At 39.5% G+C, this 72089-nt stretch overlaps 2 protein-coding genes across 17 annotated transcripts; one reads left to right on the top strand and one right to left on the bottom strand.

The window, feature by feature from the left end:
• Positions 1 to 19470: 19470 nt before the first annotated feature.
• LOC140253805 (protein FAM13A-like) lies at positions 19471 to 51581 on the bottom strand. 16 transcript variants are annotated; one of them, XR_011903991.1, is made up of 15 exons: positions 51445 to 51581; positions 48338 to 48547; positions 46673 to 46856; positions 41159 to 41294; positions 39733 to 39882; positions 36667 to 36810; positions 35849 to 36017; positions 27692 to 28012; positions 26965 to 27607; positions 26512 to 26869; positions 26211 to 26382; positions 25981 to 26110; positions 23541 to 23598; positions 22384 to 22477; positions 19473 to 21775 (listed from the first exon to the last, which is right to left on the bottom strand). XR_011903991.1 is itself a non-coding variant. In XM_072339756.1 (7 exons), exons 2-6 carry the CDS (start codon positions 48354 to 48356, stop codon positions 35874 to 35876), a joined length of 561 nt encoding a protein of 186 aa, XP_072195857.1. In that variant the 5' UTR covers positions 48357 to 48547; positions 51445 to 51581; the 3' UTR covers positions 30360 to 34364; positions 35849 to 35873. The 16 variants fall into 16 exon arrangements, 2 of the variants coding, with proteins under 2 accessions (XP_072195857.1, XP_072195858.1); XR_011903990.1 differs by lacking the exon at positions 22384 to 22477 and having other exon boundaries at positions 19474 to 21775; positions 26965 to 27169; positions 27271 to 27607; XR_011903994.1 differs by lacking the exon at positions 22384 to 22477 and having other exon boundaries at positions 19475 to 21775; positions 26965 to 27169; positions 27554 to 27607.
• Positions 51582 to 52699: 1118 nt separating this feature from the next.
• Positions 52700 to 69311, top strand: LOC140253807 (catenin alpha-3-like). The gene is made up of 3 exons (XM_072339761.1): positions 52700 to 52800; positions 58645 to 58779; positions 68968 to 69311. Exons 1-3 carry the CDS (start codon positions 52744 to 52746, stop codon positions 69253 to 69255), a joined length of 480 nt encoding a protein of 159 aa, XP_072195862.1. The 5' UTR covers positions 52700 to 52743; the 3' UTR covers positions 69256 to 69311.
• Positions 69312 to 72089: the final 2778 nt, after the last annotated feature.

Below are 72089 nucleotides of genomic sequence, written 5' to 3'. Positions count from 1 at the left end.
GTCTGTTACTAAATGAGGGGGAAAAAACCCCACACCTATTCTTGTCTGGATTTCCTTCAAAAAATAACAAAATAGTGCGACTTTGATGTGATACTAGAAAGAAAGAGTGCAGTTTAATACGGGTTGAGAACATGAATAACAAGGTAGATGGGAGGTTTAGATCTCAGAAGCCTCGAGAAGTGATCGCTAGCTGTGAGAATACTTTCCCTGGGTCACAGACTGTAAATCTGTGCTATTCCTAATTCATGAATGATGAAATGGTTTGGTTTTTTCTGCTCAGAATCAACGCACAACATTCAGAGTCTGATTGCAGTTGGAGTCTGCAGGTCACCGGAGGGAATCCTGATACTAAGATACAGTTGGGAAGGTAGAAGAAAAGAAGCAAAACCAACAACACCTCCCACATATAGAAACAAACAAACAAACTAAAAAACAAAGAACAAGGAAGAGAGAAAAGGAAAAAGAACTTCTTGCTGTGAACCTGTCATGTATTGCAGTGAGAAAGTGTACGAGCAAATTAGTTCCCTCAGCTTCTTCCAGTCACGAGATTAGAACCTCATTTCTCCTAACTGAGATCTTGTGAATAGAAATGAATTCCAGCCTCTGCCCTTTATCCTCTACAAAGAAGGCTGTGAAACTATTTTATCCTGTTCAACTCATCAAAGGTACGGTGAGAATATTTGACTAAATCTGCCAACAAACCCAGTTCTGTAATAAAATATCAATCTGGATACACTGCAACAAGGGATCGGCAGCCTTTAAAGGAAAATCATTAGGCTGCCTGATGAAAAGTCAAACGCTTCTGGTGAGAGAAACCAAAACTCTGACTGTAACCGAGAACAAACCAGGTTTTCTCATCACTGTAATTGTTCATGTTAACCAGCAGGCAAATTTGGGTAAGACAAAGTATTGTTGCCAGCTTTACTGCAAGGAAAATAGATATTTTTCCTAACAGATGGATAATACAAAGTTCATCTCCATCCGAATATTTTAATGTATGGGAAATTGGTAATCACAGCCTGAAGCTCTGATTAATCAGCTGAGGCAAGTGTCGGGTTTGTTGTGGGAGCATAGGTGAGAGTAATTCATCTGTGCTCCTGGAAGGAGCGGAGCTTGACTCCACCTCCTCTAGACCTCATTTAAGGGCTGACCATAACTAAGGCAGCTTTTCTTGGTGAGTGCTTCCTGGTGGAGATTGCCTCAGCATTTCCCAACATAGGCATCCATATTAGTGAGTTTTTCCCTTATAAGTTATCTTTTGAATATCTGTTACCATCTTTGTGTCATTTTTCCTTATAATTCACGTGTGACAAAGCATGTGAAATCACTGTGTTTTAGAAGCTCAGCCGAGTGCTGATTGTCTGTCCATAGATTTCAAAAGCAACAGACTTCACAAAAATAACTCAGGGATTTTTCATCTGCTCACTGTTACTGAGCGCAGAGCCCTCTGTCCCCCTAAGCTTTATCAGCTTTGTCAGCTACATGTGAGTATTACTTAATGGTAACCTCTGTTATTTTAATGCTGACTGAGGTACAAATGTCCATTCGGGTAACCAAGTGATGAAGGGGAGTTTTTGTTTTGTCAGTTCACCATGCTTTGCTTTTGTTATGCACCGTGATTTAAGTGTAAGGTGGACAAAAATGAATCAAATTCCCTTAAAAACAGGAAAACATTTATGTCACATACGAACATCTTGGAAAATATCTCAAAGTTAACAAAAAAATAATAATAATAATAATAAAAAAAAGCACTGGTACCCTAACCCTAATTTGGAGATGTCAGGAGCTGTTGCTTTTCATTCTGAGCGATATTAAACACAAGTTTCCTGCACTCTCATCCATAGCAGAATGCATTTTAATCAAGGTAAAACATGTTTATGTTTAATGACATAATTCACTATCTCCTCAAGATTCTTTGCTAGAATTCAGAATCCAAATGAAGCTTTGGGTCCCTCATATTGCTCTGTCATAGGCCACAATGTCATCTCTCACCATCACAGTTTTCAGTTACATCAAAACTTCTAATACGATGAGTTGGAAATTCATATTGCCCTTGAATAACTATTAAAAGATAGTTCCCGGGAAAAGGGGAAGCTTTCCAAACTCTCCAATGCTGTGGGATATACATCCCCGTGTGACTCTCCATTCCCAGCTTCCAGGCTCGTGTGGCAATAAAGTACATAAGTGGCCACTTAACAGACAGAAGCCCTAATACTAAAATAAGGGAATGGGCCGCAGCTGACCGGCATGGAAGAGTGCGAGGTGAATATCTTGATTACTTTCTAGGTCTGCGCCGGGCCGGTTGTTGTCTGATACACTTTTCGAATTGAGGCTGGCAGTATGTTAAGATATTATCCCTAAGGAAATGAGAAGGAATAGGATACCTTTATTTCAAAAAATGAAAATTAAGCGAAGAATCAGAAGCCCAATTTTAAGATGTCCTTACACCACAACATACGGTCATTTTGTAATGTATGTATACACACAGGAAGAAACAAGAAATCAAACATTCAATACATTAATTATCTGGTGTGTGAGTGAATGCCAGCAATTCATCTTACAATTTTGCTTAAAGCCACATAAAAGGGACCATTGAGAATTATCAGCAAGATTGCATTTCTGGCTGACATGCTGACATCACAGTCACAAATTAAGTTCACACGCCGGGACAGTTCAGCCCTTATTACTTTTATTAACATTCCTTTAATTCCATTCATAGAAAAAATGCCAGTCATCATTTGCAACCATCTGATAGAGGAAATTAACTTTGTAATATAATGAAAACAATCTATATAATGCATAATATAATTGCATTTTCAATGTGAAAATATGCTTCCAAGCTGTGCCTTGTGAAGCCATTATTAGAGATGAGCAGGCCTTTCTGAGCATGCCTAACATCTCTTTCCATTATATTAATTTTATGGTTCACAGTAGAATGCAAACAGAAATCCTCACTGTGGAGCATCCATCGTAACATTTTGAAAGGGCTCTGATGCCTTTTTAGACCACGGCTTTTGCCAACCAAACAAATTCAGAGCCCACTTCTCAGATACGGATTGTGCTTCCAGCGTGATGAAAATGACAAGTGTGGAGTCACTTGAAATGACAGAAAGGAATATCACAGCAAAAAGTGGAAAGAAATGCTTAGAGATCTTATACTGCTTAAAAAATAAAATCTTAATTCATATAAGAAAGCAGAATGTTCTGTCATAGCACCTTTAAACAGCTTAGTATTGATTACTGGATGGTGAGAAAGGAGAAAAATCATTCAAAGAAAGCATACAAAACAGAGGATTCAGAAGAAAAGAATAAGGGATGTTTCATATTACAGAGAATCATTTAGAAGTTGGTGTGATTCTGCAAAGATTCCCTTATGCTATTCGGCTGCTTGAAGTCAGGCTATTCCATTGAACCCCACAGATGAACACAAGGGAATAACTGGATTCAAAGTCATGCATGCACATTGGCACTCCAGAGCAAATGACAATCTTCAATGCAGAGCACCGCGTCCAGGAGAGACGCACTGAGACCGGAAATATCTGAAAGAATTAATCTTCAGTTTTAATCAAAAATTATCTTTCACTTTAACAATGTACAAATTAAGTTGTTTATCCATAAACTTAACATGCGAAACAATCATAGCCCAACCAGAATGCATGACGCTAGGAAATTATTAATTTATACTGTATTGTGGTCTGTTCAGAAATTCACTCAGATTAAAAGCAGAGGGAAACAAGCTCAGTCTCAAGGAAAAAAGGCATCAGCACGCAGACTTTCTGATTTACATGCATAACAATAAAATTAAAAATCTTGTTGAGTGTGGAGCGGATTGAAAGACTTCAACCAGTCTTTATAATGAAAGATCATTTTATAAGCAGAAAAAAAATGCATTTAGAAGTGAATTAGCAGTTCTACTTGTGTATTAAGCTGTCCTTTTTTGATCCCCTTCTTTTCAGCATCTCTTTAAAAGAGTAGTAAATAGTTTCATCGCTGCTTGGGAGGTGTTGAGATGAACCAAGCGTTTCCACTTGTGCAAAACTCAGGATCCCACAAATATGTCACCAGCATGTTGCTGTAGGTCAGCTGTGCCAACTAGTGCTGAGTTTTCTTATCCGGAATCCAAGTGAAACAGGCTCAAATACCTGTCTGAAGTAGGCTGGTTTTGGGTGGCTCTTTTTCTTCATTTAGATGAGAATTTATGTATTGGATGAAGGAAAGGTTACCAGAGAAAGTCATTTGAAAACATCCATTTTTACAAGTTGAAAACAAAGAAGAGAAAGGAAGGAAATGTTTTTAGTGGAACATTCTTCAGCAATGGTCCTTTGTGGAAACATTTCCAACAATCTGCAGTCTAAAGTTCGCTGTCTAAACCTCACGTTACAAGACCAAGATTCTGCTGGCTTTGGGTGCATCTCTGAAGCCACGTAAAGCCTACAGACACAGCATCACGGTGAGAGGGACAACTGCTGAACTTCATTTCCCTCTTACTTACACCGGTGAAATTCAGGAACTACTTTTTGACAGAAAATGTGACCATATCTTTAATTACATTTGCACAATTCATACAGTAATCACATTTCCCACATATATACATTATAAAAAACAATGTGAACTTCTTTCCCCTCTTCCCCCCCCCAAAAAAAAAAAGATAATTAGATCCTGGAAACAGATGGTCAGCCAAATATCTTTCAACTGACTGGAAAGTTTATTCCTGCCTTCAAGAATCTGGAGTTAAGTTCAGAAACAGCAGGAGCTGTGGGACAGAGTACGTAGGATTTCAAGGATTAAAGGTTAATGTGAAGCACATGAGGGACACAAATATTGTTCCTCTGAGCTGTGGATAGACAACCTCTATTAAGTGGTACAAAAATGATTGTGAAATTTGTGCATCCCTTCCAAAACACCTTCTTCAAAATGCTGGAACAATCAAAACCTAAGAGCAATAATGCTGACAAATGCACACCTTTGTCTCATCCACCTGGCAGCATATCTAAAACGCACACTGATTCTCATTCGTACAGCCTATTCTCTTCAGCATCTTAAAACATCATTCTTCTGTTTATCATGTTTTCCCTTTTCAGCAAAGTTCAGAGTCCTTAGAAGGACTGTGAAGATCAGTTGCCTTGATTTTATTCCTGGTGACAGTCATCTATTTTACTGCTTATTTAATACTATGCAATTTAAAAGAACTGTGGAATGAACGCTCTCTCTCAGAACAGGATACATTTTGCTATTTTTACTCTTCTGAAAACACGGGTAGGGGATATTTCTGAAAAACAACTTACTTAGCCCCTACAAAAAAAAATAATACTAAACAAACACATTTTACAAATGCCAGTCCATTGTGAACTTTGTTCTCAGTTTCTAACCATACAAGTAATAGATATATATATACACACATATATATGTGATATATATATGTGTGTGTGTGTGTGTATGTGATATCTACTTATGTGTGTTTATGTGTAACAATGCATAAAATATGACATTAATGGAAAGGCCCCTAAGCTACCAGAAAGAAAATGTGTCCCATGATGTTGGAAATCACTGGAGGCTTCCCCAGTTCTGCATAGATATGTTAGAGTGCTTCACTTGAGACATTTTAATTCTGTCATCTTTATTCTTATAGGCAAATTGAGATGTACTGTGTACATGCATATCACTCTAAGGCCAAGTGGAAGACAGGTGAACTGGACTACATATCACGTTTCACAATGAAGTTTTGTATTTTATGAAATAGGCTGAATATTGTTCTACCATTTTGTCAGCCTCCAGCAGGAAGTTACTTCTTCAGTGAAAACACTACTTTCAGGATTTTACTCCAACAACAGCATCAAAAAAAGAAAGAAGGAATACAACATTATTGTGGGTCATCAAATATATGGACTTAATTTGCTAAATCTTTCCTTTGATTATCCCCATTCTCACTCAGTTTCACATTAAACTTCCCTTGTGACAATTAACTTCGCATTTGTTTCACTAAAAGAAAAAAGTTAGGGACCTAAAGTTGAAGCAGCATCACCTGTTAGTCTACCAAGGCTGGAATTCCCTTACACATCAGCTGACCTCCAGTAAAGTCTCATCGCTTAATCAAGAAACAGACAGAATAGATTCCGGTGCTTCCCCACTGCATTTTAAAATACAAGACACCTATGAACAACTCCAGCTACATAACAAGCGATATCTGGACGGTTCTGCATTTTGGCCTCAAACCACAGCTTTGCAGGAACCCTTTCTGCTTCTGTGAACATTTCACCAGAATACACTCTGTCAATGTGCCTTTTTACATCATCCTCACCACAGAGCTGTTTGAAGAACTTTAAAAGAATACCTCCAACTTCAATACACCAGAGAAATACATACATACATTACATTGCATGCTAACACCCTTTCATTACCACTGATCTCACAGCCACTTCAGCATCAAAAATATGCTTCATGAAATACTCAGGTAAAAATAATATCAGTACAGCCTCCTTAAAAATACAGGCGAGTCCTCCTAACTTTAGCCTCATCCATTTAACAGAAAGCAGAGTTAAACACTTCAGCCGGGACAAGCAAAGGGAAGCTTGTAAATTCTCCGCTCCAGCAATTATGTCACAGCAAACTGTGGACAGCAGTATAGGCTGCTTAGCAGTCCTTTGGTAGAAAGAACACCTAAACGTATCGGTTTCCTTGGAGATGTCCTGGTGGCTCGGTTGTGAAAAATCCTACAAGTAGACAAAGTACCAGCTTGGTTCTCAAAAACTGTCCTCTCCATATTTTATTCTTATCCTCTCAAAAGCTCGGATGACCGTGCTAAAACTACACAACAATACAAAAGCTGTGAATTAAATGGGTGGAATGAAGCTACAGCCTGTACATCTTACAGCGTCAAGAGTCCTGACCTGATCTTTCATCTTTTACACACAGTTTGCTGCCATCAGCAATTCACACGTTCTCCAATTCTATGCATGGAAAGATGGCTCTCTTTTAAGAGATCATTGCAGCATGTAAAAATGGGCAAATTCTGGTACACAGTAATGGGATCCCCTCAAAGCTTCCTGAAAAACTTTCTTCAACCACTGCATTGGGTCAAGCTTCCCATGGTAGAGCTGCATCAGTCAAAGTTTGCATCTTGGTACACTTCTGACTTACCTTCTATTTTATTTTAAAAGTTCAGATCACTCGACCACAGCTGTGACAACAACATGAACCGCCTCCTGATATAATAGTGGTAGTATTTACGTACCTACAGCTGGAGACACACTGAAGATTTCACGGTGGATTTGAGATCAGCAAAACATTCAAGTCCCTTTCTTGTTTTAAAGCTAAGAAGATACATCCATGGGATTCGTTGCTTCCACTGAACTCAGTGACGCTGAATGACCTAAAGCTTTAAAAAGGAAAATGGTGTAAAAATCAAATACTGGATGATAATAAATAATAAACATAAAAGCATAAAAGCAACATCATATCTTCTCTTGGCCAGCCAAGACAATAATTTTCTGCCTTGATACTCACTGCAGAGGGTAGCTCAGGCTCACCCACTTCTCTTTCTTCTCAGGACTACTGCCGTATCCTCAGAGATTTAAATAAACTCTTCTCAGTTCTCTGTTTCTGATTTTAAAGCATCAGAGAAGGTGGTTGGTGCTGAGAGGACGCCTAAAGGAGAAACTGAACAGAAACCCAACTTTCCACACATTTGAGTACCTTATCTCTATTTAAAGAGTACAAACAATCGTTAAGGGATAAAACACATCTCATTCTTTTGCCCAGATGTCCTTTCAGATAACTAATACCGGAAATATTTTCTATAGCTTTAAAAAGCCTCCAAAAATAATGAAGCATTTTTTCCCTCTCAAAAAACAAGGTTTCTAGTGAGCACTTTGTGCTGTGAATTCCCCTTCTGCATCAACCAAACACAAGAATGAAAGAATCTACTGGAAGGAAAGAATACACGGAGACTACTCTCCCACCACCTGCCCTGCCATAGAGACAGCTGTCAAAACACCTTCACTGAAGTATTTCATTACACAGACAAAACATTTTTTAATGTTCCTTTGAGAACAGAATGGGGGAGATCAGAGAGGTTCTGCTGCTGCTCCAGCCCATGCAACACATTCTGCAGCTGCTCCAATCCCTGCAACAGGCCCTGCAATTGCTTCAGTGCTTGTGATGGACCTGTGGGTACTGTAACCCTTCTAAAGGCTCCTGCAGCTGCCATGAGCCTCACAACTAGCCCTGTGGTCACTCCAATTCCTATAATAAGTCCAGCAGTTCAACCAAAGAACTAATCAGTGCCCTTAACTGTTGACTCCTATAAGCAAGATGAAAAAGATGTCTATAAAAGCCAAAACATTTAACAAGGAGAGAAGCCCGTAAGTCAGGATTAAGGTTGAGCAAAGCCATTACTAAAATGGGAGGAGAAGAAACACAAAGAAGCTCTCTGACTCCTAACATTAAGTAAACTTTGAGATGTGCAAAAGGATTACAGCTGCTGGCCAACCAAGCACCACGTGCTTCCAGTGGTGGAAGCAACCACCAGGTAGCTGGAAACAGACCCCATGCTCATTTGCAACTGCCCAAATTACTGTTCAGGGCCCTGAAAAATCAAGCCTTCTGGTGACATGGCAACCCAGAAAGAACTGAGTCAGACAACAGGACTCAGTCCTGAAACAATCTTAGAATCACCTGGGCAAAAGAACACAGCACTGAGTTCCTATATCACATCCCCTACAATACACTGCATCTGGAAAAATCAGATTATACATTGGCCTACTATATCATGGAATCACCATGGCTAGATCACCCAGTGTCAAATCATTCCTTGAACACCTCCAGGGTCTGTGACTCCAGCACCTCCCTGGGCAGCCCATACCACTGCCTGACCGCTCCTTCAGAGAAATAATATTTCCTAATGTCCAGCCTGAACGCTACCGATGCTGGGGGACTGGCTGAGCATCGGTCAGTGGTGGCTGGGCAATTGTGTGGTTAACAGTTGCTACTCATAAATAAATGAGTGTACATACCATAGCCATAATCGAGTTTTCCCTTTCTGTTTTCTACATTAGTAAATTCTTTTTATCTTTAATTCACTATTTCTACCTGTTCCCCCTCTCATCCCAGTCTCGACTGTTACCACGTGGGAAGCAGGGGAGGAAGCCAAAAACTGCAATAGGACTAAACCACCTGCGAAATTAAACCACAGCACTTCAGAAAAACAAAATCACCAGCCATGTTGATTAGGGCCATGTAAGTGCAGAATGTGCAGTAAGACTGCACTGAAAGAAAGAGAAGGGATAAAGCATCAGCAGAAATAGCAGCATTAACCGCTGAAAAACTGCAAAGGAAGAAGTCAGAAAAGTGTTCCTAAAAGAAAGGCAACTTAATTGGCTGAAAAACTAAACCACAGCCTGCTTGACAAAGGACATGGGCAGAATAAGGGAAGAGCTGTGCCATATCAGTCACCACTACAACCCAAAGAAAGGACACCAAAATCAGCAGCTCAGATAAAAGGATCTTCCATATGGGTGAAGGAAAGAAACAAATGGCATGAAAGTAAACCACCCAGTAAGTAGAAGCTTCATGCTAACAGAGGTGTAATTCAAAAGAAAAATTCTAAGGAGGACAGAGATAAAAGCCAGATATCATTGTAAAAAAAAAAAAAACAACAACAAAAAACAAACAAAAAAACCAACATAAACATTTATTCTCAGAGCAGAAAGATAACAATAAGGAGCAAGCAAGAGTAATTCATACATTTCAACAGAGGTACTAAAAGGGAAAAGCGAACTGAATGAGAGTTAACAGAATCAATTTCTTCCCAGTTCCTGCCTGGCATGTCCTCCACACCACTTCTTCTTTCTTCTGCAGCAGCTCCTGAAACATCAGCGGGGACACCGTTAGACCTGCAGAGCAGCAAGCCCCCCTCCCGGAGGAAAAGGGAATCTTGACATCGCAAAGGAACTCGGCACGCAGCCACCCAGCCAAGGAAGGCCTTGCATACCCCCTCTCCCGATTCACCCTGGCAAAAGCTGCTTTGAGCAGCTTTTCTCACCTCACAGACTCACGGTGGACTTCAAGCCGGCTCTGCAGAGGATTACAGACTTGGCAAGTATCATTTTTATCTGGAAATTGAAAAAACAGCAGCCAAGTGTCAGCTTCCCTGATTACAGGAGACCCCCTTGCACTGTTTTTATTAGAAAGACAACAACTGGCGTTTTCCCAGACAAAGAGCCACCGTACCACATTGGCTCATTTGAACTGTGACTGTGTCTTATTTGACAAGGAAAGGCCTCACGTTCCTCTCCTTATCTGTTTGATTTGAGATTAAGATTTCCATCAATCTTCTTCAATCTTCTCATTGCAATATGCTGGCATGAAGTTACAAGGGAGATTTCTCACTTGTAACACCTATTGCCACGGCTTGTCCTGAAGTGGAATACAAAATTTGACATTCAATTTTATTTTTTTCTCTGAGCATCCACTGTTTCTCTCCTAAAGTGCTTTAAAAAATAATAATAATAATAAAAAAATAAAGTATGTCCTTAAACAGGGATCTCTATTTTTGTGCTTCTCCCTTTTTAATCATCTGTGCACCACTCGTCTCTTCCACCATTCCCACCACTTTATTAATGAGAAGAAAAAAAACCCACAAAGCTGTATGGCTCGACACCGTGATTGCACTTGCTATTGTTTTATTATTGCTTATTTCCTTTCATTCTGTCCTTTGCTACTTTCTTCCTCGTTGTAGCAATGGTACAAAATACGGCTATGGGAGGAGACACAGTGATGATTACAGAGTATATGCTGCTCCCACCAATGGGCTATGCCCGTTGCACGCCCCTTCTATGCATCAGAAGCACAAATAACTGAGCTGTGAGGAGAAGGTTCCTTTTAGGCAATTATCTTTCACCTGGGATGTAACCCAGGCAGATGGATTGCCCTGGAGAAAGGAACCCAGGACCAGAGGGAACAGGCTGTGGTACAAACGGTGTATCGCACCAGCGTCCAACCTGTCTTGGCTGAATTGAATGAAGACAAATTCTCGTGGGCCACCGTTTTACCCCAGGTTAGCCAGAGCATTTGTCAGGAACTGAGTAGTAAGATGAGCAATGCAGTAGAATCATCATCTCAGAAACCCAAGTGGCAGCAGAATATCCAGTTTGTATTCACTCAAGAATCATCAGGCTCAGTCATCATTAGGAGGGTTTAAGTTTTACTGACCCTTCTAATAGTTCCAGTCTAGACTGTATTTGGTAACAAACTGACTGGTATCTTTGATATACGATAGATGTTATTATCTGCTATCAAAATATATTTTTTCTGTCAATTGTTACTGTAAAAACTTTCAAAACATCTGTAGGTCAAGATTTTCAGAAGTACCTCAGCATCTTAATAGCCTGAGTTCTTCTTAGGCACTTAGAAATAATCTTAGCTTTTATACAAAGAAAGAAAACACATTACCACCCCCAGAAAATGGACACAATGAAAAACAGCTCCCATTTTAGAGCACATATCAACCCTCCTTGATTTCAGTTATCAGCTTAGCAGAGGATGACTCAAAATTTTGGATGTGTTTCTAAGTGATTCAAAGACTTAAATATCTTCCCTGCCTTACTATGAAGAATCATAGGAACTGGTACATACTCTGGATCCCGTATCAGATGATACCCAGTACAGTCACTTTCATCCTTCATTTCTGCAGATATTATCTGACACCATCATCTACTAGAGAAGTTACGTCTTGTCTGAAAGGTGTTGTGAACTGAGGTGTAATCTGTCAGAAAGCTGAGCTCTTTTAGTAGAGACTCCACCAACAAGTGGATGGGCAACTCTGTTTTCACTGGTAGCTCACTCATTTCTGAAAGGAAACAAGGAACAATATTTTCCAGTAATTTTTAACATCCTCAATGAATCACTAAGTGGATGCAATCAAAAATATAGTGAATCTCTACACCAAATGCAGGACATTGTCTCTAGCACATACAACTAAAACTAAACAGCTGTGCAATCAAAACAACTAAATCCTGCTTGCTGGAGCACACTCGTCCCTTGGGAAGAAAGAAAAGAAACGGCAGATGACCATATGAAGTGTTGCACAACTAAGAGATGCTCTGGTACTGGAAGGACAAGTAAGATTTGAAAAGTTCACGTTCTTACTGTTTTATTCGTTTTTCAGAACTATCAATTACATTAATGGGTAAACACTGAGTCTTCTACAGCGCGGGTGTAAAAACATGATATGGGCACTGCCCCTAGAGCTTCCCACAGTTACACTGCATTCTGCACATTTGAATACTCTAATACAAAAAATGAATACTTAAATATTTTTAATATTAATTAAATCCTTAATATTAAGGAATAAAACATGTAATCCACTAAACATCAAGAAGTCAGCCAAGTGAACCCTTGCCTTGACATCAGGAGTCAAGATAAATTCCTGATCAAAGGCAACAAGAAAGGGATAGAGTATGCAAACACCTCCACCCCGAATGGAAAGGCTGGCAAATACAGATGTGTTCTAAGGCTGATAGGAATTTACCTGCTAAATATCCCACTCTGTGTATCAGCCTTTTCAGTAAGCTTACAAACAGGCAACATAATAGCTATTCATATTGTGCTCATGTCTCAATTAACAGAAATAAAAAAAGAAAAAAGTAACCCAAAAAGCAACATAGGTGTTGCTAATAAATAATTAGTATGACAATTCAAAAAGGAGAGGCTAGGACTGGTGCAATCAGGCCTACTCATCTAGACTGTGCTCTGCCTGCCAAGATAATTCAGTTAGTAGGAAATGGGGAACATTGCCCTTCTGAAAATAAAACAAAACACAGTAATAAATACAAATACAGATTCAGACAGAAAAGAAGGGTTGTATGTATGACTGAAATCAGTTGGTCTTATCACTATGGAGGAGCTAAATCTGTTTATATGCCAGACTGCTCTGTATGCAGAGAAGGCACAAACTTCCTTGCTATCAGCCTAACATTTCTCAAGATTAAAGAATCTTATGAAGGGGTAGAACTCTTGCAGCACTGACAACTTCAAATGAAGACATAGAAATATGAAACAAATTTTTGATCTGGTGCTCTTTACCTTGCTCTATAGGACATTTACCTCAGCTTCTACTATAAAGTCACAGTAATCATGGAGCAGGTTAGTAAAAAATAAACGTTTCCTTAACTCTCTGGCAGCCAATACCCAATGCATCTGCTTGAAGTTTCTCACATTTCTCTAGTTCACAAAGCACGTAATTGAAAATTCAACAGGTAAATCAAGTATTTAGTCAACAAACTGTTGGACACTCACTTTTCAAGCTGCTCCTCTTCCCTACAGCTCAGAACATCAAGGCTATGATTCATTTATTTCCACTGAAAAACACTGAATATTCCTTTTGTAGACTCGTCCTCGTACTCGTGCATAATCAGCAGGTATTTTTGTAAGCTGAATCACAACAGGCAAGGCAATATTTTGAGAGACTGGAATCCTCATTAAACTAGGGTGAGGTAATATGCAACTAGAAATAATATTAACCCAAACTTCAACCGAGTTAATTTTTTATTAGCAGCAGATGGAAGAAATAAAGACAACCAGAAATTACCTAGAGCCATTCTCCCACTCTGATGACAAATTAAAATATTCAGGTTGTGTTTTTGGAGTTCAGAATACTTCAGCATTGTCACAGCTTCTCAATTTTCAAAATCCTATGCTCCTTGCATTCAACCAGTTATCTTTTATAGCACACAGTATTAATCTGAAGAAGTACAGAGTCAACTAAAAACAAAAAGCCAATGAACCACAATGAGAATTAATGCTATCAAAAGTCATTGAAATTTGAATCAACACTTTGAGCACACAGTACTCAAACTCTATTAGATATCTGTGTATTAAATAGGGTTTGTCATCAACTATGCTTGCCCTATGAACTAGTTTTGAGGTTGCAAAGCTCCAATGAATTCCTTTCTCTACGTTCTTCACAATAGCCACTCAAATGACTTGGTATGTTTTTCCTCATCTACTTAAAGCCTTGATGACTGAAGATTGCATAGAAAGTTATCCAACTGAAAACATTCACAGCTTGAGGCAAGAATGCATATACATAACAGCTAAATGCCATTTTGTGTTTGTGGCATAAATTCTAAAGGATGCTTGCAACAGACAGCATTTTACTAGAACAAGATCACTGTGCATAAAGAAATAAGGAACCAGAGCTCACTTTTTCTCTTCCCTGTTTACTGCTGTTGAAAAGCTGAGTAGAAAAAGGATTCAGTACCTCAGCCTTTCCTCTGTTCTGTGTCACAAGGTCCCCACCTTAATTAGTAACAGACCCACATGTCATCTGGTCTTCCTTTTGGGTCCCTGCTTCTTCCCTGACAGGGACACCCACTCCTGCCAAACAACTAGCGTGAGCTGTGACACAAAGTGCTGCATGTGTCTGGGAGCTGCACTGCACGCTGTGTTTAAGTACAGGTCTTTCTCACACACTGCAAACTGGTAGAAACTCCTACAGATTCCTTTGGCCCAAACACTTTTGGTTCCCCCTTACCTTGATCTCATCTAGCATTAAGATAAAAAAAATTATACAAACTTCCCTGATAATTTATGCAAAGCTTACCTGTTTACAGAAGAAAATACATGTTCTGTATGCACCATTTAAAATTATAAGCTGTATATAAGTCTCCTTGCCCTATGCAAACTGTTTGTCTCCCTTTAAGCAGAGTGCGCCTCCATAGCACTGAGCATGATTTCAAAAGTGATAATTATTACAAAAACCAAATCCATGGGAATCTGTGGTACCAAAGCCACATACAGATCTGTATAAACAACCCGAGGCTGGAAAGTACTGGTAGGTGCTTCCTAAATGGTAGCATGTAATCCTATCCCCTAAGAGACAGAAAATCATGCAGAAATACCTCCAGATTTGACGCTTACTAAAGCGTGAACTAATCAAGGTGAATGATGTTATCCAACTTAAGATGAAGGACGCTGTGCATTTCTAAAGCAAAACATATGGCTGCTCTTATATTGTTCTAAAGACAATATCATGTGAATATATCAGCATCTTTAATGCTCATTTAGCACCACCCTCCTTTCATATTATCTCCAAACAGCAGAACTGAACAGTTTTTCCATTAACACCAATTCCCAAAACACAATATATAAATATATATATATATATATATCTCACAGAACCACCAACTGTTAATGCCTTCACTGCTAAGGGGCATTACAAACCAAAGTAAAACACAGGGCTGGCAAAATCACGGTACTCCACAGACAGTGGAGCAGAATCCACTTGTGCAGCATGAAATTCAAAAGCCTTTTGTCAGGCTGGAACATTGTGCACTGGCTGGCACCTGTTTGGGAAGATACTAAAATGAAACTCTTTGGTAAACACTGTCAGGATACAAAGTGACAGTCAGTTGGATGAACAGGAGAATATAGGAAAACACCCAGAAGTAACAGACTCAGGCCGGCACAGCTGGGTTTGGATTAGGCACAGAAAGAAAGTGCAGATAATATTTATACCTACATTTAATATTCAAATTAATTTGCATGGGAACACTTCGTTAAGGTGAGCTGTACATAAGTGATTTCATTTCCATTTATATTCCATCCTGTATTTGAAGTATGTTTCAAGAGGTACTGCACTATGTTTCAATACTTTAATCACTGTCCTGTCCAATTCAACAATATACACAATTTCACTACTCTTGTTAGAGGCATGGTCCAGAGAAAACAGCAGAGGAGAAGAACAGCATTTCTATTTCAGCTGCTGAAGTACCCAATAACTTTGGGTGTCACCTAAATCTTCAAACAGAATCATTCCAGGCATACTTACAAGGATCAGTAAGTAGTCCTATTGCTAATATAGGGCAAGCACTCCAAAGATTATATACAGAGGAATGTATTCTAATACAGCATGCATGAAAAGTTGATTTTGATACTCTTCCAGTACAGTTCTTTACGTTTAGAAGAAATACATATAACTGTCCTTAAAGCAGTCCTTGTTGGTACCAGCAGGTTATCCAACAAGTTCTGTTTTCACTCTGCATGAATACACAATATTCAGGGGTGTTCTTGTCTTTAAATTCCACATAGATTAGCTTAACTTCAGTCCACAGAAATTTTAAAACATGTTACTACCTTAACCTGTAACCTAGTTCTTAAAGGTTTGTTTGGCCATATTCTAGTAGTATTCGTTGCCTACTTACCGCAGAGATACTCTCTGTGAAGGGCATGCCCCAGCCTTATTTCCTCTTCAAAACAGAGAAACCAGTCTTGGAGCTGTGTTACCAATACTTTGTTCCAATGACTCTTACCTGAGCTTAGATAAAGGAGCTTCATGGAAAAAAAAAAAAAAAAAAAATAACAGGAAAAGACTATACTATACTAACCCCTTTTCACCTACAGTTTTATACTCGAGAACAGAGCTGATTTCTCCTTCTCGTGTCTCTCTAACACTTTTCCTGTTTGTTTCTTGCTCTCCTCTAGATATCTGAACTCCGGAAAAAGTAGGAAAATAGAACCAACAGAACATGGCTGTTACTCTGGAGAATGATTATCTATGCTGATTACACCATAAGAAATAACGAAGGGAAGACAAATGTTCCAGTGCCTCCACCACCCTTATTTTAAAAAAACACCTTTCTCCTATAGCCAATCTATATCTCCCTTCTGAACTATTTCCCCTTCTCCTATCACAGAAGACACTGCTAAAGAGTCCATATCCCTTATTTGTCATCACCCCACTTTAGATACTGAAAGGCTGCTATCAGATCACCTTGGAGCTTTCTCTTCCCCAGGCTTAACAGCCCCAACTCTGTCAGCCTGTCCTTGTTGTAGAAATGTTCCATTCCTTGGATTTTTTTCTGTGGCCCTTCTCTGGATGTGCTTCAACAGGTTCGTACCTCTCCTGTACAGAGGATTCCACATCTGGATGCAGAACTCCAAGTGAGATCTCACAAGTGAAGAGCAGAGGGGCAGGACCACCTCCCTTACCCTGCTGGTTGTGCTTCTTTTGATGCAATCCTGGATGCAGTTGGCTTTCTGGGCTATAAGAGCACATCGCTGGCTCACATTCAACTTGCTGTGCAGCAGAACTCCAAATAATTTTCCATAGGGCTGTGCACAATTTTTTTTTTTTTTTTTTCTCCCCAGGCATGTAATGATAGCAAAAATAGGCATGACCATAGTGCAAAACTTGGCACTTGACTTGGTTGAACCTCAAGAAGTTCACCCAGTCCCACTGCTCAAGCCAATATATGACCTGAAATAGAGTTGTTGGGTTACTCTCCTTTTAAGAGGTTTTCAGTAAAAACAAAATATCTCAGCTTGTGCTCCTTCTAAGACCTCTTAAATCACCGGCAAGAAGAACAGACATTTCAAAACCACTATTATCTGCTGTGCAACACAAGTATATCTTCAGGTGAATCTTCAGGGAATTATTAAGTCTGCAGCTAGAGATAGTATATATACTCATAAGCATATCAAAGATCAACTTAGAAAAATGATATAATTCTTTTCTATCTCTTCCTTGTCCCTTTTCTGTAAACTATCTGGCTTGCAAGACTCAACAAGTAATGAAGGTAACGTAATCAGGCTTCTCATATTCTGCAGTGAGCTTTCACATTGGAATCAATGCAGAATAAAGAGTCTGTCTAGAGACAGTTCATAGCTTCTAGCAGTGAAGATTCCACATACCTGGTGGGAAAAACTTGCTGATGTTTTCCTAACACTTGGAGTCTAAAGTCACATAAGAGTTGCATTTCCTTCGTTCTTACAACTAAATGAACAACAGAAAATAGATGACAAACTGAATTGCATAGCTATCACCCCTGATAGGATGATCACAGGTTGAGACAGAAGGTCAGTTTTACCCAATTGTTCCCAAGACCTTGCATCCAGTTCAATCTTTGATATTTTTAAGAAACAACAACATTCTAATGATTATTGAACTAATGATTAGTTTCAGAGCTCCAGCAATGTCTTTTGGTCAATATCTATTCTCAACTGTACAAGTGTCTTTTTGTTGTAGCTGTTTAGTTTTTGTTTTTCAGTTCTGCTAAGCATTACTGTTAAAATCTTAAAATGCAACATCTATTATTATTATTTTTATTCCAACGTTAACTGATTCACCCCAAGAGGTGCTCTTCTAGTTTAATTTCTTCCTAAAGGTATCCAATTCCGGTTATACTAACCAAAGCACAATATCTAGCATAAATTAAGTAATATGCCTGTTATTTTCTATCCAGCAAGAAATGCATTTAAGGTTTACCCATACAAGGAAGCTTCACACAATTTCTACAGATGTTAATTCTGTCACATAACTCTTAACATTCAGGCAACTTAAAAAATAGTTTACAGCAGCAACAAACAATACAATAAGAAATGTCACTGATTTCTATTATTTATCAGATAAGTCTAAAGGACTTTATGAAATAATCACAGTGATTGAATAAAGTATCTATATGCATCAGCATGACAGTGACTCATCTGCTGCATTTCAAGAGCATTGCGGGGCACCGAGCTGCATTTCAAGAAGTAATACTGCCCAGGAATTCTTTGGCAGGCCACTAAGTTTAAACAACCTGTACCAAACCAATATTCTCTCTTAACACCACTGCTTTAAGGGCATTCCTCTCTGAGAAGATCTGAATGATTCTTAGGATGAAAGGTGCTGTAAGGATATATTCAGCACACTATGTGGACTCAAAATATAGATACTGTGTCTTTAAAGTCATTTGTATGCTGACCTCAGGGCATACTGAGATAAATTACTTCTATTTCAAGACTAATTTGCAAAGAAAAAAGCTGCACAATACACAGAATGAGCAAATTATCTATAATGAATATCAGGTCCAAGTCTCCAAGTAAAAATCCCCCTTGTTTCACAATCGTGTAGGTCCATAACTACCACAGCACATGTGAAGGCAACATAGAGGAAATGCCAAAATTCCATCATGCCCCAAACAGCATACAGTCCTATCAAAACACAGAAAGACAAAACCTTCACTGTATAGAGATAATTTGTACTACTACGTGGTCCTCTGCTTAGCATTCAAAGTCACATTTGTCAAGACAAACACTACATGGTCCAGCACATCTCAGTCTTATGCATTTGAATAGTGGCAGTTTCAGCACAGCTTCAGCAAGCAGTGGTGTCAGTCACTGACAGGCATCCACTACGAACCAGTTCTCAACCAGTATAATAATTCATAATGACATGAACTGGTTGGTAAGGACTGCAGTGCAGAAAAGTCTTCTAAGCTTCAGCACTAGTACTTCAACAGGAAGCAGATATTGTTAAGCAGCCCTATGTCAGGCTTAGTATAGGCAGATTTACTTCAAGCTGATAATAATTGATTACAAGTATAGGAGTCTGCTTAAGATTATTCAAGTGCATGAAGACTTTATTAACAGAGGCATGTGGAAACATGATGTAAATTATTGGATACACAGGATACTTCTATTGCAAAAACCAAAATGATCTCAATTTGGTCTCAGAAACTTTAAACATACCCAGGGAGAAAGCCTTACACCTTCACACATGTCACTGTCTTACCTGATGCCTGCAGTCACAGAATCATAGGCATTGGAAGGGACCTCTTAGAGTTCATAGAGTCCAAACCCCTTGCCAAAGCAGGCTTCCTACAGCAGGCCGCACAGGCACACCTCCAGAGGAGACACCACAATCTCTCTGGTTAGCCCGTTCCAGTGCTCCATCACCCTCCATCTTTCACTTACTGGCACAGAACTTCCTGTGCTCCAGTTAACAGCCATTTCCCCATCTCCTGTTCCCACAGACCACTAAAAAGAGACTGGCCACGTCCCTTTGTCTCCTACAATTAAGATATTTATAAACATTAATCAGATGCCCTCTCAGTCATCTTTTGTCAAGGCTGAACAGACACACTCACAAGGGAGGTGAACTTCTACCTTCACTTCTACCTTCATCCAGACTCTTTCCAGGAGACCCCTGTCTGTTTTGTACTGGGAAACCCAGATCTGGATGCAGTACTCCAGGTGAGGCCCCCAGGGCAGAGTAGAGGGGAAGGATCACCTCTCAACTGGCTGGCTGTGCTCCTTTTAATGTACCGCAGGATTCCATTGGCACTCTTGGCCACAAGGGCATACTGCTGGCTCATGGCCAGCCTTTCATCCACCAGGACCCCTAGGTCCTTCTGCACACAGCTCCTCTCCAGCAGGTCATGCACCAACCTGTACCAATACTTGAAACTGTTTCTTCCCAGGTGAAGACTCCACGCTTGCTTCTGTTAAACCTCATCTGGTTTCTCGCTGCCCAGCCCTCCAGCCTGTCCAGGTCTTCCTGAACAGCATCACAGCCATCAGGTGTGTCAGCCACTCCTCCCAGCTTTGTATCATTGCTATTCTTGTGAGAGTGGACACTAACTCCTCATCAAGGTCATCAATGAAGATATTGAACAAGAACAGATCCATCTCTGACCCCCAAGGGAACACTGCTAGTTACAGGCCTCCAACTGGACTCCGCGCCACTGATCACAGAATGGCCCAGGTTGGGAGGGACCTCAGGGGTCATGAAGCCCCAACCCTCCTGCCTTGCAGGGACACCAAACTTCCACATATACTAGATCTGGTTGCCCAGGGCCTCATCCAACCTGGCCTTCAACTCCTCCAGGGACAGGGCACCCACAAACTCCCTGGGCAGCCTGTTCCAGTACCTCACCACTCTCCGCAGGTAGAACATCAGCTGCTTCAATTTCCGCCCACCGAGGCGCTTCTACGGGATCTAACCGTAGGACTTGCGTCCGCCACGCAGTTAGCCGTCGCACACTACCCCCAGGACGTGCCTCAGAGAGGGCACCAAATGTTACCTTAATCAAGTAACCTTAAGGAATCACGTCCTTTGTAATGTGCTTCCGACGGCCCCGTGGCCAAGTTACGCACTGCTTACACCAATGTGGTGGGTGGTAAAATGGCATTTAATTAACCTCGTGAGTCCCTTATATAGGGCTCCTATTTCATCTAATACATATGCATTACTGAGCATGGGAAGACCTATCGCGTTACAGCACGAGATCTCGCTGATGCCTAATACAACAGGCAGCCTGTTCCAGTACCTCACCACTCTCCTAGTAAATAACTTCACCCAAACATCCAACCTAAATCTTCCCTCTTTCAACTTAAAACCATTTTCCATTGTCCTAATATTATCTGCCCTTTCAAAGAGCTTACTCCCCCCTTCTGATTATTGGTACCCTTCAGGTACTGAAAGGCTGCAATGAGGTCACCCCACAGCCTTCTTTTCTTCAAGCTGAACAAGCCCAGCTCCCTCAGCCTGTTTTCATAGGAGAGGTGCTCCAGCCCCCTGATCATCTTCGTGGCCCATCTTCGATCACCAGCCTCTGAGCTCAGCCAGTTATCAGCCCACCTCACTGTTCACTCATCTATCCCACACTTTCACAGCTTTGTTATCAAGATGACACGGGAGACTGTACCAAAAGCCTTGCTGTGTTCAACATAGACAATACCCACTGCTCTCCCCCATCTACCAAGCCAGAGACACCATCATAGAAGTCTATGAGATTGGTTGAGCTCAGTTTCCCCGTGGTGAATCCATGCTGACTATTCCTGATAACCTTCTCTTCCAATCACTTGGAGACGCATCCTGAACAAGCTGTTCTGTCACATTCCCAGGAACAGAGGTACAACCGATTGGCCTCTGGTTCCCCAGATCCTCCTTCTTGCCCTTCCTGTAGTGACACTGGCCATTCTTCAGTCTTCAGGCTTTTCTTCTGTTCTCCAAGACCTGTCAAAGATGACAGAGAGCACCTTCAGCAAACATCTGTCAGCTCCCTCAGCACACATGGACATACCTGCACCCATGACAGCCCTCTCCTCCCTCAGCACCCAAGGGGAACTCCAGATATCAGAGCTCCCCAAAGTCAACATTACAGACTGCACCTTCCACTCCCCCCCCCTCCTCTAGGATGTCCACCCAGGTGCCCACATGAGCCCAGAGAGCCTGCATCTCCTTGTTCTGGTTTGCTGCCTCAGATTAGCTGCTGTGACTGATGCCCACCATGGTAATTATAAGAGGCAGCAGCACCCCAGAGTTCTCAGAGGAGAGGACCCTCCCTACTCCCTGACAAGTGCCAGGGCATCCATCTATCAAGCATTCTCTGTTCGTAAGTTCTGCTCACAGTGCTCCTGTGTTGCCACACTCCCAAAGGGGAGCTGCTTTTATACAGAAAGGAGGTTGGCTGCCATCACTCCCAGCTCCACTCACACCACAGCAGCACAAGCACAGCTCCTGCCTGATCAGAGGGGGAAAAACAGGCAGGGCAGGGGGGAAAATGTGTCTGGGGGCTGCCACACTGACCAAATGCCACAGTTCTGGGGGTAGGTTCTGTTTACCTCTCTGCCATGATCCCTTGTTGCAGTCTATCCATGTGGGTATATGTGGTCCTCACTAAAACAGCCATTACCTCTCTGTTACTTTAGGGGCAACCTTCAAGTTTTCACAGTTCATGTGTAGATTGTCAGGAATATAATTGTAGCACCGAGAAAAAAATTTAGAGACCTCTTTGATTTGCAGATTTAGGTAGCCATGATTAAGAACATTATCATTCATTTACTGTATTTCCATTAACACCATAGGACTTGAAATTCTGAATATCTCCTATCTTATCCTTTTACAGGTATTTCATCTCACATACTGTAAAGGAGGCATCAGTTTTATTGTGGCTTTATAAAAGATAAAAATTAACTGGGAAAAAATAATTAAATCTGACCATACACAATAGCCACTCATTTTCCATACAGCGTCTTTGTGTGTATACAACAAATTAATATTAGGTCATTTACATTCTACACACAGAGCTATGCAGAAATTCACATAACAGGGTCCATACAGCAGCAGCTTGATACTTACAGCAGCGTAGATTTTTTAGCACTGCGGATAAACTGAGCACCTCTCAGCAGAGACCTTCTCAGTTTTTAAATGTTACAGAGAACTAAAAACACCTCCCAAAAGCAGGACCAGGTACCAGATACCCATATCTCCTATATCACTTTCCTGTCCAGTAAGCAACACTCAATGAGCAAGTTTCATTTTATTTCGACTATCCTACCTTGAGGATGACTAATTCTGGTTGTTATATAAATTAATCACTGGTTTATATCTTTTTTATGAAAGAACAAATGTATGTCACAAAGATATTGGATAGAAAATTAAAAATGAACTAAAAAACACATCCTCGTATCTTCAAACAATTTGCAATTCATTTGCCATAGGATTTCATGCTCAGTATAATTTACAGAAGTTGAAAAAGACTTAGGACATATGCAAAGGCTGATCAACACAGGGAACTAATTATGGTTGAGCCAGGCACTGAACTGCAGCTTTCTGAAGGGTGGAAGGGTACCTCATGAAATGTACACTGCAAGTTTCTCTTGTTTGATGTTTCCTAAGCATTTGCTACAGGCAGCTGTTAGACATAGGATAGTGGACTAGCTGAACTTTGGAACTTCATACAGACAAACTCATACTTTTACATATTAACCTTACATACCTCTAGTACTTGATTTCAGCATTTCAGGTGTTCCACAGAAGAGAAAAGATATCCACACCTGCAAGACAGGAGAAGTTCAAACATATTCCATACAGACAGGTAACACTGTAATCTTAATTAAGAGTTCAGATTCATCGGCACTCAGTCTGTCTCCAGTGCGCTAAGCTGAGGTAATAACACTGATATTAATTATAACCACAGCTGAAAGGATGACAAGACAGAGTTTGGAGGTAAAAAGCCATTACTTTCAGTCTGTACTCTAAGGAATAAGGAAGTCCCCTCATGTTCTAATAATATTTTGACCAATTTATATCATCTTCATGTAACAGTTTACTAGAATAACAATTTCTTCTCAGAATTCTGATTGCAACATAAACATGAGGCAAAACAGATACATACTCATTTAGGAAAACTTAACTGGCTATTGATGCACCTAGACAGCAGTTCAACACCACTAATAATGAAAGGTTAAATTAAAACAGACAAAACTAACAACACAGGAAGATAAATTTGCAAACATAACAAACAGAGGGAAGTTAGCAGATAATGAGTTCCTAATTTCTCTTTAAATGGCTCTCAGCTTGTACGCCAGGCAATTAAGACTTAGTTTACAGCTGAGGACACAGTTGAAAGTGTGAGACTCTAGGATGAAAAATGAATATTTTATTCATTACTTTTTAAAGAATATGGTAAAGATTAGTTTAGTGTGAACACAGATTTTAAGGCACAAAGAAAAATGACCGGCACTTCTTTGAAGAAACGCTATTTGTAGATCATAGCTCCTCTGAAGTACACTTTTGTAACACAATATCATCATCAGTCACAGCTTCCAAATACTGAGTGTAGACGTCACAGGATCTGCCATAGTACTCACTGCCTTAATACAGAACTGCTGAATGGAGAATATCACTGAGATCCACAGTGTTTCTTTAGCAAGTTTCTAAGTCATATGAACAAAATGCACAATAACGGACTGACTGGTCCTCACCCCGGAGGCAGATCGCTTCCATAGTAAATGAGTACTAACCAGCATTCCTCCTTGCTTCCGGTTACAAACTAGATTTCTACTTTCTACTTATAAAAACAAGCTACTTAGAATCCAAATGTAGCAGAACACCCCAATTACTGAGAGGAATGGCATGCACTGCCAGGATGCGTCTACAGATTCTGAGAAAGAAAAGGTTCACAAAGCTTCTCATAGAGTCACAGAATCATTAAGGACAAGAGAAACCACTAAGACTATCTAGTTCAAACCATCAGCCCATCACCACCACGCCCACTAACACTGGTCACTCTGTGTGTCACTACCCTTTTCTTCAAAAACCTCAGGAACAGAGAAAATATGTGAAGATATGGCAGAAAATAGTGGAAAACTGACTTGAATACAACAATTTATACTATAAACATTCAGTGATATAAATTACACAAATGAAACCTAGTCTTCATGTTAATAAAATGGTTCAGAAAGGTTGATAAAGACTATTTACATCTCTCCATGTATCAACACAAATTTTGTTTAGTGCAAGGTGGGCTTTATTCAGGTCAACCAAAAAACAAGGGTCTCTTTCTCACAAAACAGAAATCCTTCCAGTTTGCATTTGAGAAACATTTGTAGCCAAGCAGCTCCCACAGTCACAGGCACAAATCACCTTACAACACAGAGAGGGACCACCCTAACCTATTCATGTCATTGAAGCACAAGAGCAGGGCCAGACAGAAGCAACACATCTTAAAAAAAAGCTATGAAAAAGAAAGGCACAAGGAGATGGAAACACTTACATAAACAATAGCTGCTGTTCATCTTCTTCCAGTATTTACATACTGCAATAAACTCCAAACAATTACTATTTGCTTTTTTAATTATTATTATTATTTTGGAGCCTTTTGTGTTGTTTTTGTTCCAGACACATGGTCAGTTGCTTTGTTTCCCCCCATTAAACCACAACCTACAGACTCCAGAAACACTGTATTCTAACAGTCACAGGACTTCAGCTTGGGCCCTTAAACCAGACTAAAAAAAGCAAGTTCGTATATGTTGTCCTGCAAATTATAGGTGGGTAGATGTCCAGGAGAAAGTTACCAGGGTTACAGGGATAAGGAGAAGAAATAAGTCAAGAAGTGCTTGTAGACTGAGAATGGGAGTTCTATAATACAGAACACTGCACTGTCTTTAAAAATCAATACATTCAAAGATTTGTTCCTTTCTACAGTGCAATTGCATTAAGGATTACTCCTTTTTAACCAGATTTTATTATATGGAGTAAAGAAGCATTTGCTGCTCTATACAAACAAGTAGTTCAAAATAGCTATACTCATATCCAAACCACAACACCACACACCAACTCAAACATACACCCACACAATATACACCTTCTATTGCCCCCTCAAACAAAACCACACTAACACCAGCACAACAAAACACCACATGAAACAAACCTACCTGGAGACTCTGCAGCTCCTGACCCAGGGAGGGGACTTCACTCCACAGTGCTGCACCACACCAGATGAAACATGCTCCACTCCTGCAGGCATCACCTCTCCCAACTCCATTCCTCGTGCACACCCTCAGCCTGAACAAGAAAACCCACATACCATCACCCTCAAACAAAATGAATGGGCCTCTGACACCAAGAGACAGCATGCACCAGCCAAGAACACAACACAATTCACCTCCCTCCACAGAGGCTCTGCAGTCACACCAGATGCCTGCTCTGTCCTTGAAACTGCTGGAAGAGCTCCTCAAATCGCTTCTGAAGGGCCACCAGGGTGCACAGGCTGACCTTCTCACCCTTTCTGAACACTGCAGGGACTCGGGCTGTCCTTCGGTCCTCAGACACCCTTCCTGTAGAAAAGAACAGAAAGAACAGGATAGGGAGCTCTTCAGTACTCACTTCTGCCAGTTCCTTCAGCACACACAGGCATGTCCAATTAGGGTCTGGGAATATGCAGGCCTCCTTTTTGCCTAAATCACCTTTGACCAGCTCCACCACGCTTGAGACAAACTCCTCCTTCCTCAAAGCCTCTCTCGTCTCACGCCCCCAAGGAGCAGTCACAGCAGCCACCGGAGGGCGTTGGGCACCTCCGCCTGCTTACATCCCGTTTCACCAGCTGGTCCCCATCGCAGCAGGCCCACGCATTCCCTCATCTCTACTTTGCCTTTGGCAAACTTGACAACTTCTGTTAAGTTTCCATTAACTTCTGTAACCAAAACCCCCGGTGATGTTACCCACCTTTACTGCCTCTTGAGCCTCACCCGCCGGCTCTCCTAGGTCTTCCTTCATCCGGAGGCACGGCACGGGGAGTTCTGGTTCTCTCCACGGTCCCTTACCCTGAAAACAACACAGCCATCCCAAACGCGTTCCGGTCGGGCAAGCTGTCCCGCCGCGTCTCCGGGATGGGAACGGCATCGCGCTCCTGAACTTACAAATAAGGGGCGGCGAGTGGAATAGGTGGTCCCACCCTGCTCGCTCCCACCGCTGGAAAGCGGAAGGGGCCGAAGAACCCGAAAAACCCTTCTCCGGTGGTTCGGCCGCGGCCCCCAGCTTATCTAGCTGCTCTCAGATGCTCACCGCTCCCACCGTCTCGCCGGTTCGGGCTGACGACGGGCTCCGCTGCAGCCTTCGCTCAGCCTGAAGCAGAACAAAGCTTGTTTCAGCAGCCCCTTGCGTTGCTTCCTATTCCCAACAGCACCGAGAACGGAGGAATACGGCCCCACTCCGTTCGCTTCTACCGGAGAGATCGGGAGGACCTGACGGCGCCGCTAAAAAGCCCTGAGGGGCTGAGAGCGCCCCGGGGCTGCGCTGGGACTCGGGGAACAGAGCGGCAGCACCCTCCGAAAACGCGACGGCAGCGGGACGGCGATGTTACCCCGCCTCCGAGAAGCCGGAGGAGCCCGGCGAGAGCCCCGCGTCGGCCCCGAACGGAGCGCGGAGGGAGCCCGGCGTCCTCCCGCTGCGGGCGGACGGCACCGAACGGCTCCCGGGAGCTCGCCGCCTCCACGGTCCCGGCACTACCTGACCGGCTCACCGGTCCGGGCTGATCTGCATCGGGAGACGTCTCACTGCAACCTGAAACAAAACAGCACAACACGCAGAGAACGTGACATAGAATCCCAAGGTCCCGTATTAAAAGCAGCCCCCCGCTGTACTTACCAGCCCCAGCTGCACTACGACCGGACACAGCAGCAGAACCCGCTTCAGCTCCCTCAACAGATGAATCCCAGAAGCTCCTCTCGTGGCTCCCGATGGCTTCTGGAGGAGCTCAAGAGGCGTAGGGGGCGGAACATCCCCGGGCTGCCGACGAGCAGCAGCTGCGCCCGGGTGGCCGCGGCCCCGCGGCACCTGACAGTCGTGGCCTCGTTAGCGCCGGCCGAGGGCCCTGACAGCTGAATCATCCTTCCAAAGAGCGACCCCAGCCTTAACGGTTTCCAGCGGCCCCTGCTGTGTGCTGTTTCTGCTTCCACTTCCCTCTCCCTTTGTTCAAAAACAAAACAAAACAAAAAACAAACAAACCAAAAACAAACAAACAACAACAACAATAACAAAAGTTTGTTACACATGTACAATAATTGTGCCTGATGGAGAAAACATGACTGAAGGCAGCAGTGAAAACATGGGAGCAATGATGTGACTGATTCCCCAGTGGGTTAATGATGCACTCGAGAAAATTGCTGACGTGAAATCTGAAGCATAGCTATACAAATGGTTCTGTATGGTGTTGCTTGGGATTGCGCTTACATGTCACTTAAGGTAGAAATGCTTTTGGTGAGATTTCAGTTATCTCCAGATATGGACACGGGTACTCTGTAAAGACTTCAGTGATGAAAATTCCCTTTACATAGCAGTTTTGGTCTTAATTTTAAATCCTGACAGTTGTACTACACTCATTTACATTTCTTATGATGGTAGAACTGTGAATGTTTGTATCGCATGCTGTTATGGATATATCGGTCACAGCCATCAGCGGCATCAGACAGAAAAAGAAGGGAGATCTGAAAATGCAGAGTGAGGTGAGAGGTCCTTCTGAGGGTGTGCAATAAGTTGCAGCGTTCTCCGGGAGAAGAAGCGGTTTGGTGATGGCTCCTCTCACAGCCAAGCAAAATCCTTACATTTACTTAAATGCTGTAAGGGAAGTGTTCTGGGAGACAAGGAGAGTCATAGCGCACAGCTTATAACTATTAGTGTGAGCTGTTGCTACATTCTGTTTCTTTGAGTGAGCACTTCACTGGACTCTCTGAAAATGCCTGACCTCTCTTATCTGATCACCTGATGAGTTCAAGATACGAGGAACTGAGCTTTGAGTTACAATCAGCTTTATGCAAAGGATGAGCTGAAGAATCTCTCTGACTCTGCAGGTGGAATGAGAATGCCTTGCAGGATATGTGGCTGTTAAATACTCTTAAGAGCTATAGCCCAAAACCTCCTTTAAACTTGGCCCAGGTGGCCAAGAAGGCCAATGGAATCCTGGCTTGGATCAGGAACGGTGTGGTGAGCAGGACTAGGAAAGTAATCCCACCCTTGTACTCAGAATTGGTGAGACCTCACCTAGAGTAATGTGTTCGGTTTTGACACCTCAAAGGACGGGCATTTTAAACCTAAATTTGATCGTGCTAGCGGTCGTTCTGTGTTTCATTCATTTGAAGAGGTAATATTTCTACAGTACAGAACTGCTTTAAGTGAGCTCTGTGGACTGGATCCCTGGTTGTCGCATGTCACTGACATTTTGCAGGTTGAAATGTTCCAACCTAAGGGTGGTATTTGGTGAAAAAATGAGTTACATCTCAAGTGATCAGCCCCACAGTTAGGTTGGATGGGAATGTGAAGTGTTTAAATCTGCTTTGAAGAGCAGTTCATTGGGCTGTGTAAATATTTGGTCTTTTCAAAGGCTGGGGACTAAGTCACAGGGGACTCAAATTTCTTGTTTCTGTGCATTAAGCCAGTAGTTGACCTGCTTCAAAATTCAAACCTCTTCATCCCAAATGTATATACTGCTGACTATTCTGCTCTTTCATAATGCAATGCAAGGCAGAAGAGTCGTATTGTAGATTTCTGTTTGGAACATAAGTTGCCGAAAATAGCAATCATAAATTTTAAAAAAAACCTTGTCCTTCAATTCTCTCAGAACTTGACTAGTGGGATCATTGCAAAACAGTGATAGAGAGGCAATAAATATCGATACCTACTTGGCTTCTCATACTTGAGACATTCAGATGCATCTTAGCAAGGCAGATGCTGGAAGCCCATTTGAAATTAATATTTCTCTAAACAAAAGACTTCAAATGCGTTGTTTATTCCTCACCAGTTTTGTGCATGGTCCCAAAGAGAGTGTACTTTAATGAGTGTCTGTCAATTTTTTGCTTTTACAAACGAAGTAATACTGATGGACTGCATCTGCTCTGTTACTTTCATTCTACCCGACCGACTGAATATTTGGCATTGCTTTCATGCCTCGCAGCTGTTTGCTCAGGATAGAGAAGTCTTTTGGCATTTGGCAGAGTGGCATTTGAGAGTAAGGAACTAGGCCTTTTGAGAAAGATCCAGTTTTGTCTTTACCAGGGACACATCAGTTTCTGTTGTCACTGTGAGGCACTAATATTTCAGGTTCTGGGGGACTGTGAGTTTGTTTGCATGCAGCTTAATGTTGGTATTTGCTCCAGAGTTCATGAAAGCATTTATTGTACCCACTGTAGATGGTTTATGGGCTCCTCTGGCTCAGTTCCGTGACTAATGAGGCAGGGGTCCCACGGATCCACACCCCAGGAGAAGGGAAAAAAGAGAAAGGGTAGGGAGAGGGGTCTAAAAACAAAACAGCAGCAACAGCCTGAGGAGCATAACTTATTTAGTAAATACAAAATATCACAATGCAAGATAACACAATACAGAGTCACAATACAGAGAGTTGTAGAGGCCAGAAGGGACCACTAGAGATCATCAAGTTCAGCCCCCCTGCAGAGCAGATCTGATACAGAAGGCGATACAATACAACATAATTGGAATTGAAGCTAATAAATCAAATAAAATGAGAGTGTCCAAAACCAAAGGCCTTACATGGCTAGGAAGCACGCTCTGCAGAGATGAGCGGAAGGGGAAAAGGGGATGTCTGTGCACAATTTTATCTTTAACCTCTCAATGGAAAACAGAAACAGAACAGTGAACAATCCTCTGGGATGTGTAGTCCTCCTTCTCTTCTGAGACAGGTGTGCCAGGAAGTATTGATGATCCACGGATCTGGAGCATTTAACGCCTTAACTCCCAGAATGTTGTCCATCACATTTAAATTCACACATGTTAGACATGCTATCACAACGAGTTTAGAAATGCACATAACATAAAATTACTGAAACAAGCTGAAGTTCACTTAACTGGTACATTTTTTATTCATCAAGCTCAGGACTTATGTTTGCCAGGTTGTTGTGCCTGATCAGTTCCCAGATAAGATGTTTTAACTGTTCAACTCTGCACTGGACTCACTTGCTCAAGTATTTACTAAGATGTAGGGAAAAAAAAATGAGAAGCTTTGCAGCGAGACAGCTTAGCATTTCATTAAGATCTGCAGATCTAATACCACAGATAGTATAAACCATATAAAACAGCTTATTTCTACTGCCCCATAGACAACAGCAGCGTTAGAGCAAAATATAAGAGCTAATTAAAAGTTTTTGCTGAATTATCTTACTGTAGCAGGTAGGAAAAAAGAAAGAAAGAAAAAGTAAAGAACAAACCAAGCCTATTAGCTTTGAACACTGTATCTGCAACAGAAATATATCCACTATCTCAACCTTAACTTTAAATTACAGTACTTTCAAGCTCATAATCTGCTTTAGGATCAGCATTGTCACAACAGAACACAGTGAATTAGATAACAGAGTAAATCAGAAGCACAGCATCAGAAACAATGATTGACCTGCGTCTCTGGGGTTTGGGTTCATTAAACCTGGGCAAACTCAATCTGCTATCCCACGTGCAAGAGTTCCTGTGCAGAAGATCAGGAGCAGGAAATTATTTCCTCAGGTTTTGAGAACATGAACCTGTGAAAACATGCCTTGAAGTTCCTTTTAACTGTATCTGCTAGTAAAGTTTAAGAGGTTATCAAAACCAAACTAATTGAAGGTGTAATACAAAACTACTATGCGTGTAAGTAGCAAAGCAATTGTTTTCTCTGCTGTGATTATGAAAAGTGGAAAAGCATCCAGCCTGATCCTGCTCAGCAGGATGCAGACATTATTTGCTGACTCAAAATTCCTATACTTCTGCTACCTTTATGCTGTGCTTAGATTACCACACCCAGCAGCGTTCTTGCCAATATTTAAGTAACTGAGTTATGGTTACAGATCAGTGCTGCATGCTAGTATGCCGCAAGCAGCAATCCTACCTTCAGCTCCTCAGTATTCCTAGGGGCAGTTTCCTTCCCTATCATTACAAAATGCTCTCCTTGGACTCTTTTAACTCCATCACACGTATTATATAGCCCATTTCTTAGACATTAGCAGCTGCCAGCAGTTTTCCCCACATGGTTTTCCAATAGGTCTCCCATGACAATGACTTTCAGAAGCTGGCCTACTCATTCAGAACCTTCAGACTGCTTAACATGTCCCAATAGTTCTGAACTATGTGATTTCACTGGCCTTAGGGGAACTATACTGTAAAAAAAATAGCATAATTAGCATATAATGAAATCATAGTATACATTGTGTATAACAACAGCATTATAGCACGTAGCATTTCCATTGGTACTTTGTTCTCCAGAACTATTCAAGGAATAGCGTTCTCAAGCAATACGTTATTAATACAAACATAAAACACAAACCTTCTATGCTACCAAGGGAATTAAAACAGAATGAAACTAAACACAGCACTTACAGCTTCTAAGAACAAACAAAAAAACCTCAATGCAAATAGTTTGGCAATTCCCAGAAATATAATCCACCAAAAACTAGAAACCAGGGAACAGATTTGCGGTTTTGTGATTTCAAAGAAACAGAAATGTTACAGTACAAGAGGCTTTGAAAAGATTCTAGGGAGCATCACTTATGTCCAGCTCCTTTTCAAGCTTGCAGTCGGTACTCGATGTTTTCAGAACTGAAGCAAGATAGGCCTGTAGTAAAGAAGGAGCTTAAGTATTAGTGTTTTTCAGCAACAGCAATTCTGAAGACCAAGCAGTGGATGTGAGCACAGAGAGGCTGTGGGTGCTGCATTTCAGCAGTGGTGACAGCGGGTCACATCTACTGGTGCAGATTTGTAGGCGTATGGCATGCAGGCTCTTGTTCGTAGCTGGTGAAAATTCATAGCTTCTGGTGGTGATTGCGCTGAAAAAGAGTGCTTTGCAGCTGACAATTTTCTGTTTCAAACAATGTTATTGTGTTCTTTGTATCCGTTGTAATTTCCACTGAGATAAATGGGAGTGACCTGTGTATATATAAGGATCATGTAGCAGTGTCTAGAACTATTATTTTGCTATGAATGGAAAAGCTGCAGAAGGGTGAGCTGAGGACACAACTCCCAACTTCAATTAAATTATTAATGAGTTGATACCAAAGAAGGAAGTAATTCTTCTCTTTTCCACTACAGCTTTTTTTTCTTCCTCTCAATTAATATGAGAACCATACTGAGGACCACACAGGGACAGCAGTAGCCCTTCAACTGCAAATTACCATATCCAATTTTAAAGAGTTTCTTTCCTTTTCCAGAGTGCCTGCAGAAATGCCAAGCTTCCCAAAAGAGACAGCTTTGTAACAATACCAAAAAAAAACCTGCTGTGCTCTTCTGCACGTAAAGATTTGATATTTTTTCTTTTATCTTAACTTCATAAAGAGGGACAATTTCATAGGCCTGGTTTTGCTATATATATTAGAAGCAAATTTTTACAAGACTGACACTGACATGGATCTAGACTTAGATTTCATCTGCCTGTGCTCTCTCTGGTTAGAAGCCACAGCAACATTGCTACCAAATCCGTATAAGGAATAAGCAACAAGGGAAAAAAGAAGTCAACATTGCTGCTGCCTGTTAATCACTGCACACATATCCAGACAGAAATTTTCTTTTAGCCTACAAACCCGCCTGCAACTGCAAATTTGCTAGAGGTATTTTTATTCTACAGCTTACAAGAATAGAAGACTCTTTTCTCTGTAACACACAAAATTACTCAGGGCAGACAAAAAGAAAGGAACACAGAGCTCACTGATTATCTAGAACATACCAGCTTGCTGTTCCGTCAGCAGCAGCTTTCATGAGTTGCTCAACTTCTTACACGGTCTGTGCCTATTGATTGCAAAAGATAATGATGCACATAAAGCTTGTGTGCATTGTTCTATAGTCCATTTAATATTAATCTCAAACACAGTTTTATCTTTCTCTTCCCCCTACAACCCAGCCACCATTCTGTTTAAGCATAGAAAGAGTTATGGAATATAATTACAAAATATAATTACAAAATTGCAAAACCATGACATATGATTAGCAAAATAGCTAAGAATTTGCTTAGATGAAACTTCAAAGACATGAAAGGAAGAGCTGAAAGAAAAGTAAAGCAGCCAAGGAAATACTTTGTTCATCCATCCATAATTCCTTGCAATTAAGTGGCAGTTTGCTTGCTATACTTTCCTCGTGAAAATATGCAAAAGGGAAACATTTTTAGAAGCATTCTATAGCTTTGAGTTACAGTGCGCTGCATATAACCAAACTCAGCTGTCTGTTTAGTATTGCGGCATAGCCCTCTTGTATAGAATGGTCAAAAAGATCAGGTAGCTCCAAGCATCACGAGTTGGATTTGATCCCCTTCCAACTTAGGATATTCTGCGACTCTGTGAAAGCCATCCGCATAATCCTGTTATTTGAAAAAATAAACATAAAAAAGCATTTAAAAGCTAACAACTTAAATCATATAAAAGAAAGTTCTAAAATCATAGTTTCTTCCCTTGTTCCTCTGATCTTTGGCACAACTTTCTGAAGATCCTAAAACTATCACTGCGGGTTCCTTTTGCTTTTATTCCCCATTTTTATTTTAGTTATCTGTTTATTTTCGTAATAGTACTAGATCTCTTAATTCCAGCGTATAACGATGGGAAAAAAATAATACACAAAAATCCTAAAGAATCTAGGATATCATTCGTTCTCCTCTACTTGTACCCCCAATACTTAACTTCCGTAGCTCAGCTCTGTCACAGTTCATCCTGGCTTGGCCTGGTTCCATGACGAAGAGGCAAATCCATGAGCTCCCAAAACAAGGATGCTGGCAGAGGGCTCTCCAAAAGCAATTGAAACCTGAGCTAACTCTGCCTTTGTGTGCAGCCAGCCACACCAGCAACTCCCAGGCGAAGCTCCAGTCACGTACTGGAAGCAATGCTGCCTCGTGCTGCAGCAGCCTCTCATCAAGTATTTCCCTGGTCTCCTACAGTTTACAAAAAACATGCATTACTGAGCAGCACCCTTTAACACAGTCATCCCACAGCGCAGTCTTGCCACTTGTGAGAACAGTGTAAGGCATACAGTATTAAGGACTCTATCCAGTAAGGAAAGGTATGCTCATCTGAGGCCCCATGGGAACAGAGCTACATCAAATTTCAGGGGCTGGAAGGTGAAAATTCAAAGGTCGGAAAAAAGGTTGTTGACAGAACCTTGGCTTCAAGTGTCTAAATTGCCATAGCTGTGCAAGTCAATTCACACGGGCAAAGCCAAACTGCAGTAATGTTTGTTTAAATTAAAAAAAAGGCCTCAGAAATGACTAGAAATGCATCTAGCAAAAAAGCACATAAGGAGATAATGTGTTTGTTCTTACCATAACTTTCTGAAACGTCCATTTTTCTCTAACATTCCTACAGCTAGTCACTACTTTTTTCCTTTTTCTCTCACCTTTTTCCATACATCTTTTCCATTTTTTTCTCCAAGAAAATGAAGATCTATCAGTGAATCTGGTCAACTCAAACTGAATTTTTCTAGCCTCGACCCCTGGGAAACGGGAGCAGCACGTATCTGAGCCAAACATTTCATCTGTTTGTTTTTTTTTTTATATTTTAAGCTCAGCTGCATTTGTGTCTGTCATGGTTTTGTGATCATCAGTATTCCACATCATCACATCCTTGTAAGCACATTTCACCCCTTTTCTTTTTCATAGCAAAATAAAAAGGTCCCCAGTATTTAGTTTGATAGCTCTGGAAACTATTTAACAGCAATGCTGACTCATGAATACACATTCCTATTTTCACTTGATGCAAAGAAATTAAATACCACAGAGACTGCTCTACAGCAAAAATCCAAATAAGCTGGGAGAGAGTGAAACTGCACTAGGCCATAACACACTGATACACTTACAAGATTCAGCCAAGCTTTTCTTCTTTCAACCGTGATAAGTGCTGGCATATTCTTCTGGCAAACTGATGTTAAGTACTTCAGCATGTCTGCATACTTGCTAGGGTAGACGAAAAACTCATTACAGAAGAAAACAGAGGTCTAAGAATTCAGGGCGGATGGAAGGGAGCCACTGCAATCAGAAAACAGTTATTAAATTGAATGCTGCATAGCAGAAAGCCCAACTTCCCTATGAAAACTACAGAAAAATGAGAAACAGGACCTTTTTTCTTCTTTCCTAACAGCAGATATTTTAATGTTTTTATTTTACATTTCTTGCCTGCTTCTCTGAAAACATCTCCCTTTCCCAACCCTAATATAATATAAACTGAAAAGCCACAAAGAGTTTTAAAGAAATGTCAGTGGCTGTAATAATAGCATATAATAATAACAAGACAAGTAAAAGAGTGAAATGTTTTGATGCTTGCATATCACAAGTCTTTCAATAGGAATACTTCTAATGTCCCAAGGCAGGAGTTTCCTATCAAAGACTTCACTCCGGATGTTTTCTCAGAGCATCCCGATCATCAGCCTATATGGAACAAATCAAGTTGCTCATGTTCACCAAAGAAAATGATCACAAAAGCAATAACAGACTTTATCAATGGTCTTGCTGAGTTTAAGAAGGCTTCGTGAACATAAAATCAAAAAGGGTTGCGTTTCACAGCGGTTTGGAGGTGAGTTCGTACCCTTCCTTCATGCTTCTCTGACATTGGTAATTATCTGAGGAAGGAACAGGATGGTCTGCTGACATGTTATAAAAATAGAAATTTAATACTTACTTTTAAGATAGATGCTCAGGACACGTTAGAGGGTCATGTTCAAATCAAATACAGCTCAGGAGCCAAGGGAGAACAATGCTGACACCAAGTGGAAGAGAACGTTGCTGCAAACTTGGGATGGATCTCAGAGCCACAAGTCTTCCACTGAGGTGTAAAAAACGTCAGATGAAGGCCACATAGATCCTCTGAAGGTAGAACTTAGTGTTATCCTAACATGTACACTAGATTAATTATGACTCTCTCCCCTCTGTTGTAGCTGGCCTTAATAAGCAACACAACCACCTGCCACTCTAAACACATCAGACACTTCTCCCCTTTGTGAACTGCAAATAACACTCCTCAATCTACAATCAACATACGGCCTGTGAGTCTGGCTGTGGTAGGAGCTTTCAAGCTGCTCTGCTCACAGCAAAACTGAAAACAGGCATTCACAGACTGAGAAGTAACAAAAGTGAGTCTCCACTACTGCTTAGTTTGTTTCTGTACAGCGTATCGCCTCACAGTGTTTTTCCAATCTGGTAAAGGCATCTGTCATCAATCAATTTTAGAAAGATCTTTCCCACTCACATTTTTTATGCCATCACTGAATGGCTGATGGTGATCAGCGTCGTCAGCTTGTGCAATCACTTGAGCACTATTTCTGAATTACTCATTTCATTAAAGAATCGTAGGACATCAATTTAACCAGGTTCCCTCTTCATGTTCAAGTCACTTCATGAAGTAAAACACAGCTGAGAGCGTGCTTCAAAGCTTACAGAGCACGCCTCCTGCCTCCCCTATTCTTTCCAAGCACAACTTTCATCAGCCAAAGGAAAATACAAGTAACATTGTCTAGATGTCACAGGGAGCAGGGAGGTAGTGGCAAAATCCACAGATTCATAGGAAGGATTTAAGTGTGACAGCATTCATACAGTAAGGCAGGAGAAAGTCCCAACAATGCTGGAGCAAACATTAAATGTGTCACATTGACTGGATCAGTGGATCTCATCATTTGCTAAAAACAGATCAGGCATATTTGTCATTTCAGAGTTACAGACCTCCAGCATAAAGGCAGGCCTGCTGAAGACCTCAGACACAGCTCAGAAATAACATCACACATCACCAGACCACATCCCTTGTGCTCTTCACCCATCAATGGAAAGGCTTTGCTGTTGAAAACCTAGAATGAGTAATGAATATTCCAGCCACCTCCAGTTTGTTAGGCTTTTAAAGTCACAACTGCCTAATACGGTGCTCTTTATCAAATCCTTATGTCTGCAGTCAGTAAATTATTCTTCTCTGTTTATCCAGAAGAAGAAGAAAAAAATACATTTTCACAATATATTACCCATAATCTTTGTGGAGATCCAAGTCCAGCTCTGATTCTCAATGTGCGGCATTTTTAATCCAGTCTTCTGGTTTGGACGGCTCCCAAACACAAACTTAAAACTTAATGTTTAATGAGCCCATGCTTTTAAAGAATTTACAAAGGTCAGAAAAAATACTTTTTTGTGTGTGTGTGGAATGGGAAGTAATACAAAGAAACCTTTCCATAACATAACAGCAAAGCCTACAGAAGCACTGACAAATCTCTTGGCAGTTCAAGTGCTACACGCAGGACTAATTATGCTCACGTCTAAACTCAACTAAAAGTTATCTTTGCAAAGCAAAGATATGTGAAAGAAAACAATCCGGATCTGTACCAGTTTAAAGTTAGGAAATAATGCTAAACCCACAAATATGAATCAGGACTATGAGAGTCTATCCATGAAAAATTACACTGACTGGACCCTTTAGTCTAACCTGGAAGCCTGAGTTTCATATATCATAAGATCACATTTGCTTCATTTTTGAAAGGTTTCAACTAATTTCAAAAGCATTATCATGAGATAAGCAAAGGAAAACATCATTTAAATTGCTGCTTAAATTGAGGACAGTCCATTCATCAGACTGCAAATCCTTTTTTACGGCAACTTCAAATGAAAGTGAAGCACCAATTTTTTCTTTCTTTCTTTTTTAAACAAATCGGTTGATGTGGAAACACTCCCCTCTTTGAAGAATGCTGAAAACCTGACACTAACAAAACTCCCTAAGCCACAAAGAGCCATCTCAATAAAACCATAATTCAAATAGATGAAGTCTCCATAAAATATTTAGGTGCAGTAGGCCGACCAACTCAAACCACACTGTACAGTTTCAGAAATCCATTCTGAGGTGTCTGCGGTCTTTCTGAAGGGCTGCAATAGTGTTTAGCTCCCCTCGCCCAGCCACTGGCTCTGCAATCCCTTTTCAGTAGGGCTCCACTATTGCAGAGAATAACTACAGAGTCTCTTCAGCCTTGCTGATAAAAAGAGAAGCATACATAAAGGGCATGGGAAGAAGAGAAAACAAGAAATGAGAGTTATTTCCTCAGGGCGTTAGCTTTTCTTCTGACTGAAGGACGGGATGCAGTGGTATTCACACACCCCAAAAGTTGTGCTTCTGTTTGCTTAATTCAGGAAGGATTTATCTATCGTGCTTCAGTACAGAGATAGGAAAAAGCACTCTAGAACTTGATAAAAAATAAAATAAAAGTCCAGTCATTTCTTAATCCAGAACATAAGATTTGAAAATGATGATGACAAAGAGCATGACAAATCACTACTGGAAAAGTTTGATTTATAATTCAATTAGCTTCTATGGTGTAATCTTCTACAAAAAGCACACCCCAACAACAATAAAAAGATCCCTCACATTAAATAGCTGAAAATGCAAACACCAGTGTAATTGCTTCAAGTTGCTTCAAGAGAAACAGCCAATAAAAGCAAGTTTCATTTCCAGGAAGCAACAAGGGATCTGAGCCACATTTGCCATTTCACTTTTTGCTTGCTTTGCTGGAACTGGTTCATGCACGTTGAATATGTTTACTTTGTAGACCTAACTTTGATGTTTCTCGTTTAGTGGACTTTCAGCAATTGTTATATTATGAAAGATGGAGGGTACCTATCCAATATGCTGGATTTCCTGCCAGAAATTACAAAAAGAAGATCAACCACAGAATTCTGAATTCCCTCCTCACCACAGATGGGATTTCTTTCATAAGCTTACCTCAGAGCAGGAGTGTGCCTCACGGCTATGCTTCGTCTGGGCTTTTATTAAGGAACTTGAAAGGATTTTTCCAGAAAAATTCTTTCCCACATCACCACAAGCCCAGACAGACTGTGACATTTTGCAGAAATACAGGGAGTGAAGTTCCTTCTAAAACGAAGTCATTGAAATAGAATGCCAAGTCTCTTGGCTTTTCCAATACCTTTCCAATTTCCTCTTGCTACTGTAAGAACACATAGTTACTGTGAGCAGAAGCAGATACAGTTGGATAATCTTGCACACTCATTTGAGTACGTGTTTCAGGGATTCTCAAAGGAGAGTTGACATACGAGAGTATAGTGGAAGGTAGAAGTGTGTGCTTCGATGCTGTCTGCATGAATTGACTAGGGTTTTAGATCTGGAATCATTTCATAAACATCCTTGCACTTGTGTCTTCTGTTCTCTGTACTTACGATTATACAGATTTTTTCAGGTTTTTTTTTTTTTGTTTTTAAATATGGAGAGGTTTTCCAAGAACGACAGTCTCAGTATTCTCCTTGCAGAACATGCTCTGCATATGAATCATGACTTAGCATTATAGAAGTCTGCTGATTTTTCCTTAACACAGGCAATTAAGAAAGAAGCCAAAAAGAAAGGAATCAAAAACATGAGAGTCATGAGCTTCAATTACATACAATTTAAATCTATTCAATAATACTCTACATGATCTGTTACCCTTCCAATCATCTAGGAGTGACCTGCAAGGATGCGTGGTAACTTCATGATGTAGTCTGAGACCACAGGCCTTACTACTACATGCCCCTCAAGTCATTTCCTAATAAAAACCAATTTCTAATTAAGTGGTAATGATACATAACATCACAAACTGAAAACAAAACTTATATTGACCCTCTCTCTAAAGCAACATTAGTCTATCAAGGTTCTTCCACCAGGAGATTTTTGATCAATGAGGCTAACAAGAAATCCAAGCGCTAGCATTCTTTTAAAGAAGAACATGTCACCCAAAGAGAATCTGAGACAAATTCAGCAACATATGGAAAGATGAAATGGCTTTCACCCTTCCGTATTTGCTCCCCTGAATCACCAACATACGACTACACAATATAAAGAGTTTCAGTAGAGAAAAAAATCAGTGGCTTTAATCTAATGAAGTTCTGCATTGAGATATTTAACATGGAAGAAGTTGGAACTCTATTCTTGTCTCTGTTCTTATACAATTACATCAGCATTTATTTTTTTTTCAAAAATCAGAATTTTAACTTCTGGTTCTCCTCTAGCTTATGCTTATGCTGAATACTTATAGTACCGGCAAGTAGCTGTGGTCAGTACTTAAACTACATATAAAGTAATTTATTTCCACTTGTAGCTCACAACTCAGTGAAGCACTTCTGATTCCTTGCTGAATCAGTTCATGTAACTTTCTTACCTGGAGGCCGTCTGCTTGTCTTGCTGAGAAACAAGGGTTCACATCGACAAAAAGCATCTCATAATGCTGAAGCAAATACAGCAGGAGGCCATTGTAAAGTCTTTGTTCTTCACAAGCCAATGGACTGACAGGAATCCTAAGGGCAGAACAGATAGATAAAGTTTCAGAGCTCTGAGATCAGGGTCTAATGATAAGTCATGAACGGAGCACCCCTAATGCCCCGAACAATTCAGAGTGCAGCCTGTTAGACAGTTGGATATAACAAGTGTTCCAGCCCCCTTCCTAATACATGATTGCTGGGACAGGAGTCATCTTCATCAGGTGGGGGTCACGATACCGCAAAGCTCACAGTGATGGAGTCTCAGTGTGCTACAGCTACTCACATCACATCAAATCTTTGACGCAGCAGAACAAGATAGCTAGAGCCTGACAGTTTCTCAACTGTGAAGTTCATAATATCAAGGATGAAGAGGACAAAAAAAGAAGCCACAAAAATCTGCCACTACTCAAAGGTACAAGGGCTGAAAGAGCTGTTTTGCTGTTTCAGCTTCTGAAGGTGAATTTTGATGACATAAATATTAAAAGAACAGTCTGTGTGTGGGGGGGGGGAATAATAAAAATTCTAAGATAGTGTTTCAATAGAATAATTTGTGATTTCATAGACTTTGGTCACATGAAGCAGAATTTCCAGGTGCTCCCAACAACAGATTGTCCATAATGGGATTTTTTGTTATTATTAAATAAGCAGTAGTTAAACTTGTTCTATCCATGCAAGTAAACTAAATTGGAATCATTTAATTTAAATCTGGGGATTCATTATGTGACATTGTAATCTCATTCCCTTAAGGGACTGTATATTCCCATAGTGAGCTATCTGGAGGCTTGAGGAACATTACATTTAAATTTGTTGCCCGATCCAGCTTCCCTGTTTATGCTGCAACAACTCAATTCTACACAGCATGATATTAATATTTAAACAAGAAATTCATAAACTAAGGAGACTAAGGAAGAGAAATACACACACCAGTCTTCCGCTTGCCAAATTAGTACCTTTGCTATTCATTTGCAATTTTGAAGTACAAATATATGCACAGGGTCCAGTTCAAGCGGTTTCATTCACATATAATTTTTGTAAATCTACAGTTGTTTCTGTAAGAGCTTGGGCTCCTTTTAAAGGAGAATGTATTAAGCAGAGTTATAGGCAGATATAACTTAGATGTACTGGACAAACCACCTCGATCATCACTTCTTCCTTCAGGACTGGCTAACAATTCTCCCTCTTGGATTCCTCTTTTTCTCAAAACTTGTCCATTTCTCACATGACAAAGCAAAGAAAAAAGAAAAATCTTTTTAAGGCTGGTTAGCAGAGCACACAGGAACCCCAACCAAACTCTTTTCTCCATTAGCATGGAATACTCCACAAGCCGTCCAAAGACAAACAGCTCTCCATATTTAGTGGGGCTCACGTTCACATAGTACTTCTGAGTGCTCCATTCTCAAGTCAGCATCAGACAAACCAAAGCTATACTCAGAATGTGATGCTACAGCTGACTCCAAATATCAGACATCTGCAGATATTCACAGGTGGCAACACATGAGGATTCCAAATATAGAAAGAACATTTTTAGTTTTCTCTGCAGCCACATTCCACATTCAGTTTCAATTAGTTCTGCAAAACAAGCACTTCCTGCCACTTCAGACACTTCTGCTTCTAGCAGAAACCAATCATCAGGCTGACAATAGAGAAGCTGCATTCACACCACACTGGCCAGGAATATGTTCTTAGGAAGGGCATAGCTACTGAAGTACATTCTGCACTTCACCTCAAAAACTCTTTTGTAGTACAAATCCAACAACAACAACAACAACCAAACAGAAACAAAACAAAACAAAAAAACAACAACAACAACAACAACAAAAAAAAAAACAACACCAAAAATAAGAAATAGAACTTGATCATCAGGAATCAACTAGTATTTTCCTTGAGAAAACCTAAGCCTTTTAAAGTTGCTTTGCCACAAAGCACAAGCTAGAAAATTCATACACACTCTGCCTTGGTTTTGTTCAGGAGACCTGCCAAGGTTCCTTGCTGGCAGAAGCTTATTTGTAAGACTTGCTGTAAATTTACAGAAAGAATGAGTCAAAGTGAGTAGATGCAAACAGATAGTTGGCTAGCACCCTTATGCACGCATCCAAGAACTGCTAACTGCAGTTAGCAGAAATCTCTTTACCAAGACAAGGCATAGCAAAGTGCACACAAAAAATCTAAGTAACACAGGTCAGATCTCTGATAAAAGAAAAGGAGCGTTCTCTCGGCACTTGTGCAGGCAAATAGGGCGTGAAGCAGCTCACAAGAAGCATGAATAGCAATAGAAGTGAATAGTTCAGAGGATGAGCAATAAGAATTCTCCAGTGGGTCCCAGCAAAGAAAATCTAGGGAGTAACCAGCATAACTCTTGACCTATGAGCTATGTTTTTGGCTCCCTCACCTACAAGGAGGTGAGGACATGACAGCAGCATCATGCAGATGTTAACACTGAAATTTCAAAAAGCAAGAAACACGTGCCAGGGTAAAAATCTAAGAGAACAGTGCCACAGGAAAAGGAGATCAAAGCTGGTTTATGAAGACTAAAGTAAAATTAGAGCATTTTACTCAGTTATAGTTTTTTTCTGATATATACCTACTTTTTTATTGACACTTTTGGTCCTATCACACAGAACAGGCACAAGAATTGTATGTGCCACTAATACAGTAGCAGAACAATTCCGGTATGAAGATATTTTCAGTCAAATATTCAAAATATGCAGGGTTAAGGTAAGGGGTTGCAACAGATTAAAAACAGAGAAGTGACATTTAATACCCAGTTTTCATATGGTGACATTTTTTAGCCTTTAAAATTAAAGGTAATAAGTTCTCTGTGATCCTGTAACTAGACTTCCAATGTAACACTTGTGCTAAAGCATATAATTTCTATGTCGAGATTAACGTACTTAATAACTGTTCAGTATACGCAGTTTAGTTTAGTAAGGAATAATTAGCAACAAGTTTTATGTTCCAATTTTGTGTCCCAACATCCACAGCTACTCCACGGTCCAACTGCGGAAATACCAAACTCTGGCACCTTAGCAAAGCATATGGGATCTGCTGAGTCCTGGCCTGAAACACTGATTGAGTACTTGGGCAAAGGACTCAGGCCACCCTGAGAGCACAGGTGAAAATAATTCAGCTGTATGGCTGGAATGGGTGGATCCTGACTGCACCTCCTTAGACTTCATATAAGGTCTGACTGCCAGTGGGGAAGGGTTTGTTCCTGAAGATCCCTCCTTGGTGGAGCTTTCCCCCTGCAGATCTGGAATCTTCTGATATGGGTAAGCAATTGTTTTCCCCTGCCTTATAGCACTTTTCTATCTTACCCGTCCCCCCATCATACCGATCTGCCCAATTGCTACAGTGATCTATGAATGTGAGAGGTCTCAACAATAAAATTGTCAATATATTGAGACAGATAATAATCATAGATTGAATTTATGCTTGAACATCAACAGAATAAAAATTAAAGCATAATGGTTTAATAAACAACCCAAAGTGAAAGCAGGAAGACATAACTGTACCAGAAATGCAGAGTACCAGTATGCGTGAAGAACAGTGAACACATGAAACGAATTAATGTTACAAATGTAGTTAGCGTTACATGCAGAAAGTTATTTCCAACAATAGCATGGGGTATACGTTTCTGTAGATTAGATTTAAAATCATATTTTCTACTACTATCTGAAGCAGAACTCTACTCAAACTATGGCAAGGAGTACTCAATGTGTCTTACTTTCCTGTTAATCCTGGGTGCCAAATGTTTAACAATGTTGCAGCTAATTGTGTAAAGTCTTGCTCTGAGAGACATAATGGAAATGCATGGCTTTATTCCCCGTACCACTCTTGACTACCTAGAAATTCATCTTGTACAGGGAAACGCAACAGTTTATTCTGAATCTTGGAGGCCTCGGGCCAATCAGTGGGAAGCAGTCTAGCAATCTTACTGAAAGAAAACGCCAGTTGCAAGGCTCTACTCCCCACCCAATTACCAGAAAGGTGATTTTTTCATAATTCTAGAAGGCAGCTCTCAAGGACAGCAGCAGTTACACACTTCACAAAAAAGAAAATGACCTACTGGTTTCCCTCTCCCAGAGCTGGTAAGATTAGAATGACTATAAAAAGCATTCACATTCACATTCATTGGGCAGATATACTTCTATTTATGGTAGCTGTGCTGTCTTGACAAATCACTCTGGCAGGGAAGCTCGAAGCTGATCATTTCTAAGGCTTCTCACACAGATCACTGCCACAAACATTTAGTTTAGCACTAAGTGAACTCTAAAAAAAAACAAAACACAAAAACCCAAACAAATGGGCATGCTTGGAACTGGCTTGAGAAACTCCCAGAATAGACTAGGATGCTTAAAAACTGGAGGGGCTCATCACTTAAAAAGGGAACCTGCTTAGTTCTTCTGCAGAGATACAGAAAACAGTGGGCATACATTCAAAGAATTTGGGAAGAGAGTAATAAGGCATTATTACGTGTACGTGCACATAAGCTCAATGAGATGGTAAAGGTGCCTTAAGACACAAGTGTGACAGTCAGTGCAGTCCTTGTTGAGTTAGTGTGGGTGTGAAGTCTGGATTTTTGATGAAGGTTTTTTAGCATCAACCTTTTTTTACCTACTGCAAGTATCGTGCAACTAACCCAGACACTGGGAGCAAAACTCATTTGCCTACACTTATTAACTACTTTCAGTACACAGGTCTTAAGGGGTTTTGCTGTACAACTGCTTTGTTCCACAGTTGAATATCCTCCATGGTGAAGCCTGCTTTCATAAGAGTGAATGCTATAAGCCTTGTCACAGTACACTCTGCTAGATAAGTCTATCCAGCTGTTTTTTTAAAGTTCCTTTTATTAACATCACCTGCAAGGGCTATAAACTGTTACACAGTTTATAAGCTCACAGAGCAGAGAAACAGACATTGACCCACTGAAACAAAGGTGTGCAAACTTTGAGACAAGTATAAACACTTCATCACTTTCCTGCATCAATGTGAAGGATAGGATGATGTGCTGATATTTCTGTTTCTCTGGAAAACCCAGTACTGTCAGACCATTCCAGGCCGCTGCTTCTCACCATCTTGACTGGCCTGACATATGCTCTCCTACCTTTCTTTTTTAGCATCCAGTTAAGTGTCTGGCCTCTACTATTCCAAATGCAGCTTCAGCACCTACTGCTTGCATTTTAGTGGCACCAATATATCCAAAACTCTCTCTGCAAAGGATACAATGAATTACTTTTGCATCTTGGAGAGGCTCCCTCTGCTGATGTTACACTAGCCCATAATATTCTGCATAGACATTTAACTTTCAAAATGCTGCACTTCCTATTGGAGATACTGTTACTACAAAAAGCTTCATTTTCTAGTGTGATCACGTAGCACTGTTTAAAATGGGTGAATAGACACAGAGTACTTACTTGAAAAGAGCAGGTCCAAACACAATGGCCAAATTTTCCAGAGTCATGCAATTCACTGTACTGTATGCTGCTACCTTTAACAAGAAGGCAGACAGGAACTGGAGAAGGTTTTGATGTGCTTTGGGAAGGCAGCTAATTAACTGTCTCAGATTCTTTATGCATTCTGTTGTGTCAATTCTGTGCTCTGTATTTAGAAATAAAGAGGTTATTACACAGATATTCCTGGTAACAACAATCTCACCAGAGACACTGAAATATATTCTTTACTCTTAGTATGTATTCCAAATGACACATTTCTACACTAAGTTTTGATAACTATTTTCATAGATTTTCCAGATTACAAGTTTTATAAGCGCTCTTCATGCTATTTTTCCTGCTAGGGCAGAAGAAGCCAGTACTTGCTGCTTTTTTTTGGTAGAGCTGGTAACAGGCAGTAATAATGTATATGAACACTTAAGGCTACCTTTAAGGACATTATAAGATTATTGGCCTTGATTTTCCCCAGAGATCTTACACATTTGCCTCTCAATAAGAGGTGTAAGAAACTGTACCCCTTCAGCCCCAAATCATCTCAGTTTCCTGACTAATTCATAGCTCTCCATCTCAAAACATTTTTGCTCTATAAAAACACAACTGCAGTTACACAAGAGATGCTCAGAAAAACTAAGTTGTGGATGCTTAGCGTTTCCTTGATTCTCATTCTTCAAAGGAGTGTTACAAGGCAAAAATCATCTCTGTTTGATCAGCAATTCAGAATTAGTGTGATAAAGTCTCCTGGTATTAGAATTGAAATGGCGATGCTGCTCAGTAACTGGCAGCTGATGCTCAAATTTGCCACAGATCTCCAGGATGCATCTGTGTAGCTTCAATATTGTGAACAGCAAATCACATCCTTTAGGGCAATTCTAACCCTAGAAAATACATTCCATAAAGATTAAGACCAATGTTGCCCAACACATTAATGAAAAGGGGTTGGAATGGAGGAGGAGAAAAGAAAGAACAGCAAGATTATTCAGGCTAGCCAAAGCAAGGGACTGCAAGAATCTGTAGAAACCAAAAGGTCTTTCAGCACAGTCTTTTGGAGTTGATGAAAGTGATTTTGTGTACTTCTTTTTGTCATCATTTTTAGTTGGATTCTTGTTTGTTTTCTTTTTTATAAGCATTTACATAACTTGGAATACAGCAGATGAAGTTTGAACAAGAGCAACCTGCAGTAAAACACACTTATTTGTACACAAATGCTTGAATTAGTTATCACTGGGAAGCACTTGTTGTAATTGCCTGAAAGCATTAGCTATCATCCATGGTAGAGTTGTATTTGATTGTACACTATTAAGAACTATCAATGTGAAAAGGGAACTAGACAGCACTGCTGTAAGCAACTTCTTCTGGCTTTGCAATTGAAATACTTCACACCATTCCGTGCCACTTGGTGCTGCTAGACAGTAAGAAAACTAGTAAAAAGTACTAAATCAGAACGTGGAATAAAAAGGCTGCTGCGCGAGGAAACGTGAAATAAAGAAGATTTAGCTTTGGAAAGAGAGATGCGAGGCAGTAGAAATATAAATGTAATACTATGGTGATTAGATTCAAAAATGGCATCTCAGCAAGTAGTAATGCACTGAGCATTTCAGAGAAGGAAGTTTAGAAGTGACCACTCTGTACCTTGGAAAGTTTTTAGCATGCCAGTACAGATGTTGTCTGGAAGAACAGCCACTGGCAGCTCATTTAGAAACAGTTTCAGAAGGCTGGCCACAGAATCAACATCTCCATGATTAATGAGGTCTACTTTTTCTCCCTGATTGTACTTCTGCTTCAGCTCCTTGATTTTATTCACTGAGCCACTGATTCGAAATATACCAACACGCTGCAGACCTGCTCAAGAAGAAATATGAAGCAGTATACAATAGTTGTATATCATTATATTTTTGAACATATACAATTACACGCACACACACACACACACGTATATATATAGGATGGCTGCATGGTATAGCTCCTCTGAACAAACGTGAAGGTATCAATAAAATACCCCCTCTATATTTTAATATTACCAGACCTTTGTCAAAACTGTAACACAAGTGCATGTTTTTTTGTTATGCAGTGACACAGTATTTCCCAGGGTCAGAACTGGCATGCTTCATGAAGAGGTGAGGTACAGACACTTTCTGGGGTGTGACTACTGACTCTTCCAGGTACTAGCCAGGCATGATACCACTTGAAAGCAGCCAAAGAGAAGGGAGAGGCAGGGTGATGGTGGTTACCATCATAGAGCCTCAGTGTCTCTGGTGGCCCACATGCCAGAATTTTTGTTGCATAGCCATGGCACCCAAGGACTAGAATACACCAGAGAGTTTTCATGATATTCCATGAAATTATCACAAGACTCAGGTGTTCTTTCAGACCAAAATAAGTGACCATTGTATTAGTGAAATAAAATGAATTTTAGACATTGCTCTCATCACTGAATTTGTCAAAATTCTCTTCCTGTGTTGTCTACTAACTAGATACTGTACAATTCAGTGAATACTGTACAGTTCTGTGATTGGTCTCAAATGGCAAAACAAAGAAAGAGCAACAAAAAGAAAGAAATGAATGGATGCTTCTCAGAGTGAAGCATGCTAAATAATAGTTTCATTTATTTTGTAATGTTGCTGAAAGCAGAAGGGGCTTGGACTGAAAAAGATGATCTAGATAGGGAAATCACAACAGGAGATCAAGAGGTTCTTGGTAGAAGCATAGACTGGAGTGTAGTGCAGGCAGAAGAATGTGCCTTTCCCAGTGCAGAGCAAAGAAAGAAATCGCAGGACTGACATAAAGGTACACTGATTGGTAAGTTGCTGCAAATAACAGTACTTTTCAATTCCCATTTTACTACCATGCTGATATGAAAGATTTAATTACTGTGTCTTCTTATGCTGGCATTTATTTTCAGTGTTATTTTAGCCACAGTTGCATTATTGTTCTGCATAAGTCTGGGAAAGCAGAGAAGTAACAGTTGGCCTGCCCATTTAACTTGAAGGAAACGAATGGTTGGACTGGATGATCTTTTAGGTCTTTTCGAACCTTGGTGTTTCTGTGATTCTATGAAATGTCTGGATTCTTGAACTGTTATGTGTTCAAGGTCTTCTACTTCATTGGTCATATATATTTCTTAAACAGTAGTGGTGTTGAATCCAAAGGGCTCATCTACCTCAGGCTCATCTGCCTCAGGGTCATCCAGAAAATGTAAGTTGTTAGTTGTACTCCCTGGAACAGGAGGTTGTTGCTTTGCTGGAACATATGTCATTAACAGATGTGCATGTTTCATTCAACGTCATTGTTTACTGATGGACCATGTAACCATATGAGTGCAAGTACCATATAATGCTGTTGTGCCATATAATCCATTGACTGCAATTGAAGGCTTTTCAAGGTTTTTCACAGAGCCTTACTTCACTGGAAAATTACATTTTAGGAAGGAAACCCAACACTAATCTACTAGTTTGGTCTTTTCTAAATTAAGTCATTCCCAGAATGTTGTGTTCTTTGTCAGACTTAGCTACAGATAACTCATTACTGTACAAAGAAAAGCGTTGGCTTTCTTCTGTACATACCATTTTGCCATTGCTTTTTCTTCTGCAGCATTCTAGTGCCACTTGATGCTTCTGCGATCAGCTGGAACTAGAAATTGTTTCTTATTGTAACACTGCATAGGGACTGACACCTCACTTTTGTATCTGTTCATTTAATTATCTTATGTGAATGGACAGGCTCTCCTTTTTGGTAATTATAGCTATATTTTCTTCCATACTTCTTGAGATAATTGCAAGTCTGGCCTCCCAGATATTTATATCCCCTTCCACATTACTGTCAAGTGCATTTACTGAGGGGAGTACAGTGAGCAGTAAGCCATTCAGCTTTGCTGGGAGGCAGAAGATTGTGATGGTGGAGCCTTTGAATATGAAGTTAGAGTGCAAGTTAAAGCTAAGGATTAAGGGAATATTTCTTATAATTGCTTTCCAGAGTGAAATTGCAGTGTAAAAGAAAAAAGAAAATAATGCCTCATAGTGATGCCTGTTAGTCCTTGGAGTTAGTTTAGACAGTGCACCGGCATAGATGAAGGGACTACGGACATACCGTTCATCGTGGCTCAGGGCAAGAAAGATTAGACTGTGTGACTTAGGTCTTTCTGTCACTGTTTTCCTTGGTGTTACAGCAGTTAACAGATTCTAAGCTTGTTCTTTTGTTTATATTTTTCAAGAGACCTTTCTGTGAAGCTTTTTCTCTTCCATGACTTTTTTGAGATGCTCTCAACTGATTTCATTTATACTAACACCAATTAAACTCCTAGTTAGACACAGCTAGACTTCACACTCTAATTATTTATGGGCTACTCCCAGTCTCCTTAATGGATAGAACAATTGATTTAAGTGATCCAATAACAATCCATCACTACCTTGGGGGCATATAATTGCTCATAAATACAGTAATTTGTGTCTCATCTTTGTTTTCATAGTCCTAAATGTCTTATAAACTTAGCTAATACAGCTTTAGTGCTTGTAAATAGTAACATGTGAGGAAATAAATAGATCTTCCACACAATAAAACAAATAATGGCATTCATAGTCCAGTATAAGTTCTGAATCCATTAAAAAAAGGGGGGGGGAAGACAGGCCAATTTAGAAATAAAAAATAATGAGCACCACAACCAAGAAATCAGAATTTCTCTCATAGAAGAGAGAAAAAAGATGGAAAACTTTGTAAAGGACAAAATTTATACTGCCACTGACCTGCAGATGGTTTATGGTGTTGTCTTACTGCAACTCCCTCAGGAGGTATATTTTTTCATTTTCTCATTGCAATGCTTGGAACAGCCACAGGATCCATAGCAGAACAACCACAGGGCTCATCATGAGGGCTAGAGAGCCATCAGGGTCTCTCATAATGCTTGGAGCAGCTGCAGAGCCTTTTGCGGGAACTGGAGCTGCTACGGGACCTACTGATGAAGGGTCCTACTGATGTCTTTTGCATTGCCACCAGATCCAGAGGTACTTTTCTTCTCCTTGACGGTGCTTATTAGTGTTAAACAATACTTGGTAGGCACATGTCAAGCCCCAGCATGCTGCAGTGATTTGTGTTGCCATCATTGTCTTTTTTACTGAATATGTAACCATATACAATAATGTTTTAGAGTAAATGAGTTGTTTTGTTTTTTTTACTACAAATCTTTCACAAAAGCTGAAATGCAGAGGTGAATTTAGCATGGGTTCGTACTTGATAAGTGCAAGGTAAAATAAATGTTGCTTCGTTAGCTTAAGTACTTCAAAGTTGAAGAAGGCTGAAAGTGGTTTCTAGACAAACTGTTCAGAGGAACTTGATGTTGAATTGTCCTGAATACTATGTAGCATCTTCAGATACAGTGTATCCAAGTTTTGAGTGGTGTTTGTTAGTTTTCATAGCATTCCTGTTCATGAATCATTTGTGCTTACATACACCGATTTCATAAAACAACCTGAGTTTCCTGACCAAACATCCACAGAGTCTCTGAATTCATCAGTCTGATAAACTTTCTTATTTGTATCTACTAGAGAATACTTCACTAGATAATACCTAATAGGAAACTGCTGGAAGGGAAAGGAACACAAACATTGTATAACTGTAGGGTAATTACAGCAAGCAGCAGAAGCGGTCTCTGTACTAAAACCTTCACTATTCCCTCAGAATTATCTATTTGTGACATATTGGAACTGGGCTTAAAAATCCATGTTCTTAGGATTTAGCATGGATTGCACTTGCAGGATGAAAATAACGTGTGGCATTTTTCTGGTACTTCTGTATCCAGCTGATGCCAAGCAGTGCAAATCTGTGGAACATGAAAACAAAACACTTGGAAGTGGGGATTTAATTAATGTTGCTTCTGTATAGACCAATGTTTAGTTGTTTTTTTCTAATTCAGTTGAGTTCTTCTGTGCCTAATCTGCATGGCTATGATTTATTCTCAGTTTTGAATAATGTAATAAAGTCTGTGTTTCATTTGAAGGGGTAGAGGACCATTGAAGAACACATCTGATGTAATTAATGCAGCAAAAATGATTTCAGAGTCAGGATCAAGGATGGACGTCCTAGCACGGCTGATTGCCAATCAGGTAGGTTATTTATGTAGCAATGCATTAACCTTTGTCACAACTTAACCTGTGCACAGAAGTTCCAACACCTGTGAAGATCACCTACAGAAATACAGAAATAATAGTTAGGACATTTTTAGACCTGATTTTCCTTTTTTTTTCCCCTCCCAATTTCTGGAAATGATGGATATATCGATCATGTCTTGTGTAGGTGGATTCTCTTCCTCATACTATTTAAATACCTGTCTATATATATTTAGGTACATATGCAAATGTATATGCACATATACCTATTTATTATATACCTGTATATTTAAGAGTCTGTTAAAATTCTGCTTTACAATGTGAGTTCAACATTGTAGTTCCTCCTTTGCTTTCTCGGTTAAATCACTCAGAAAAACAATGAGGCAAATCACCTTAGATGTGGAAACTCACCAGCACCATAGTTTTTCCAAGCAGTGTTACCAGTTGCAAGGTCTCAGCTCAGTGCTTAGGTTACTTTTCTTCTTTGTCTTCAAATTACTTGTTTTACAGCACATTATATGTATTTTCTAGAATGTTTGCTTTCAGCTGTATCTAAGTTCTCTTTCAGACATCTTTTCCCTCCTAGTATAGGCCTCTTCTTTGGTATTTTTATGTCTAATTGCTTTCAATCTAAATACTCTTCTTGACAGATAGAAAACTGCCATCTGCATACCTTATGTCTGGAGGTAATTTCTTACCATTGAAAAAAAAAAAAAAATATCATCATAAAATGCTTTACAGCTATGGATTTCTTTATTTCCAAAAGCTTCTCCTGGCTAAATAAGCTAAATAACAGAAAACTAAAATAAATGAATAAATAAATCAAACCCAAACCCACTCCTCCAGCCAAAAATCAAAGCAGGATCCATGTAAATGTGCAGGTATGGTTAGCACAACAGCATTGTAGCTTAGTACATTCATTCAAGAAACTCATGTAGGTAAGGTCAACAGGGCCTTACAAAACCAGGCCAGAGAAGAACAATCCAGTGAAATTTTAGTCAGCAAGTATTAAAGCCATTTACTTTCCTAGCCTTTTTGGTCCAGAGTAGCAGGGTATATTTGCTGTTTTCCACATCCTCATGTACTTTCTCTCTACCCCTCGCTTTTGATTTTCACCTGCTTAATATTTATGAAGCAGCAACAGTCTGTGTGGGGTTTTTTCTTTCATGCCTCTCTCAGATGGTGATGCCATAGAATTTTGGTAACTGGTCTATACAGTTGTGATTTGTGGAGAAAGAAGCGAGGTAGAACACCCCTGTTTCTGATCTTGATAAGTGTTCTTCCAGCACGTCTCTTTTCAAATGAACTGGATCCTTTATCATTTTCTTTCATCAATTAAAAATTAAAATTGAAAACTGTAATCATTACTGATATAGTGCAGAGAAAAGTGTCATAACCTTTTACTCCATTTTGAATAAAAATTGAATCTTTCTTAGAGAACTGTTCATTCCCTTATGTTTTCTTTCTGTATTTTTACAGTAACTCCAGACTAGAAATGTGAACAAATCGGTGAGGGCAAATTGGACATAAATTGTTAGTGCTGATAACCAGTGTGCTGATAATGCAGATAAGCATTAGTGCTGATAACCAGTGTGTTTCCTAAGTTGCTGGGAAATGTGACTCCATTTTAGTTAACTCTTTTACTAAATTCACTCAGGTAGTTTCTATTTGTCCTAAGAGCCTGCACAAAGTTGATAAGCCTTGATTCACCTTTCTCATCTGACATGTACCTAAAACACACTAGTCAGTTTATATGTAATTTCTTGTCATAAGCATTTGAAGCAAATAAGCTTCTAATAAGTATAACAGATAGTGTATGTGCATATATATATATATAACAGATTAGTGGAAAACATGCTTCAAAGACATAGGACTGAGTCAGATGTCTTTATCAGTAAGTTCAATAACACTGCAGTGAATATAACTACAATCACAGCTAGATAGGCATCTGACTTAGTAAAAAGGGGAATCTTGCTCTTACTCCTACCCTCAGATGAATAATATGATCCTATCATTCCTCTGGTGACTAGAAATCTTTTAATCTTTATTCCCAAGCAAAACCACCCTTTGCCGTACAAAGTATTTTTCTCAGTGTGTTTTTCTTTAGTCTGCATGGTATTTGTAAAGACTAATAGTTGTTATTTTAACATGTTTCTTCTGCTTTGCTCTCTTGAAGAATTTTTTCATTCTGTTAACCACCTAATTGCTGTTCAATGAATTTGGTTCAAACTGAAGGAACCTTCAAGAATTTGGTGTCCAGTCTGGAACATGAATTTTGATAAGGTTTTGTGAACGCTCTTCTCAGTGGCATAAACCAGTTATTTCAGTAAATATTTCACACGTTCTCTTTCAGTAAAAAGTAAATTATATGTGTAACTTAGAATTGCATGTAAAAATGGATTTCTATTATTTACTTCAAAAGAGAAAACCGATGGCTGTACATCATACCGTCAGGTATGTGTTTTAAGGTAAAAGTCCATGCATTCTTTATGTATGTGATTTTCTTCACCACTTCTTCTGCTATTGAGCTTACCCTGCATCACTTCAATTATTCATTATCATTTCTAATATTGTCATTTAGTTGGGCCACATGAGTTTCATCTTCACAGTCAACTCAGGACTCAGATATTACTCTCGACTATGTCTTTGCTGTTATCAGGACCACAGTAACATATGATGAGCATTTTCAGTATTTGAAGAGACATGTGAGGGGAAAAAAGCAAAAATTCCTCTTTTTCCTCTATCTAGATGGAAACCTGAGAAAAAACCTGAAAAAGCCATCACTGTGTAATGAGGAATCGTTGTATCTTCGATATGACATGACATAAAACATTTCCAAATGAATGACTTTTGTTCATTCTCCTTGTAATTTCAGAGAATCAAAATTGAGAACTGTGGAATTACATATCGTGTAAAGCTTTTGTGTGAGAAAAAGCACACAACACCAAAGAACTGAAACTCTATTTGCAGTATTCTATGATCACTCACAACAGCATCTCTGTTATGTTGTGCTTCTATTCTAATTTTTGTAACATTTCCATGTACTGGAAAGAAAGGGTTTCTATGTGCTAGAATCAGCAGGATTCAGTCCATATTCACAGCACTTAAAGATGACTTGGAGTTAACAACTGCAAACATAGCCACATTGCATCAACTTAGGCAATCACAAGTGTATTGCTGATAAATTCAAGTAAGATTATTTCAAATTCATTGTCAAATTTGTACCTGAAATCCCAAAGAACATTAAGGTAGTGCGTCCTGTTTTTAGTGACATGTGGTGTAGATTAAGGTCTTTACTACAAAATTCTTCAATAAGTGTTTCAGCAGATGCTGGTCAGGAGATGCTGGTCCATTATGATCCTGGTAAAATAGGCACTTGGACTGTGAGGTAAAAATGCTGTTCATCAGAGTAAGGAAGTAATAGTGAAAGCAACTGTATGTCCCCTTCATCTCGTAGGAACCCAATGTGGTGCAGCATCAAATGGGCCTTCTACCTAAGCACAGCATTCTGGAGAGACCCTGTCCATTCAGTAGATATTCTCATAGATATATAGATATAATAACAATATCTATAGATATAGTGTGTGTATATATATACACATACATACACACACACATACACACACACACACACATATAATATGAATACTTATATATATGTTATATAAATATAATATATATAATATATATATTATATATAATATAAATATAGAAATATTTATAAATTATATATATATGTGTGTGTATATATATATATATATAGTTTATTATATATATGTTATGTGGGCCAACATAAGATGAAGGCATTTCCTTTGGAGCAGCACTTGTATATCAAAAAGAAGCCCTCAGAATTTGCCAGGAATTCTACCTAAGAACTTGTTTCTCTGTGCTAGGCTTTGAAAAGGTAACCCTTTGAAAAGGTAACCATCGATGGGCTGTGGAATGATTAATCTCAGTATTTTTAAATTATTTTCGGTTGCAGCTGAATGTTTTTTTCTCACTAGTAAGCACATGTTGCTTGTACCAGATGTTTATGAGGATTCCTTATGGAATATCCTATTCACAGAGTACAATTCTTTCTAACATATTTTTCTGGTTGATTGGGATACGCTGTAAGGTATGAGACTTTATTGTTCTTCATTGTACTTTTATCTTACCTAAGCTAACATAAAATGTTACCTTTATTCCTAGAAATGCCTTATATCTCATAAAGTTTTGTGGGTAAAGTACATAAAAATGGGAACAGTGTGTCAGACCAAAGGTTTCTTTAGGTCAATAGTGAACATACACAGGACTCAGTAAGATGACAGCATGTATTTCATGATACTTCCTTACCTTCGCCAGGTTAAGTAAAGCTTTGCTTTAATAAAGCTGCATTTCAGTAAAGCTGTGTTTATCCTGCAGGTTTATGAAATTTATTTATGCCTTTTTCCAGCAGTGCCTTACACTTGCTTTTCTAAATGCTGCTGAGCCCTAGACCAGTGTTTTGATAGAACTGGTTTAACCTCAAGGTCTCAGGGGAGGTTATGTTTTCCCTATCTTTGGAGCATACCATCTTCAGCATTTCTTAAGTGTTATGCATTTCTTCCTTAAGTGTTTGCAAGGAAGATAGTAAATGTGATGAACTTGCAAATGTTATATAATAGTATTATGTAAGAAATTAAAATAGCGTTGTCTCTGAGTTTCTATAATTGATGCTGTCACAACTTGAAGTTGATGAGATGCTGTATTAGCAGCCTGTCTGTCTATCTGCTGAGGTTTTCCAGTGGGGAAAAGTAAATCACAGAGAAATGGAAAAGCAAGCACCTTATTCTAGGAAATAGACTTCTAGTGTAGTTGTGATGCTCAAGGAGTTAATGCTGCACTTGGACAGAAGGGCAGATATTTTTTTTAAGCATTAGTTTAACAAGTAAGCAAGTGTTCAAGTTTTCTCAGCAGTCATTGAGATCTGAATACTGGTAACACTTCAAAAATGGTGCATGTTGAGAGGATGTTGAGAAACGCCGTTCTGTTTTTCTTTTAAACTACGCTGAAATACAGAGAGCACTTTAGTAATGGATCTACCTGAACACAAGGGGAGGACTAATGTTTCATTCATATTAACAATTTTTCAGATTCATTTGCTACATTCTTTGCTGCCTCTTCTGAAAGTCCAAAACATAAACCTTTTAGTTTACTACTGCAGAGCCATGAAGAATACAGAATCATCACACTTGAAATAAACACATCCCATTTTAAACAACTATTAGGTTTCTTCAGTAAAGCCAGTTGTTTACATGTAAAGTATTTCTTAAATTAAGTACAATTATCGCTTTTTCAGGCTTTTAACCCATTATAGATTTATTTAAATCAGTACTTCCCCTCTAAGTATTGTGGGAGCTCACAGAAGTGAAGGTGGAAAGATGTTATTTTTTAAGTATTGAAATAAGTGAATTAGCCACAAGCTGTTCTTATTTTCCTGTTCCCACTGAAACAGCACATCTGACAGAAAATGGATAAAACCTTGTTTGTTTTTTTTTTAAAAAGCAGATCGATATTAGGAGATAAAGCGTAACTTTTATAAATGTTAACATTCTTCTTGCATTTGTGCTTACATTTGCCATTTAACTATTACTTCTAGATACCTTAGAAAGAAAGCCTCTTAGGAATTGAATGAAGAGCAGTCATTCCGTACATTAAATAACTTGGTTAGCAGTGTTGCTGAAGCAGGCCCTGCAGTGTAAAAGAAAAACTAAGTACAAGGACGTTGGTCTGAGTGATTTGAATGCTCCTCAGTTAAGTACTTAATATGATGTCTGAGATGAAATGTATGTGCTTTACTATTCTTTTCTTAATTCTCAGTGTCCAGACCAGTCATGTAAACAGGATTTGTTGGCTTACCTAGAACAGATCAAGCTGTACTCCCATCAGCTCAAAATCTGCAGTCAAGTTAGAGCAGAAATCCAGAACCTAGGTGGAGAGCTCATCATGTCTGCTGTAAGTAGAAAAATGTAATGAATTACAGTCAATACACAATAAAATATCTTCAGTTTAAATTGTCCTTTCCTGTGCTTGTGATGTGTTCTAGTACAGGCCTGAATTTCTTTTATTCTCTTTTTTTTCCCCTTCTTTTTTTTTGTCACTTACTTTAGGAAGAGACTAAGAAAGTGAAGCATGAATTGCAATCACTTGTGAATCTGTTTTTCTTTATAGAGTCTTAAAAAGGTATTAATTTATTGCTGTTATTCTGGATTAATTAGTTTTTAAGAAACAATAGTCTTTTAATGTATATAAAGTATGCACAACTGTAAGGATGTATGCACAACAACTGGCACTCATAGTTGTACTTCCAGTTGAGAACAAAGCACTGAAGGCCAATCTTTAAAGTCCATACGAGGGCTTGCTTCGTAGTTTGATCATGAATTAGCTGCTTGCATTGGAAAAAATAGATTAAAAAGTCATTTGTGTATGGAAGTACAGAAGCTGTCCGTGTGAGTCTGTCCATCTCTCTCATGCAGAAAAAGATCTGGGAGCCTATACGTAAGTACGATGCTGTAGAAAATCTGCAGACGGAACATCTGTGCTCTATCTACAGATCATCTGTTGGACAGCTGCATTTCAGCTTTCTGTCTAGTTTTTTATTGGCATATGCAACACTGCAGAATCTTGAGATTCTCTTCACATAAAAACAGTAGCATAGATTTTATTATTTTTTTTAATGGAGTCTGAAATGTAGCTGAGTAGAACTGTATTCTTCCCAGTATTGATCTTCTCTCATCTGGTTATGTTATTAAAAAGCAACAACCAGAAAGGGAGATGTCAGGCATGATTAAGCAAAAAGAGGACATGCTCTTGCAGATTAAAAAGAAAACAACAAAACATATCATTGTCTATCAAGTACTGAAACGATGACTCTTGAAATATATGTATATGAAACTATATCCTTCTGCATGATGAAGATCTGGCACAGGAAAACTGCTAACATAGTAATGTTCAGAACTCAACTTCTGTGACAAAAACCAGGATGATATGCAAATGAAGAAGTATACTGTAATCCACAAACACAGCTCTCAGTTGCTCATTCTCTACTGAGAATGAAAACTTCTTTTACCTGTTTTTTATCAGTGCCCTATCACCTTGTTCTTGTCTGTAACTCCTGTGATAATGTCCTTTGGAGTGTGTCTCATCAGAGATTAATACCCTCCCCTTGCTGTGGGCTGAAGGGGCTGACTGTCCTGGGGAAGTTAGAACGCTTGGGGCTGTCCTGCTGATAGTCCTCCTAACTGCCCTCCTCGTTCAGGCCATAAAAACTTACTGTACCTTACTGCTTTCAGTTCTGTGGACAGCAGCCTCTCCAGTACATTCACACCTGACAGCGGCTCAGTAGATGGTCAAAGTCCTGCTTGCACGGAGTATGTACAGAGAAACTGAAGAGCTGTTCATTCAGTTCTGCTTTTTTATCCATTAAACATTCCTGGGTTGTGTTTAGTCTTTCATACTCACATAAAATACTGAGTTTTTTTAATGAATCAATCGGTGCCAGTTTGTATACTCCACAAGTGAAGATGGTAAGGATTCTCTTAAGTTTTCACAAGGTGTGATTAAGCAGGAAATAAATATACTTTCTGTTAATTAAATTCAAATTTATGTCTCTTCAGGCACAAAATAATGGGGTAACATTTGTGGTACACAGATGGACAGTAATTGCATTTGTATAAATAATCTGATACTTTTTTTAACAAGCACTGCACATCGACAGGCCCAGTATGCTGAGAGTAAGCTTGTTTCAACAGTGAGTTAAAAAAAAAATAAGAATTGTATCACACCATTAACTTACGTGAGCATCTCCCTCTGTGACTCCTGACAAGCACATAAGTGTTTTTTGTGTTACTTACAGTCAGTATCTTCTTGTGTTTCATCTTCAAATGTTGTGTTTGGCAAGAGGAAGTCTCTTTTGACCCTAAAATTAAAAAAAACAACAAATCTCAGAGGTGCATTATCACACAATTTGCTAAGTAGCAAAGAAAGAATTTCTCGTGTTAGCCAGCCATACCTGTACATTGTAGGCTGCTTCGCTGATTTTTCTGCAAATGCCTCCTTTATCTTTGAATTTTATTCTTGTCCTCTCAAAAACCAGACTTAAACACTTACATTAGTCTATTTCTGTGTCAAATGCAGATGCTTTAATGTTTCTGACTTCTTGCTTAAAAGTTCAATTTAATTTAAATGTGTCTCCCTCACTGAGTTACCATGCTAGTTACATCAGAAATTACATGCAAGATATTTCTATGAACATTTCAGATTTGATGGTAATAATGCAACGAGTTAGAAGCATATGCTAGCATGTTGCAAAGTGGAAGGTATCCTTGGACAACTATGCGCCAGGAAAGTCACATCCATTAAGGCTCCAGGTCTGTGGCAGATGGCAGGTTGCTCAATGCCTTTGTTACAGTTGGAGGTTTTCCGTTGCTGCAAGAGAGAAGCTATACAGCAAGAGCTGCTTCTTTGGCAGAGGAAGAGATGAGTAGCAATGCATTGCAGTTGCTCTTAGGTCTTTTGTGTGGTTTGTTTCTTTCTCCTAAAAATAAAGAAGTGAAGATGGGCAGAATGCCTCCCTGCGAGAGTTAAGAATGGGCACAGAGGGCTCAGCAGCAAGTTGGCAGTCTCCTGAGATACTGGCTAGTGAAATAGCGCACTTCATTTATTGTGGGTGGGCAGTTTGCTCCACTGACTATGGTAGTGCTGTCCTGCGTGTACTGCTGAGTGACCTTTGCTAAGTCCAAGGCTGTGTTCTGACAAAGCAGCTCCTTGGTGAGCCAGTTTGTTTCTCTTTGCTATTACTTTTTTCCACATCATGGGGAACTGATACTTGTTTGTTTGACAAACTCATGGTGGAGAGCTACTTGTAGTACCTTAGCCCACGCATAATATCATCACAGCATTTGGAATCTAACAATAATAAACCACTGCTTTACTAAATCTCTACTTTAAACACGAGGAGATGGAACATTGTTTAAAATTTTACTTCACTGAGGGCTGCCCAAAAAGTCTAATTTTTTTTTTTTTTTTTTAAATGACACTACATCCTCCACTGCGTGTGCTTTATATATACTTGTAACTAAGTGTGTACATGGCCTTTGGAGGAATGGAAGGGGATACGGTTTTCAATTATCTAGGGACAGCTCTGTTACTGTTGCTATCTAAAAATGCACCCAACTAACTAGAAGCGTGGTTTTTTTTTGTTGTTTTTTTTTTGTTTTTTTTACAAAGTAAGGATGTAGCAGTACTTTACATATTGCTAATGTATGCCACAGAACAGGTAGCTTTTTTAAATATCACAAATGGCAAAATCAAGGGATTCAGCTGACTGCCCCCAAGCATATGTTCTGTTACAGCCTTTCAGTCTTCCACTACTTACGTAAGTAAGTTGTTTATCATGTACCTTGTACACAGGATCTGGTCTAATTATGGGACTTGAGTCCAGCTTGAAGCAAATTCAAGTAATAACAGTGGTTTTCTTGATTGGAGTCAATTTCCCTGCCTGAAAAATGGGTAAAAAGCAGAACAAACTAACAAACTCCAGATATACTTGAGGGAATGTTAATGATAGACAGATAGACACAGATAACCAATGGAATAACCACATTTTTTTAAAGAAATTTCAGCTCACAGATAAATATACAGCCCTGGTTTAGCCACCCACCCCCACCATGAAGCAGATTTCCTCAACCGAGTTGCACAAATCTGGATGAAATCTTTGCTGTTCCAAGGGGACAGCACAGTAAAGGAAAGGTGACCAGAAAAGAGGCTTATTAAGGCAGAGAAAACCATTCTCAGTAAAGGGAAAGAAAATTCACAATGGAAAGTCTTTGGATTATTTTATATTAATATATCATGTATGAGGTCTTGAGTCCACGATAGGTTTGTATGTCATCTAGCAGCTACATGAAGAAAAATGGTAATTAATCAAGTACGTCCAACCTTTAACTTTTACCTGTGCTTTCTCAAATACCCATCTTATTTCTGTGCAACTGTTACACCAAGATCTTATTGTTTCTAGTAAGAAAAATGAAATTATTACTATTTCGTGTGTAGAAAAGCCAAGAATGTAAATATCCTCAGTTCAGAAAACAAGGTAACTGCTGTTAAACCCGGAACCTGACAAAGGGAAATTCCAGTCTTCAGCGGCCGGGGTTTAATTCTTAACAGAGTACTTATTCTGATTGAGGTATTTACATTTAGACTGATTATCCTGCTGCTTTTAAGAGATGGTATCCTGCAATTCAATCACATTAACAGTGATTAAATCACTTGATTTTATTTTTTTTAACAGCAGCATTACTGAAAACCTTAAAAAATACGCAGAAAAGCCTCATAAATAAAAAGGATGAAAAATTAAAAGCACAGCATAAGCATTCTTACCTTACATGCTTAGCAAGTCATCTTTCTGCAATAAAATGCAGACTTTGTGCTCTTAGAAGAAGTCAAATCAAGTCTGTTATTCTTTGATTAGTATTACTGTAACAAAAACTTTGCTTCTCAGTGTGTATTCATACATTTAAACCCAGCAGTTTTAATGCAGATACATTTTTAATAGCTGACCTTGTTTCCAAGATATTTTTATATTCAGAAATCCAACACTGAGTAAGTTGTATGTTTGATACTCAATTCTAAGTTATCATTTTCAACTGTGTTAAAAATGGAAGTCTAGATGAACTGTAAACGGGACTTGGGAGATTGCGAGCAGCCTTTTGTAAATCTGTGCTCAAAATCTAAAACTTAAATTCAAAAATATATATATATTTATATACCTATATCTATCTATTTATTTATATGTATTTGTATATATTTATATATATATATCTGTATATATATGTATTTGTATATGCATAGTTTAGAGGAGATCAATAAGTTGTATCCCTACCTGACATACACGCATGTTATGAAGAAATGTTTTGTATTGTTTTCCCCTGGCTGCCACTTCCTTATGTCAGTGAGACAGGATCTGCAAATCTACACAGGGAATACGAGAAGAGTGACTTATTTAGATGCTTTAAGAAGAAAGAAATTCTGTATTTATGTAATTAACTGCAACAACACATGACAAGGCAAGCATCACTTTCTTAGTAAACAGAAGATACATACAAGAAAAATTTTGTATAAATTCTCAGTCATCAGTCTCTTTTGCACTATCAAACAATGAAAATAATTAAGTGTATTTGTTATTACAATACACTTCTTAATGGATTACTACTACTCCCAAGACATTATTATAGAAAACGCGTGTAAACATTTTTTAAAGAGAAGCTTCAAAATTAATTTTTTTATTTCCTCAACTCCACTATTTCTGGCTTTGTTACTTAATGGAGAGTTTGCCTAGATGAATTCTGGCTATTGGGTGTGCTTGTATGCCATGCCACTATTGTGGGAAAAGGGGGCAAAACTTGGGAACAGTTGGGCAAGGACTTCCGTATATTTATATATGAGTTACTAGTTGAAGAATCATTCCATATTTTCATTGTCACTGGACAGTGTTCATAGGAGAGATGGCATATTTGGATGAGAGAGGGTATGATAGAGGGTATCGTTTCAGAAACTCCTGTTATGACTGACACAGTCTAATCTCCAAAATACAGGAAGTACAGAAAAAGAGAAAGTGGGAGTCAGGCAAAAGAGCCTTTGTTTTTGCAATGAATTCTTATATACCACTTCCTATGGACTGAAGAATTTACAGCGACAAGTCCCTAAACAAAATGAACTTAACTTAAATGCTCAATGAGTTTTGTTTTTTTTTTAATCAGTCTTTCATTTATGCCAAGTTTCATTTCATCCATCTTCTTAGATAGGCGACCTTGAAGAACCTACTGAATATTTATTTGAGATAAAAGTATCCAAGTGAAGATAATCCTCAACTACATCAGGTTTATAAAAGAACAATGGATTTACACCGAACTCTATTATATTAATGTCACTCAGCTATGAAAACAGCTGCTCTCTAAAGAGGAAAAAAAAAAGATACCACCTGATTGTTATCATCTGTAGCTCCAGGAACGGCTCCTATAAAAGCTTCTCTGAAATTCTTAGTATGGTTAAGAAATAACTGTATGTTTTTGCTTCACAGTGTCAGCATAAGACCAGCATAAGATTCATCCAGAAAACTTATGGGGAACAGGTAGATGGATCTAAGATGGATTCTAAGACAGTGCAAATAAATAAATAAATAACATGGATACTGATGGCATTAAGTGAGCAGTTTTTTCCTGTATTTCACTGCCTATCCAGAGACACCAAGAGCATCATAAATGGAGATTTGTGCCCATGCTGATGTACCACAAACTCCATCCCAGCCACACATGCTACAGGAAGTGCAGCAAAAAACCAAATGCAAACATCCTTATTGGTATTCAATTTATTATTATTATTTTTTTAACCATGTTGCTGCATCAGACCTGATTTTCCTAGTTTTATTTTGCGTATCTGCTTCTACAAGCCTACATGCATCCCAGGATAGGCAGCCTGGTTCCTTAAAATCTACAAATGATGGTCCCCAAATACACGTCTTATTGGTTTAAACTGCTGTCATGCAAAGATTACACAACCATTATAAACTGGGAATTCTTTCTAAAAAACACATTTGCTGTAGCAAGGAATGAACTTTCAAGGCCATGCCAAATTTTACATGTTTTCATGGATTATATACATTTGGTCCTCCAAATTTTAACCACCCATGAAACATCAAACAGGGCATTGGCTTTTTTCCTAGCACTTCTGGAGGAATGTTCAGTATTAACTGAAGATCTTTCAGTTCATATTTAATTCCAAAAATGCAAATCCCATCATTTCCTATCTATCTATTACTGTTTTTTGCCTTACATACATTCCTGTGTTTAAAGTGTTACAAAAGCAACAAGTATACAGACAGTAATGCATTCTCCTCACCTCATCAATTCATTCACAAATTCATTTGACCTGGCTTATGGGAGGCCACCATTGCTAACACATCAGCGTTATATACACAAGTGCAAATTTTGCTAAACATGCTGTGTGCATTGTATATGAAGTATTTCTGTCTATACCTTTACACATACAAATGCATGTTCAAGAAATAGAAAGCACAACATCTCTCCTTTGAGAGGTGCAAATTGATACAAATTTTACCTGATTTTTTTAATTGGTGCTCTTCCTTGCTTTGACAAGAACATCAGAGGTGGATATTGGTGGTATGGAAGTACAAAGTTGAACCTTCTCAGCAGTATTCCCTTGCATTTTGTTGCCAAGTGGCATATGGCAGCAGAGGGGCAGCCTGACACAATGGCATCTGCAGTGAAGGAGCATCATTAAATTCCTGCATGGGGAAGAAATAGTGCCCATTAATATTCGTTCACACTGAAAGTTTATAGAGACCAACCAGGGGATGCAAGCACAGTGTGGCAGTGGGTCCTGTCTTCCAGCAGTGGTGATGACAGCAGTGTGAAAGACAAGCTGCATTCTAAACAGCCACGTACAGCTGTCAGACATCACAAAATGCAGAGTGACTTGATCAGCTCATCTGCTCCAATCAGCTACTGGTGGTGACTATGTTGAGAAGCAGCGTTTTGTACCTGAGAATCTGCTCTATCAAATAGCTTTATTGTGCTATTTGCATTTGTTGTAGTTTCCCTGGAAATTACTAAGAGGCATTACCTTTGGACCAACCTCTATATTTACAACACATATAAGCAATAAATGTTAATAACTGAGATTTAAATAAATAATTACTAGCTATTTCTAAAGGACTTTCTTCAAGCTATTCAGAATGGAGATGCCTTCACAACTGACATTGTCAGCCTTATAATAAAATACAGCACGGTGTCTTTGAATAAAAAACTACTAGCCAAGATGTTTTTTTATACCATATATATGTTCCTCTAGCATTTCCTGGGAACACTATCAAAACACAAACAGTACTGTAAAGCAAAGGGGGAACACAGCATTCATTACAAACAAATTGTGAACAAATGTGAGCCCTGTGCTTAATGTGAACTATGGCATCATTTAGCCATGATCCACACATGTCAAAAAACAAACAAAAAACCCCAACACCTTCCCAAAGAAAAGAATCAAAACATAGCCTACTTTCTTCCTGTTTGAGTACAACAGATGTGTGTATACCTTCTCAGTGCTCAAGGGTGGCATGCAGTGGCCTAACATCAGACAATGCTGTAAGAAAAAAGACCAAACAATCCTCTGCAGCTGGATTTTGAGACCAGGAGACATAGTCCGACACCCTGCACACATCAGTTCCTCTCCCTCTGTGATATTAGCCCTATTCTGGAAGGATGTCCCTGAGCCTTATCAGTCTGTATTCAAGAAACTTGCAAAATGAGAAGGCGACCTCATTTTCAAATGTTTTAAGTAACAATGATGGCCAATTATACAATCAATTTTTTTTGCCAGTGTTGGCCTATATAAAATCCTTGCTCTTACTTTTAGCTTTTATCAAGACACAGCCTGCAACTTAGGCTCTTCCCAGTATAGCAGTAATTCTTCTGCATACAGCCTGCTAGATATCACCATCTAAAGTGTGTCAGACCAGAACTGTGCCTCTGACTGTTGTGGTTTAACCCAGCAGGGGGCTGAGCACCGCACAGTCATTTGCTCATTTCCCCCTATTCCCAGTGGGATAGGGGAAAGAATAAAAAAAACCAAAGTAGAACTCACAGGTTGAGATATTTACCAAGATAGAGAAAAAGAAAATAATTATGACTAGAGATATATAAACATATATAGCAAATGATGCACAAGTAATTGTTTACCAGCCCTGACTGATGCTTAACTACTACCCCAAGCACTGAGAGAGATGAACTCCCACCTCCTTCCAAACCTCTTCTGCTTGATGTTCTATGGTACAGAATATCCCTTTGGCCGGTTTAAGTCAGCTGTCCACATTCTGTTCCCTCCTAGCTCCTTCTGCCCATCACTGAGAATGACCTTGGCTCTGTACAGCACTGCTTAGCAGCAGCTATAAACATCAGTGTGTTATCAGCATTGTTTTTCCCCTAGAACCAAAACACAGCATCTTACCAGACACTCTGAAGAAAACAATTCCATCCATCTCAAATTAAAACATGAGAGTTTGAGAATCACTGTGTCAGAATAAAATGCCTTTACTCAGCACATGCCACAGGTCTGTGTTGGCCTTTCACACAACTGTACTGTGCAACACAGATAAATCTGTCTCTGTCCAAGCTGCCAAAGCCACTGGGTGTAAGGAGAGAACTAAGAAAGTAAAGTGGCCCCAGCACTGTCTGCTTTCAGTCCCTACACACCATGCAAGCCTTAGGTGAGAAGGGAACAGTATACTCAGGTTTTGTATTCCACTACAGAGCAGCACAGCAAAGATAACAGTAGTTAAAACTGCATTTTTTTTTCTCCCCACTCAAGTCAGCCAATTTTCAGTTGGAATCAATATATACTCCTTTCTATTTCCAGAAATATCTATAGAAAATACCTTTACTTTAACACTTGCTTGGCTGCGTAGCATGCTGTTAAATACAGTACCATGTGACACAGAGGTTTGTTTTGCATTCTGCCTCTCAAGGTTCTCATTCCTGAAGGGGGAAAAAAAAAAAAAAAAAAAAAAAAAAAAAAAAGAAAGAAAGAAAAAAACCCAAGGCCACACAGTCACTGCAGTTTGTGTACAACAGCACACACTTATTAGCTTTAAAAATTCTAGCCATTGAGACTATATTCAGCAGCTACTAATTCAGCCACTTCACAGTATCCCTGCAATGCTCAGAAGCACGTGAGAAAGCCTGGAATGTGAAGGGAGCAGCTGGAGAATTTGCCTATTGCTGATGCTAAGAAAATAATGGGTAACATTTTTATAGCTCTTCTTTGAGGTGGTTTTATTACCAGTCAGTAGTAATCGCAGTGATGCCCTGCAGACAAGAATCATGAGTTCACACTTAAAGGCAAGCAACATACATCTCAATAAGCCATTATACTTCACCAGCACAGATTCCTGTGTGTCACTTTAATACTGACCAGTGGAAGATGAATATAACCATCAAGCACACCAAGAGAAAGCAAACAAATTACGCTTTCCTATTTTAGTCTTAGGTTTTAATCATTGTTTAATCCTGAGCATATCATGATTAAAAGCGGACTGCTTGCCAAGACTAATGTTTCTGTTTCTTATTACAGTTGGATAGTGTCACCTCACTAATTCAGGCTGCCAAAAATTTAATGAACGCTGTGGTACAGACAGTGAAGATGTCCTACATTGCATCCACAAAGATTATCAAGATTCAGAGTCCTACTGGCCCACGACATCCTGTTGTGATGTGGAGGATGAAAGCTCCAGAGAAGAAGCCTCTAATTAAAAGAGAGAAGCCAGAAGAAATCTATGCTGCTGTCAGAAAAGGTTCCGCAAAGAAGAGAATCCATCCTGTCCAAGTCATGAGTGAATTCAAAGGCAGGGAAATAGTCTAATATTCTGTCTGTCACTTTTTATGTTCCTTTCTTCAAATTCTGATGATTTTTCACTTTTCCCCCTACTTACTCAATAACTGTACATTAGCGTTTTGCTTTTCTACAAATCTGTAAGTTCACATTTGCTTAAATCACTTGAAAATGATGTTGGTTTATTTAACTGCACACAGATGAAAAGTACTCATTTTGCAGTGTCAAACCATCGTGCCTTCTTACTGGCAGGTTTCAACAGGGCATTTCTGAGCAATATGCCATGGCACTGTGTCACAGCTGGTGAAAAGCAGAACGCAGGGTGCCAAACTGTGCCCCAAGTCCTTCTGCATTTATTAGTCAGGTATTGCTTCACCACTAATACTCAACTGCATGTAGTTTAGGACATAGAGAATTTTTAAGTGCTGTGTTTGTTGGGATACTTAATCAGGATCATTACACTATGACTGAAACAGCCAGACTGATGCTAGTTGAGGGTCTGGGCCTTTAGCTTTAATCTAGATTGAAAGATCTGAAGATCAACCCCCTCCAAGGCCTATCAAAATAGGGGTGGATACGAAAGCTTGAAAAATTTTGATGAAACAGTGTTATAGCAACAGGGATTTAAGAATGTAATAAAAAAGCAATGATTGCAACACAGCAATAATAGCTCTTTAAAAGGATTTAATTAATTAATTAATGTCTCCTAGTGAATTCACAAGCCCTTTCTAGTCATTCACAAGCCCTACTGCATCACACTGATAACCTATTCTAATAACAATAGAAGCTTTTCTAATCACAGCACAAAAGAACAAGTATGGATTATATGATTATACTGATATTAGTGTGTAAAAAAAGTACACATACATCTCGAATCTGAACAATGTAATGACTGCTTATGACAGTTTAGTCTCAAATGCAGGACTGTTCTGTCTAGCAGCTTGTTAAATCACTACATTATGTTTCAACATATGTAACAAAGTGCTATTAGTCAGTGATTACCACCAGGCCTTGGTACAGTACCTCTGGAAAGAACGTTTTTACTAGATCTGTTTCAATCCTGAATCCACTTGGATTGATTTTTTAAAAGAAGCAAGCTTGTCTTACCTGCCCTGTTTGTTTTCCCAGACTTCACTCCTTACTTGCCTTTGCTTTGCAAGTAGATCCTTTTTTGCTACGACTTCTATATTAGCTCAGGTGAAAGGGCTCCCTCAAATGCCAGAGCATTCAGGTTGACAAATGTCAACCATTCAGGACAGTACAGCAGTATAATTTTTAGATTGTTGATAAATAAATCCCAACAAAACCTGCACTGATCATTCATTATAGATTTTACACATCAGGATTCCACTTTCACCAAAATGACATTTTGTCAAATGGAACAAAATTAAGGAAGGATTTGGAAAAAATATACTTATTTTCCAACACAGATCACCTCCAGTACAGTTGCATTAAGATCTTAGTCACATATATAGGTTTTTGTTAGTCCCCTAAGAACATGGAGTGGGAAGCAGGTAACAGTTAAGCACAGCAGGTAGAGGCAATATATAGCCAGTTGTTCCATCTACTTTCAGTAGGTCTGCTAGCAGACTAGTAAGACCTGAGATAAAGATTCTGTGTGGTATATTGTACAGAAGAGTATACATTTCTTAAAGCCAGTATCTCCAAGTATTATCTCAGGTTCTTGCCAACCCCCTAAGTCTACGTGATCCTCCAGCAATGCTGAGGTTCAAAAGGCAACAAGTGAGGTAACAAGTTCTGTTCCGTTAGGAGTGTTACTCTTAAAGAATCCTCATGTCTGTGGAATTCCTTCGGTATCAGTCACACATCTGATGTTTGCAACAAATGTCTTGTTTTCACATTATTAATAAAAAGCATGCACACCACTGAGGAGGCTTGTCTTTCAGTACTGTGGGTTTCATTTGGATATGTGTCTCCTTACTAGTCTGGCTGTAACAAATACCCTGGTAAAAAGCCTGTCAAGGCTTTCTCATTCCAATAAGCAGGGAGTACCTGCTTGTCCAGCACACTGTGTGTGCTCTTATTAGCCTGCTTTAGATTAGAACTTTTCTTAGCATTCTTATCACTAAAGCACAGTTTATTGCTTAATGCAGTGTACTTTACTGCAATAGCGGTCACTGTTCTCATAGCCTGGCCATTCTCAATAAGCAATTAAATCTCAGCTTCTGATACCATTCCTATTACATGGAACTTCATTAACAGAGGAAAAAAAAGAAAACAAAACAAAAAACAGCCCACCTCTCAGAAAGAAGAAATCAAAAGCCCCAGCTGCCTTCCAAGAAGAGTCATAAGAATGATGGGTTAGTTATATCAGGACTTCAACTTCTTGGCTTAAGTTCAAACACAATAGAAAAGTAACAAGGTAAAGTTTATTCCTAGCTAAGGTGGTAGAGGGAGAAGAAACAAGTCCTGGAGTTGTACAATGTTCATTGTATTAGCTCACTACCTCCCTCAGCAGACCTGCAAAGCAAGGAACCACCACTGCTCTGCCACTGTTGATAATGCTGATGGGTGATGAGCTGCTGAAAACATTTTACTCAGTTTGTCCCAATTGCTCTGTTTTCACCTGGAGTTGGCAGCCATTCCTGCTAAGTAACACAAGCCTCTAGTTCCTCAGCTCCTCAGAAAAATGGAAGAACTTGCATCTCTGTCCACCCCTACAGCCTTGTCCTTCCGTAGAAAAAACAAACACTAAACTCTTCTGAAGCTACTAATTGACTTTGGTTTTGGAAGGGAAAAATGGGGGGGAAGTGGGAGACGTGATAACCCGCTTCCATGGTTTGCTGCACTTAGGCCATTAACCTGGAATAACAAGGGAAGATCTATGGCTGCATCTTCAGCAA

This window comes from Excalfactoria chinensis, chromosome 6, assembly GCF_039878825.1.
Source record: "Excalfactoria chinensis isolate bCotChi1 chromosome 6, bCotChi1.hap2, whole genome shotgun sequence".
In the NCBI taxonomy this organism is placed as follows: Eukaryota; Metazoa; Chordata; class Aves; order Galliformes; family Phasianidae; genus Excalfactoria; species Excalfactoria chinensis.
The sequence above is the reverse complement of the archived record's forward strand: the minus strand, read 5'-3'. Positions and strand labels throughout refer to the sequence as shown.

What these genes read in the sequence shown, in the direction of transcription:
- LOC140253805 (XM_072339756.1), bottom strand. An exon ending in TTTGGACCTGCTCTTTTCAA is followed by an intron (nt 41,295 to 46,672) that starts GTAAGTACTCTG and finishes TTCTGCCCTTAG; the next exon opens with GATTCCTGTCAGTCCATTGG. An exon ending in AGGCACACTCCTGCTCTGAG is followed by an intron (nt 35,946 to 39,732) that starts GTAAGCTTATGA and finishes CGTCTACCCTAG; the next exon opens with CAAGTATGCAGACATGCTGA.
- LOC140253807 (XM_072339761.1), top strand. Translation starts at nt 52,744, where the DNA reads ATGATTTCAGAGTCAGGATCAAGGATGGACGTCCTAGCACGGCTGATT. An exon ending in CACGGCTGATTGCCAATCAG is followed by an intron (nt 52,801 to 58,644) that starts GTAGGTTATTTA and finishes CTTAATTCTCAG; the next exon opens with TGTCCAGACCAGTCATGTAA. An exon ending in GAGAGCTCATCATGTCTGCT is followed by an intron (nt 58,780 to 68,967) that starts GTAAGTAGAAAA and finishes TTCTTATTACAG; the next exon opens with TTGGATAGTGTCACCTCACT.